A 72089-nucleotide genomic window follows, 5' to 3' on the forward strand; every position below is an offset into this window, starting at 1 on the left:
AGAACAATCATTACGATCCCAAGGACATTGGTGATTTCTTTAAAATACGCTTACCCTAGGCTTTCAACAATAGCCAAATCGTGGAAAAAGCCTAACTGTCCATCGTCTGATGAATGGTTAAAGAAGATGTGGTTTATATATACAACGGAATGCTACCTGGCTATGAGAAAGAATGAAATCCTGCCATTTACAGCAATGTGGATGGAACTGGAAGGGATTATGCTGAGTGAAATAAGTCAGTCAGAGAAGGACAGATATCATATGTTTCAGTCATATGTGGATCTTGAGAAACTTAACAGAGGACCATGGGGGAAGGAAGGGGGGAAAAATAGATACAAACAGAGAAGGAGGGAGGCAAACCACAAGAGGCTCTTAAATGCTGAGAACAAACTGAAAGTGGATGGGGGGGTGGGGGAGAGGGAAAATGGGTGATGGGCACGGAGGAGGGCATTTGTTGGGATGAGTACTGGGTGTTGTATATAAGCCAATTTGACAATAAATTATATTAAAAATAAAATAAAGTAAAATATGCTTACCCTGGATACTTCAGGGCATGTGTGCCCAAACAAAATGTTCATGTCTAGGGCTTTACTTGTCATTTCTCTCATATCTTTCAGGACAAGTCCTAACTGGTATAAAGATTTCATCAGATCCTAAAAATTAGCTAACTCAACTTGGATGGACAATTCAGAAGGATCAAAATTGAAAGTAAGATCCTTATTTGTATAATTACTTATGTGGTGGAATAACTTGACTGAGAAATTATACTGGGCCATCATTGCTTAGGAATAGGCTTGAGAAGAAAGTGAATGGCGTTAGGCCTTCCCTTCTAAAGACAGTAAGGACTTCCCTCTCTCCAGGGCAGAGTACAGAGCCTTTGGATTTAGTGTACCATGTATTAAATTCTACATCTCAAAAGATGTAGAACTAGATCACCTGAGGCAGGGAGGGATGAAAGGAGCAAGTGAGGAAGGGTAGAGAGGTAGTCAGTCTGGGAGGGTTAGGCATGGATGCCTCTTCCACACAGCCTTTCCAAGATGGTGAGATCTCCAATGAAAAGCCTGTATGGAGCCACATACTGAACACCATACATCCTGGTGTTGCGGTCCTCAATCAAGACACTACAGGCCAAGCTTGAGCCAACTGGGCCAGACCATGGCTGTCAGGGAATTTTTAGTGACTATTGGAGACTTCCAATGTGAAAGCCTCTGCAAAGTGGGAAAGGTAGGTCCACTGGCTTGGGATATCAAGCTTGAATTCTTTTATCTTACTCATACCGGCTCTATGGCTCTTGTCATATCATTCCTAACCAATAAGATATCTTAAATACAACTAATATTGCTCATTAAAAATTATTTCTAATATTTCTTTGGATACCATACCAATTTCAAGATGTTGACTCAGATTAACTTACTCACACCTCCTCAAACTTAAATATTTCCAAGTAAAGTAGCATAAATCCAACAGAACATTGTGGCTTCAAGAGAGTGGGTGCCAAGAGCAGCAGCATCTCCTACCTTTAAGTTGACACCACAGGTTTGGACAGCGATCATCAGTGGATTGAGGACCAGAGGCCTTTCCCCAGGTTTCCTTGATTTCTTAAATCCCCCAATTTCATTATCCTCTGGATTTTGCAAGCCCCAGGGAAGGGAGACAGACTACTCAGAAATTACATTTATATTCCTTGACCCAAAAGATTATGTGTCCAAGCTAAAATTAATTTGATTTTTTTTTAAAGTGATGTGGCATTTCTCATGCTCAACTGTTAGGACCAAACTTCAATCTATTTGTCATTTCTCTCATATCTTTCATACATTGGTTTAATATCTATCTCCCTCACTAGATTGTAAAGTTCTTAAGGGCTAGGACCAAATCTGTCTTTTTTCACCACTGTATTCCACACCACATTATATACACTCAGATATTTATGGAAAGAAGGGAACAGAGGAGGACATAGGTGAAGGGAAAGGGGCGAAAGAGAGCGGGTGGAAGGAATAGTGTTAGAATAGAAATGCTATAACTAAGCCCTCCCCGCATGTGTGGCTCACTGTCCACTCTGAGGATTTCAACTCCAGGGCTCAATGCAGTCTTTCTTCAATATGTCATAAGCCCAGTGACATCTCCAAGACTAGACAAGGCACCAGAATGGAGTGACTACACAACAGTCCTGTCTTCTCAAGCTAAAATAAATTTCTATGTTTAAAAATACTCAGAAGGACAAATAGCTTGCTGAACCATAAATCAAGAGCTGACAAGCACAGGTGCCAGGCTCATGAAGGAATCCACGCTCTGTATCATATGTCCAGACTAGAAAGAGGTTGCAAGATCTCCTAGAGCAACTCTGTCCCTTACAGATGAGAAAAACTGAGGTGCAGGGAGGCTGACAAGACTCTATAGGCACAGCCAGGATGACAACTGATGATTTTTAATGTATAATCTCATTTCTTTGAACTACTCCATGCTCTGCTCACCATATGAAGTCCTTGGGATGGGTTTCTTCAGAAGAATGGGAGAAAAGAAAAGTTTAGGAGATAGAAGACTTCGACATCTAAGGTAGCACATACAATGGGATATAAAAGCTGACTAAGTGTGGCAGAGTGGAGGTCCTGAAATCCCTGCTTCATAACATCTAATGCTCAATAAAACATAGCTTAATTATAGATAGACGATGGAGAGATAGATACTTTTAACTGAGTGTCTGAGGCCGCCAAAAGCTAAGAGCATGGTCTGCTGAGGTCTGGAACAAGAGTCTAGGAAGGTAAGTGAGCTTGGAAGCCACTGGTCTGTAGTCTGTGGGGCGTTTATGGTGGGGGAGGCTCTGGGTGAGTGGTGAGAGGGGCAGATGGAAACTTGGCATACTTCCCACTCAATTTTGCTGTGAACCTAAAATTTCTCTAAAAGAATCAAGTCCACTAATTTTCAAAAAATGTTTATTTATTTACTTATTTTTGAGAAATAGAGAGCATGGAAAGGGCCAGAGGGAGAGGGAAAGAGAGAATCCCGAGCAGGCTCTGCACCATCAGCGTGGAGCCCGATGTGGGGCTTGAACTCACAAACCGTGAGATCATGACCTGAACCAAAGTCAGACACTTAACCAACTGAGCCACCCAGGCACCCCCCAACACTAATTTTTTTTTAAAGAGAAATTATGAAAAAAACTCAGTGGATGAATTAAACAGCAGATTAAACATAGATGAAGAGAGAATTAAGCAATTACATACAATGTAACATAAAGAGACCAAAAATACACACACACACACACACACACACACACACACACACACAGTTCACATGTAGAGATAAAATTCAGATTTACAGATAGGAAAGACCAACATATGTTTACTTGGAGTTCCACAGGAACAGAGGAGATTATAGAAAGAATAAAGGAGAGGCAACATTTGAAGAGAATATTCTGTGCATTCTCAAATCAAGAAGCACTGTGAATTCCAAAAAGGATAAATAAATGTGAAGACACACCTAAACACATCATAGTAAAATACAGGGGGGGTGGCGGGGGCGGGGGGAACCTAGGATAGAGAGGCTATTTTAAAAGCAAGGAGGGGGGCACCTGGGTGGCTTGGTCGGTTAAGCGTCCGACTTCGGCTCAGGTCGTGATCTCACGGTCTGTGAGTTCGAGCCCCGCGTCTGGCTCTGTGCTGACTGCTCAGAGCCTGGAGCCTGTTTCGGATTCTGTGTCTCCCTCTCTCTCACCCTCCCGGGTTCATGCTCTGTCTCTCTGTCTCAAAAATAAATAAACGTTAAAAAATAAAAAAATTAATAAATAAAAGCAAGGAGGAACAAAAAAAAAATTATCTCCAAAGGAGAGGCAAGTGGACTCAAAGCTGACTTTTCAACACCAGCGGTGAACTAAATTCTTGAGTGTGCTCAGAAAAAATAAGTAAAAGTGAACCTAGAAGTTCATACTCCAAAAAACTGCCATTGAAGAAAAAAAGGTGAAATAAAAATACTCTCAGAAGAACAAAACCTCAAATTCTCCATAAATAATTTCTAAAGTATGTACTTTAAAAATAAAAACTTTAAGAAGGCAGTCTGAGATACAAGAAGAAATGTTGGTAAAAATAAACCCTATGATCATGATATAGGCAACCCTAAACAAACTTTGACAAATTAAAACAATTATCAATAATACTGTGTAATTTTTAGTCTAAAAAAGATGAAGTTAAAATATCAGAATCAAAAAATGCTTGAATTCAGAAAGCAAGGATTGTGGTTTTCAAAATCTTAAGGTTCTTGTATTTTTCTGGGAGAGGAAAAGCATGTCCAGTAACACACAGATTATTTTATTAAAATTTCAAGGGTAAATATAAAATTACAGAGGCTCACCAAAGCCAGAGTTGTTCCTTAAAAGCCTTAAGCAAGAAGTTATCAAAAAATAAAAATAAAAACAATATTAGGAATGAAGCCAGATATAAATCCAGATAAGGAAAAAATTTAAAAGACAGAATAGTAACGCTTTTGGGTTGCCTGGGTGGCTCAGTCTGTTAAGCGTCCAGCTCTTGATTTCAGCTCAGGTCATGATTTCACAGTTGGTGAATTCAAACCCCCAGATGGGCTCTGCACTGACAACATGAAGCCTGCTTGGGATTCTGTCTCTCCCTCTCTCTCTGCCCCTCCCCCGCCTACACACCCTCTTGCATATGCGTGCAATTTCCCACTCTCTCCCAAAATAAATAAATAAATAGATAGATACATAGATAGATAAATAAATAAAATTTGAAAACAGTCAAAATGAAAAACTGTCTAGAAAAATATATTGCCAAAATAGAAAACCTTGATTAAAGAAGTCAAAGCAATAATTAAAATCTTCCCCCAAAGAAAATATTAGACACATAGGATATTTTCAAATATTCTAGAATCAAATCTTTCTAATTTTATGCATAATTTTTCATAGTGTGGTGGGGTGGGGGAATGGAAACAGTTATCAAGTTTTTCTAAAAAGGTAGTATAGCCTTAATACAAAATTTAGATAAGCCTGATTTAAGGAAGGAAAATTATAGGTCAACAGTATTTATAAATATAGATGCACAAATCCTCAACAAAATATTAACAAACCAAATTGTTTTTCCTAGGGATACAAAAATATTTTAACACTTGAAAATTTACCATGTTAACAAATTAAAGTAGAAAAACTGTACAAGAATCACAACAGATATAGAAAAATATTTGACAAAAAATATTCCTTTTATTCTCACAAAAAAACTTTTTAAGCAAATTTGGAATAGAAGATAAATTCTCTAATAAATGATAACTCTAAAAAGTCTACAGCAAACATTGTACTCCACAGTGAACAGTTCCCTTCTAGAGGCATCTTCCTAATGATCAGGAATAAGACAATAAAATATTCCTGAATATTCCTGATTCCTTTGTTATCAAGAATAAGAAAAATATCTGCTGTTTCACTACTTCTCTTCTATATTGTCCTGATTTATGTAGCAAGACGAGATAAAGAAATATAAAGTATAAGAATTGGATAGGAAAAAACAAAACTGCATTATTTGCCAATATTATGGTATCCTACATGGGAAAAACTATACCAAATTTTAGAATCAAGAGAGTTTTGCAAGGAAGTTGTATAAAAGATCAACATACAAAAATAATTGCACTTTTATATATTAATAATAAGCATTTACAAAATGGAAATTGTGTAAAGTTGTCCTTGTTCATTTTACTATTCTATTTTTGTATTCATTTTAAACTTTTGAAAATAAGGGAGAAATAGTGAGAAAATAATCAAAACACAGATGTAATATTGATGGTGGCCACAAAAACAAGAAGATTCCTAGGAATAAATCTAACAAAAGGAGAACATAACCTTAATAAAGGAAATTACAAAACTTTACTTTGAAAGTCATTACAGAATACCAAAATAAAACAGAAAGTCATGTTCATGGATATGGAGACTCAGTATCATAAAGATGTCAGTTATCCTTCAATTGGTCGAATTGGTTACCAACCAGAATAATAACCCAAACCCTGGATACAGGAAAATAATGAAGACCAGCTCATTGCACAGAAGACAAGGATCACATCTGTGACCTCCCTATCCTCTAGGCAAAATTCATCACATCTCTCTGTGTGCAGTCATTGTGCATGCTTCTATTATGGCAGTGGTAACCATTCTTTCTTGCCTAAAGGCCCAGCCACAACTTTTAGTGAAGGATCTCTCAACCCTGGTGCCATTGACATTTTGAGCCAGATAATTATTTGTTGTCAGCGCTGTCCTGTGCATGGTAGGATGTTTAGCAGCATCCTTGGCCTCTACTCACTAGATTTCTAGTAGCATCCACACACACATGCCAGTTGTGGCCATCATAAATGTCTCCAGACTTTGCCAAATATCCCCTGCAGGGCAAAATCACCCTCTACAGGTTTAGCATACAATGTGACAATGGACTACATTTCCTATGGATTTTTCTTCTTTATTCACCTGCATTTCCACTGTACTTTTATCAGTGAGTCACCAAATGAGACATCTCAGATGCAGAGAATTAAGAATTAGCAATGTGGAAAGCCAGAACACAAAAGAGGAATATCTTTTAAAACTATAAGGAGAGGGGCGCCTGGGTGGCGCAGTCGGTTAAGCGTCCGACTTCAGCCAGGTCACAATCTCGCGGTCCGTGAGTTTGAGCCCCGCGTCAGGCTCTGGGCTGATGGCTCGGAGCCTGGAGCCTGTTTCAGATTCTGTGTCTCCCTCCCCCGTTCATGCTCTGTCTCTCTCTGTCCCCAAAAAAATAAATAAACGTTGGGAAAAAAAATTTTAAACTATAAGGAGAAATGATCTCCAACTGTGGCTAGATTGCTACTTACTGTTCATAATATTCTTGTTTTTCTTCTTCCTGAACATGCAAGTATACTACATTTCTTAGTCTTTCATTTAGACAGTCCATGTGACTGAATTTTGACCACTGATATGTGGGTGAAAGTGAAAGCTACTTCCAGACCAGACTTGTAAAACCTTTCAGAATATCCTCCACGTTCTTTTCCCTTTTCACGTGGAGGAATGCAGAAGACCTAGGCAAGGACACCAAGCCCCTGTTGGAGTCTCCAGATGGAAGAAACCTGGGTCTCTAAAACCTATAGAAAACTATCTCCTAAATAACTGCATTTCACAATGAATAGAGCAAAACTTTTTGTGTGTCGATCTACTGACATCTGAGAGTTGTTTGGTACAACAGTTAGCCTATTCTAACACAGCACCTTGGAATTCTGTACCCATACAAACCATCAATTAAATCAGCAAATAGGAAGGCAGGGAAAGCAAGTAAATTTCAAAAATGTTATCTTCTCTGAATCCTTTCCCAGAAAAGCAAGTAGAGGATATACTCCATCAAAACAAAAAAGTTGTAGACTCCAGACAGCTAGCGATCTGATATAGGAGTCAAATGAAGAAAATTCACTTGTTGGTGGTGAAAAGCCTGGGTAAGACAGTTGGGTGGCAGGCTGTGAGAGCAACCAAAAAAGAGAGCAGGAGGACAGGGGCTTCTGAAAGGACCATCAAAAAATGAATTGGTAAGTGATCTGGAGTCTTTGTTTTATACTGGTATGTTTTGTACAGTTCTACCACAGAGTCTGGAGCTCTATTAGTGATAAAACACAAAGGCTGAGACAATCAACTCCAAGGAAAACAAAAAGCTGAACAAGAAAGGAAATATAATCGTGATACACTTTGACATTTAGCTATTACAGTGTTTACATAGTCATAGTGATGTATTATACTGAACACTGACTTAATACCCCAGTTATTCCACCTCTATATTGGGAGAGTGGGAGGAGGAGGACTTTTCAGAGGTGCATGAGAGGGTAGTGGAGGGAATTTCATAAGAAAAGTAAGTTCTTGTCTGCCATAGTAGCAAGTCCATGGGTAATGTCTACGATAGAAAAATCAAGAAATAGCAGTATAAGCATATTATTTAGAAACATTGAGGCAAATTGCTCCCTCCCGCCAAAAAAAAAAAATAACAACTAAAAGGAACGGAAATGGTTGCTTATTGGGAGAGGACTCAAGGGCAGAAAGGTTGGGAAAGGGCTGGTATTCATTGTTATTAGCCACTTAGTATTATTTCATTCTTAATTTTATTTTATTTTACTTTATTTTAATGTTTATTTTTGAGAGAGACAGAGCACAAGCAGAGGAGGGGGAGAGGGAGGGGGACACAGAATCCGAAGCAGGTTCCTGGCTCTGAGCTGTCAGCACAGAGCCCGATGTGGGGCTTGAACCCATGAACTGTGGGATCATGACCTGAGCCAAAGTTGGACGTTTAACTAACTGAGCCACCAAAGTGTTACAGTATTATTTGACTTATAAATGACATATGTCAAAATTACTTTGTTTAAAAATTAGATTTAGGGACAGCTGAGTGGCTTAGTTGGTTAAGTACCCAACTCTTGATTTCAGTTCAGGTCATGATCTCAGTTATGAGATCAAACCCTGCGTCAGGCTCTGCTGGGCATCAGGCCTGCCTAAAATTCTCTCTCTCTCTCTCTCTCTGCCCCTCTCCCCCCTCTTGCACTCTCTCTCAAAAAAAAAATTAAATAAAAAATGATAATTAGATTTAATATTTAGGAGATGAAAGAAGAAAGAAAGAAAATGAAAGAGAAAAAGGGAGGAAAGAGAGAAAGAAACTGCGATAATTTGTAATAGGAAACAGTCAATAATGATACAAATAATTATTTACTTTCAAAGAAAAATAAAATACAATTTGTTTTCATTAAAACTAGAAAAGGTTAAAAAAGAAATAAAGAAAGTTATTCCAAGTTGGGCATGGGAAAACACCCTCGCTGCCATATGAGCTTGCCTAGCCTCTCATATGAAGGCCAATCTGGCTTCATACACCCTCCCACTCTGCCAAGCCCATTCCAAACGTGCAATGTAGCTATTGCTTATAATCCATGACTCTCTTTCCAGCTAGGCTTAAACTAGAGCTTCAGAATCTTTTTCAGTACTACCCTCAAGACAGTCATAACCAAGTGATCAGAATTAACACATAAGATCAAATGAAACTATTTGCCATCCTGGGATAAAAATACAAAAATAATACTCTTAGCCAAAATTCTCTAATAGAACTCAAAGCTAAAGCTTTTGAGCTAATGCTTTGTTGGAGGTACAGTCTTAGTAAAGCATTAATGAAGGAAAAAGGGAAGTGAGTCAGGGAAGGAGGGACAGCAAATACACTGTGGTGTGTTATCAAGCAATATAGCTGTTTGCTCTAAACAAAACCTCTGGCCAGAGAAGTGACATGTAACACTGCTCCTCAGAACAGTCCTTTGAGTGGAGGAAGGATGGGCAACTTTTCTGCTCGTCCCTTCTTATCTTCCTTTCACTGGTCAGAGTCTACCCCACAGGGCATTAGCCCTCACCTCCTTTCTCAATTGTATTACTTGACCTCCCCAGACAGCCCTGGGAGTGCAGTGGCCTCTGGAGGGTCCAGTCCAGCCAGACGTCAGGAACAGCATCCCTCCTTCTAGGTGGCAGGGGCAGTGGTGGCTCTGACACTTGCCAGGGCAGCTCCATCAGGGGAGCAAGGCAACCAGGGCCGAAAAGACTCAGGTGGTGCATAAACCAAGTTTGATACAAGTATGATCCCATTTTTGCAAAAATATTTAAAATCTATATAATAGAGGTATTTACACATGTATATTTGCATAGGAAAGACTGGAGGAATATGCACAAAAACATTTACGGAGGTTACATCTAAGTGATTTTTGCTTATCTATATTTTTTAGATTTGCTAAAATAAACTTTTATTTCCTGTACAAAATAAAGAAGGGGAGATAAATCCTGGTGATTAAAAATCATATTTTAAAGTATAATATCATCTAATAAATCACCAAAAATTTAAAATATGATGCTCATTAACAAAATTTGAAAGTAAAAATGACCTTTAAGGAATTTTTGTAATAAACAACAGGTTTATATGGCCAAATATGTATTGAATAATGAATACCAGAAAAATAGGCACATGGAATAAATAGGAAATCCATAAAAGAAAATATGTATATGTATGAAATAATTATTACAATTAGAATCACAAAAGACAAATTTTTAACCCATCAAATTGACAAATATTTAAATGTTAATACCCAGTGTTGGCAAGGGTACAGGGGAAAACTCTTCATGCATTGATGGTAGGTACATAAACTTTGTATCCTCTGGAGAACAATTTCAGAATGCATAGTGTTATAAATTAAATTGTGTTTCCACCTCTCCCCCCACCACAAAAAATCCATATGTGAAGTCCTCACCCCCAACTTGACTATATTTAGAGATAGAGCCTTTAAGCAGATAATTAAGATTAAATGAGGACATAAGGGTGGGACCTTAATCCAATGGAATTAGTGTCCTTATAAGAAGAAAAAAGAACTGAACTCACTCTCTGTGTGTGAGGAGAGGAAGATCCATGTGAGGACATAGCAAAATGGTGGCCATCTGCAAGCTAGGAAGAGATACCTCACCAGAAACCCAACCCCTGCCACCACCTTGATCTTTATCAGTTAAGCTGAGAAGGTCCAGAAATGTGAAATGAGTTTCTCAATGTCACATAGCTAATTGCTGTTATATGCTGTTATAAGACTGAGAGTTACTTATGCATAAAGAAATAAGATCATCATAAAGAATGGAGAGTCAAGACATATGTGGCAAGTAAAAGAGACTGAGAAGACAATGACAAGAATAGCTAATGCTAGAGAAGAAGTGAGAAAATAAATTCCCATCATTAAAGCCTGTGGTATCAGATACGACTTTGGACAAGTTGCTAATTGCTTAGTTTCTCAGCTTCTCCATCCATACAAAGGGCATGATACTATCTACCTCACAGGACTACAATGAAGATTAAGTCAGATAATGAGGTTATTGTAATTGAGGGCTACTCTAAGTCGTAGGCGCGCAGAGTGGGTACTTAAGATTCAGAGTCAAAGGATTTCAGACCAGGTCCAGCCTGCTCAGTTGTGTGTCCTGTGTGGTCAGTTGTGTAAGTCATTTTACCTCTTCCATCTTCAGTTCTTCATCTTTTTAAATTTTGTTAACATTTATTTATTTTTGACAGAGAGAGAGAGCGTGCGCGCGCGCGCGCGCGCACAAGTGGGGGAGGGGCAGAGAGAGAGGGTGACACAGAATCCAAAGCAGGCTCCAGGCTCTGAGCTGTCAGCCCAGAGCCCGACGCGGGGCATGAACTCACAAACCATGAGATCATGACCTGAGTTGAAGTCGGACGCTCAATCAACTGAGCCACCCAGGTGCCCCCAGTTCTTCATCTTTAATGAGAGTTCTGACTAGCTCGAAGGATTCTTGTGACCAAACCTCATAGGCAGGAAATCTGCATCACATTAATAATGGGAGGTGTTGTGACTTTAAGCAGTATGAAGAGAACATAATAAACTGCATAGTGATGCCCTGATCCTGTGGAGATAAGCAGTCATTGCCAGCCTTCCGTGTTAGAGGAGATTTTCACATTAAACAATGCCATTGCCCACGTGATAATTTCACAACAACTGATTACAAACATACATCATGACAAAAGCTTCTAAGCATTTGGCATTGCTCTTTAATTAATTCTTATTTTAATTAAACCCAATAGCAACCTCATTTACTTGAAAAATAGTAGCACTTACATGGGAGACACTTCATTTACCTCACTTGCGGGCCATGGTTGGTGCCCCTTATCCTCTCGCAGACCCCTCTAGACTCCTCAAAGACCCTCGACTTAAGAACCACTCAGAGGGCAATTTGGGAACCACTAACAAAGAGGATGTCTTCTCAAGGCTTTACCAGGGAGAAAGATCTTTTCTTTCAGTGTCTGTCTCCAGTTTGAAACTGAGCCAAAAAGTGCAGTTTACTTGTAGCCTCTGGGAAGACTTCTCCTGGTTGGAGTGTTAGACAGCGTTTAGACACCTGTGTAGCCCCTGGGCATCCGTGGGGACTGCCTTTGACGTGAGTAATTCACCCTAGATCCAAGAGGCATCGCCCTCATAGAGCCAAAAGCATGAAAAGGTGACAGATTGAATGGTTTCCTCCTTGGATAATCTTCACGGTCAAAGAGACATTACCGTTGATTCCATGAAAGGCTCATCCCTTGAGCTGAAATCCTATTGTTCACTGTGATTTTGTTACTGAAAACACTGGAGCCTGTGCTTGAAATGTGTAGTTTCCAGTCACTGTCTCTTAGTCTCTATTTCCTCACCAAAAAAATGAGTGAAAATAATGCCAAATTCAATGAGTTGTTAATAAGATAATTGTTAACAACTTGGAATTTGATAAATTCCAAAGCACTATGGAAATGTTAATTATTGTTACCAGTAGTATCATGTAATTTTTCAAGTTAAAAAATACTTGTTTGTCTCTCTGTGGAAATCTGGCAACCCAGATAGGAAGTTTTTTAACAGCGTACAAAAATGACCAATTTAATCCCTAGGAAAATCCATCCCCGATCATCAGCCTGTCAAAGGTGCCTTCTGTGCATAAGAATGATCTATAGAAGCCCGAAGGTTGATTATAAAATCTCAAGTGTCTGCTTGCCTCGAGCCATTTTAGATGAGCTATTCAAAACGCATCCAAGTAATCAGTTTGCTCTGATAGACAGGAATAACAAGGAGGAGGGCTTGATTTCCCCTGCTGAAGACGAGACACGTCCATTGTTGTCTACCTTTCCATAGATCACATATTCAGCTCTTTGTTCTTACTTAACAATATGGCTTGAGGCTTAAAATCTGTGTTCAAATTTATATGCTAGGGAGGACCATGTTAGTTACTTTACAAAGAATTCCAAAAACTCTCAGGCAGAAATAAACCAACCAACTCCGTTGGTATGCAGTGTTTTCTACAAATTAAGGGCATATTTGGAGTTTTGGAAGCGAATTATTATTTTATATGCATATGTGATAGTAAGGTCATGAAAGTAGAATCTTACTAAATGCATCATCAAATATTTACTCTGGTCTTGTCTGTTCTGTCTTAATGAGAGAATACTTCCCATACAAATTATTAATTAATATCCAATTAAAATCCCAAAATCTTGTTAACTGGAACTTGGGTGCACTGCGCATGTCCTAGTAGTCACGAGCCATCACAGTGCACTGACAGAGCACAGAATTCAGACCCAGACTGATGTTATGTCATGTTATGGCATGTTATGTCAACTTGAGGAAGTCTATGTCATTTCTTGAGTCTCCATTTTTTCATCTATAAAATACGAGTAAAAATGCTTCCTAACAGAATGAAATGAGAAAATGGAGGTGAAAATATTGGCATCATTATATAAATGTTAGTGGTTGTTGTTGCTATTATTGGCAAGCCATAAGGACAAGAACTGTTGGCCCAATTATTCTTGGTGGCCCAAATGCAGTGATTGATACTGAGATTATTGTCACCACCTCAGACGAGTATGAAGAACCTTAGGGAAAAGATGGGTGTATTCTGAAATATTTACAGAGGAAACTATGTCATTCCTGGGATTTGCTTCACAAATGAAAAAGCAAGTTGTAAAACAATACAAGCTATATGCTTCCTCAGAGATAGACATAAACATAAAAACAGACATGAATATAGATACATAGACCACAGAGAAATTGATGCAGAGATGATTGTAGGTACAATGTCTCATAATACACAGGGATTATATGTAGGTATAATAAGAGGAGAGTTCTCTCCTTTGTGACATGCCTATATTTTCCAACTCCTTTGTAATGAATGAACATTTTTATTTCTACAATTTTTAAATAGGTATTTTTTTCATTGTTTAGTTTCTTTTTCAAAAAGATATTAGAAAAAAAGTTTAAGTTACAATATTCATGATAAGAATGCAAAGCACTAACTCCACTCTGTCGTAAAACTAACAAGACCTCCTGGTAATTTTAGCTTTGAACAGGCTAGTCCCTCCACTTGGACCATTCTCCCAGCTTCACAATCAATCCTGTTTTGCCTTCACGTGAATATCTAAATGCATCTCCTCAGAAATCTCCTAGCTGGTCTCTCAAGTGAACCTCACTGACTTTACTCATAGTGCCTGATATAATTTTATAATTATATATTCTTTTGTTTGTTTCCTTGTTTATTGGTAGTCTCACTTACCTGTGAGACTCAAAGTGCCAAGGCACAGAGACTGTGGTTGTTTTCTTCATCACTGTGTACCCAGTGCCTAGCGTAGAGCCTGGTGCATAAATACGTATTGAATGAATGAATGAATGAATGAGCGAGCCAACCAGGATCCATGCAGGAAGGCAGATGTCTTCACCCAGATGGACCCAGGTGCATCAGACTCTTAAGGTGACCGCAGGGGTTAAGTCAACAGGCATCAAAGGGCTGGCATATCAATAAATATTTGCCTGCTGTACTAGAAATGAAAATTGAAGTGGTCATGAATGACTTCTATTTAAACTCAAAGAACTCCTCAGGGCAAGGCTTACTTGAAAATTCTGGAGCTAAAACAGACCTTTAAAACCAAACTCTCTCCTGCAGACGGAGAAACTGAAACCAGAGAAATCTCATAGCCAGGATCTCTGGTCCTGGTCCCAGGTCCCACCTGCCAGGCCAGCAACCTGTCCCAGCTGCCCCTTGCTGACCCCAGTGTGATGGCAATATAACCCAGGCACTCACAGACTGAGAGCCTCAGAGGTTCTTCTTGGCATCTGCTAGCACAAGGTGTCTGAAAGTAAATGAATAGACTTCCTTTTCCAATGCCCTTTTTTATACGTTGTTTATTACCCAAAATACAGATTCATATCTAGTTTGACACCACCATTCTTTTTATTGTAGAGCTGCCTCAGATCCCAAACCAATACAAAGCTCACTTTCTCCCCAGACTTTTCTACCACACGAATTCGCTAGTGTCTCTCAGAGCCACGTCTGGGTTTAATCATTATTTGGCTTCTCTGGGCACTTAATAATATATTTAAATACATGTAGTAAGTGCTTACTGTATGCCAGGCACTACTTTAGACCCTTCACGTGTTGTGATCATTCAACACCCACAACCGCCCTATAAGATAGGTGATATTATGTCTATTTGAAATGCGTAAACCGAGACAGAGAGAGCTTTAAATAGCTTGCCTAATCAGCAAGCAGTGAGCTGGAATTGGACCCAGGCAATCTGGCTCCAGAAAACACATTCAGAACTACACATGTTTTTTGGAGGCGGGGGTGGGGGGTGGGGGTGTTGTTTTGTTTATTCCTTGTTTAAATAAAACGTGTTGATTTCTGTGTTGTGCATTATAGTACAGGGGTACATGATCCAGGACTGCAGGGAAGAACGTTTTTTCCTCAACATGTGGCTTTTATCTCTAAATGCAAGGCTGTCACTCAACTCATTTCCACTTCCCAATCAGGGAAGGTGGGAGGAGGAAGGGGAAGGCAAACAGCTTCCCTCTCTTCCAGCAACTTCTCATTTTGAAACATTTCGAACCTACAGAACAAAATAGAAAGATTTTTTTAAAAAATGGAGCCAAGAGCCTTTTAGCTAGATTTATTAATTGTGGATATTTTGCCATTGGTTTTTAACTCTATGTAAGTAGGATAATGCTGAAAGTTACACAAAGGAGCATGCCTTACCATATAAAAGGAAGGTCAACAAGCCAGTTAGAAACATTCCAATGGAAACGGTTGATTTGATAAGAAATGTTGTGGATGATTTTCCTTTTTATTCCCTTTATTATTAGAATGCTTGCCCCACAAACAAAAACACAAATAAGAGAGAAGATTTTTTTAAAGAAGAAAAGCATCAAATCCACAGCAGAACGCTAGCAGCCTAGCCTCTCCAAGTGAAGAATAAGAAGGTAGGTACCTGGTAGTGTGGAAACAGAAAGGGCTTCGGCTCTGGGTACAAACCCCAGCTCCATCACTTGCTGAGCTTTGCAATAAGCAGGCAAGTTATTTAGACTTTCTGAGCCTGTTTCCTTATATATAAACTATGTGAGGATTTAGTACAAATCTGTATTTCCAATGATTCTAGGGTGGAACCCAGCAGTCAGTCTTTTTAACAGATCCAGTGTAGGTGGTCCACAGAACAATATTCTGAGAAACAGTGAGTAGGAAGAGAACTAACTCGGTGTGTTTAATGGAGACCAATTACAAGAAAGAATCTAGAACGGGGGAAGAGGCCACCCCAACCCTTCACATGGTCTCCTCAGGTCTCTTCCTCCACCACCTCTGCCTGCTCCCTTATCCTCTCCCACGTTGGAGGCTGCACACAATTTTGCCTGTATGGCTCCAGTTTGGGCTTCTCCGGGTAAAGGCCTCCTATACCATCTTCGTCACCACACCTCACCCACGTTTTCCACTGGTGTCCAACAAAAAGCTTCTGCTGCAGACAGCCCAGTGTGCTGGGCACCATTGGGACCCTCCCACCGGGCCTCGCCCTCTATCTCCTATTCAGACCTCAGCTTCAGTTTTCTTCTTCCAAGAAACTCCCTACCACAGCCACTCTGAGTTCTCCCCTCTACCTTGCACTTAATTCTACTTTGCTTTATTCTCCACCTAGACTGTTGTTTCATTCTGGGCATCGCTACGTGTGCTCTGAGCTCCATCAGAACAGAAGCAGTGATTCTCCTTCCTCTTCTTTCTTTGTGACGCTTAGCACAGTAGTACAGTACGCATAGTAGGCACGCAAGTCAGCCTATATTGACTGCCTGATTATTTAGATGACGTACTGAGGAAAATGAGATGGAATAAAGGATGAGCACAAATGTGGAGCCTCTTGTAGTCTGATGAACCCACACAGGGGCCCTTGAGTATGGCTGAACCAGTCTTCAAGGGTGTTTAAATAATGAGCTATATGTGGCTGAATAAAAGTAGAGTTCAAGATAAAATCTGAAATAAATGAAAAGCAATTGGTAAACAGCTGCTGTCACATGCTCTGTTGTGTCTTTGATGAGTTTCAATTAAAAATAGCCCTAATACATCAAAAAAAAAAAACCATGGTGAATTCCCTTTATTGTCCCTTTAATGTGTTACTAAGGAGTTATTGGTATCATTTCATGGCTCCAGCACAAATGCCTCTAGGATTTATTGCTGGGTTCACATCTCTGCTCTTTTATGGATTTCTTCCAAGAGGGGCTTGAATACGGGGCTCCCATTATATGTCCCTTGTGGTAGGTTGGCTAGAGCAAGCTGCATCAGCAAATGGCAATAAAGCTCACCAAGGCAACAACTGTTCCTCACCAGTGTAGTTTGATTTAGAGCAGAATGTTTCCAGATGGATTCTGATGTAACCCTTTTACTTCCATCTTTCGACAACACTGAAACTGAAAAATCAATTACAGCACCCAGGTTCTATATAAGTTGCTGAATTTTGCTGAGGGTGGGAGGGGGGTGGTAAAAAAATATATACATACACATATATACACATAGATATATACATATACATTTCCCTGTGGACAAAAGCACATTTTGTAAATAACTAAAAAACAATGGGAGAATGTCCAGGAAGGTGATCGGTGTGTTTAATGGAGACCAATTACAAATAAGTACTATTAGAAAAGACCTTATTTATTTAAGAGCTTAAAAACAACTTTAATCACAAACTCTTAGTTTGTTATGTCAACAGGCTGTCAATAAAAATCTGGTTCCTGGGGTCAGTAGAGTCACTAGTGCATTCATCAGTCCTGCTTCTTTAACCAGAGGCAGAGGCCAAATCTCATTAGCTCGCTTTGTCTCCGGGAGGAGGGAGATCATCTATCAGTTACGTTACTGCGTGACAAACCATACAAAAAAGAGCTTTAAATCTGCTGGCGCTCTAAACCCAGGAAGGAGAGGATAAATGTCCTTGGATATCAGCTCTAACAGAAAGAATCTGCAGAAGGCGACCCGATGATTGCCTGTGGGTGGGTTGGGCTGTATGGCTGTTTTGTTTTAAATTAGCCAATGATTGCGAACTTCATACAGCAGACCTGACTTGCCCTTTCTGGATGTTTTCTAATCTCAATCTCCGTAGAGGGCTGCAAAACGAATGTTGTGAAATTAGCATGAGTTTAGTGACCCTGTAATTAGATAACTTTCTCCCATGGAAATCCAACTCCTGAATCACTAAACAGATGTGATGGGCTGTTCACTGTGCATCTGGCTATAAAAGAAGGCAACAGATACAATACGTTTCTAATTATGTAAGTGACAGTGCAAGGAAGGACCATGATCAGACTGCCTTCTTCATTTCAATACCCTCAGGTGACTTCCTTTAATAGAAATCAACATGCCATTTGACCAATATTTTATTCCCACCTTATCCAACCTGTATTGATCTAAACGACTACCAGTCAAAATTGACTACCCCACCTCCCAGATGCTTAGCAAAATCTCAGTTCATTTGATTGTCCACTTCATAGAGTGATGTTTCTCGAATGCATTTACAAATCACCTGGGTATCTGGGTAAAATGTAGATTGTGACTCAGGAGGTCCGGGGTGGAATGTTGAGAGTCTGCATGTTCTCAGGTGATGCTGATGCTGCCAGTCTGAGAGTCACACACTGGACATAAATCACGTTAATAATATTGTCTAAAATTTCCAACAGGAAATATAAACACAGTTACATAATTTCATGTAATTTGTTTCCTGAAAGATAAGAATATGTTTACAGAGAAGTCAAAATGCGCCTGGGTGTCTCAGTCGGTTAAGTGTCCAACTTCTGCTCAGGTCATGATCTCGCGGTTTGTGGGTTTGGGCCTCGCGTCAGGCTCTGTGCTGACAGCTCAGAACCTGGAGCCTCTTCGGATTCTGTGTCTCCCTTTCTCTCTCTGCCCCTCCCATGCTCATTCTCTGTCTCTCTCTATCTCTCAATAATAAATAAACGTTAAAAAAAAATTTTTTTAAGAGAAGTCGATATTGGGCATGAATTTTAAAACACAGTTGTAGTCGCCCTAAATGTTATCACCATGGATAAACATCTTTTGAGGCCTCAAAGATGTCCTTTAAGGTCGATGAATATTGACTTCAGGAAGTGATCCAAAACAGAACACAAACTGATTCATTTAAAGCAAAGCTTGAATTCAATACTTTTCCCCAGCTGCTCTATTGATGACTGCTTGGCTTTTTCTTTGCAGTAAATATACATAAACAAATCGAAATATGCTCTCCTTATTTTTAAAACCTCTTCCTGAGAATAGGATTCAAGTTCATTTGCTTACCTACAGCGTCTGTTGTGCAGCATTTGTTTAAATATGACATACTTAAATAAGATTTCTGTTATATAAACTAATTTCCTTTGAAATTGATTAACCTAATACAGATTCAGCTGTGGAGATAAATGTAAGACACCAGAATATTCTAGTTCACCTTTAATCATATTAGGGCCCTGTACTTAATAACTACTTTCTTCTGAGGCGCTCATAACACCTCATATTCATCCTCCCACTAACCTTTTCTGAGCTTGGTAAAAAAAAAAAAAAAATGTTTTCTTTTTATAGATTTGGATTTGCAAGGCTAATACCTAAAGTCTATTTAATTTTTGTGTAATTTGAGAAAGTAGAACATAGTAACACCTTGGAGGTGGTTCTCTTATTGAGCATAACTCAGTTTTCCAAAAGCATGGTTAATGGATTCTTGGCCCTAGGACAATTTCCTATGCACAAAAAGAACACTGTAATAAAACAGCTAAATATACACACTCCACAGATATTTATTTAACATCTATACTACTACTATTACTAATAATAATAATAATTAATGCTTATAATAAACTAGGGACAATTCTAAACACTTCACACATAAATCGTATTCTTTACAACCTACATGGTAAATACTAATATTATCCCCATTTCACAGATAGAGAGAGTGAAGTACCTCGAGACTAAAAATTTACCCAAGGTTACAAAGCTGGTAAGTTGCTGTTACGGTCTCAATGTTTGTATCTTCCCAAAATCTGTATGTTACAATCTTAACCCCCCAAAATTATGGTATTAGGAGGTGGGGCCCCTGGAAGGTGCTTAGGTCATGAGGATAGACTTCATGAATGGGATTAATGTTTTATAAAAAAGACCCAAGTTTCTGAGAGACACCAGGAAGAGGGATCTCACTAGAACTTGACCATGCTGGCTCCTTGATCTTGGACTTCCAGCCTCCAGAACTGTGAGAAAGACATTTCTGTTGTTTAAAACCCACTCAGGCTGTGGTATTTTGTTATAGCAGCCCAAACACATTAATCTGACTAATCCTGCTCAATCCAGAATTAAAACCTAAACAGCCTAGCTTCTGTGTCCAAGCTCTGTCACCATGCTAGATGATGATCACAACATAAGTGCTTATGGGGATAACAAACATGTGGTATCCACAATACCTTCATCCCACTTCTAACCACCAGTAGTCATTACATTCTATAAATTTAGGTCGCTATTTCCCATAATATAAATACACTGAGGTTTTAAAATTTTGTGTTATTTCAAAAAATCATACTGAGAAAATATGAGATTTTAGTTTTACAGTCATGGGGAGAGGACACCTTTCTCAAGCGTGACAAAAGTCTATAAAATACAAAAACAGATTTCATTGTTTAATATTGCAAAACTTGTGTACACAAGGATACTATAAGCATAATTAAAAGATAAATGACATTTCCGAATAGTGCAGGTAATGGTGGCCACCTAAATCTGAATCTCTCTACACATACTCCAAATAACTATACAGGTCAACAAAAAGAAAAAAAAAAGCACATACACAAATCCTGCACTTTCATTGTAACTAGAAAGCCAAAAATACTACAAACTTCAAGTGCTCTTTAATGCAGAAAAAACACAAATTACAGCAGCACTACACCTGGATCTCCCACCACCAACCTTTGGAGAGACCTCGGAGTGCATCTCCAGAAACTCTGCATGGAAGAGAAAAGAGGGAAGGAAGCTGTGATAGTTCCCGGAAGGAGAAAGGCCACCGTAAGTGTGAAAATAGTAACAGAGTTCCGGTAGCTAAGAGCATTGACTACAGGAAAGAAACTGCAGAGTGACCTGAGATTAAAAAAAGCAGTTCTGGGGGAGCCTGGGTGGCGCAGTTGGTTAAGCGTCCGACTTCAGCCAGGTCACGATCTCGCGGTCCGTGAGTTCGAGCCCTGCGTCGGGCTCTGGGCTGATGGCTCAGAGCCTGGAGCCTGTTTCCGATTCTGTGTCTCCCTCTCTCTCTGCCCCTCCCCCGTTCATGCTCTGTCTCTCTCTGTCCCAAAAATAAAGAAACGTTGAAAAAAAAAAAAAAAAAAGCAGTTCTGGTAAGACTGGGGAAGGAAAGGATGGAAGAGTAGAAGGAATCTTCATATACTTCATAGAGAAGGCAAAAAGAAACATCAGAGAAAGATTCAAAGACTCAAGATCCTCCAAGACAAAAGAAAACAAACAAACAAACAAAAGGACACACAGACACTATTTGGGCCAAATACATTTTTTTTCTTATTGAAGTATAGTGAGATTTATTCTGTGCATTGAACAATGTTTGGCAATACCCTTGGCTCCAGGCGTCATTAGTAGACCAACCCCCCTCCTGCCCCCCTCCCCCCCCCCCCCCCCCCCCCCCCCGCCAATTATGACAACCAAAAATGTCTCCAGTCTTTGGCAAATGTCCTCTGGAGGCAAAACCACTGATATAGAGCAATGATTTATTGCATTGCTGATTGGTTTGTTTGTTGTTTGAAGACTCATCTTTTTTTTTTTTTTTAAGATTTATTTATTTATTTATTTATTTAAAGAGAGAGAGAGAGAGCATGCTTGCATAAGCAGGGGAGAGGCAGATAGAGAGGAAGAGAGAGAATCCTAAGCAGTCTCCACACTGTCAATGTGGAGCCCGATGCAGGCAGTCCATAAGATCATGACCTGAGTCAAAATAGTCAGACATTTAACCAACTGAGCCACACAGACACCTCTGAAGACTCATCTTTATTATTTTTTTTTACTCTTACTATTTATTTTTTAAATTTACATCCAAGTTAGTGAGTATATAGTGCAATAACGATTTCAGTAGAATCCAGTGATTCATCCTATTATTTTTTAAGTTTTTTTATTTACTTTGAGACAGAGTGAGTGAGCAGGGGAGGGGCAAGAGAGAGGGAGAGAAAAGATCCCAAGAAGGCTCTGCACTGGCAGCGCAGAGCCCGATGCAGGGCTCTAACTCACAAACCGTGAGATCTTGACCTGAGACAAAATCAAGAGTCAGACGTTTAACTGAATGAGCCACCCAGGTGCCCCTTGAAGACTCATCTTTAAATGTTTGCCTTTTTGTGGTAAGTTGTTGAGAGAAAAAAAAAAAATAAAGAAAATCAGAGGAAGGAAAAGAAGTTCTACTCTCTCATTCATTTACTCATTCAACACATACCTATGGAATGCCTACTAAGTAATCTGCATTGTGTAAAAGATGAATAAGACATAGTCACAATCCAAATTTTATGCTTTCCATATTATTTCATTTAATAATATCATGGCTTGATTAACTTCTGTATGGCTTTGTTCCTTCTATCGTATCTTCTTCCTTCTATAGGCAGACTAGACTATGAATATTCTTCTCATGACAATGGCAAGGGCTCAAGAAAGTGGAATCACATGAGCCCTGGGCTCAGAAATGAAACACCATCACTTCTACGCTGTTTGCTTCGGTCAAACACAATATCACAGGGCAGAGAAAATGTACTTCACGAAGGGGGTTAAGGAGAACTACAAATTCACACAGCAAAGGACATGGACACGGAGTTGAAGAATTAGGGCCTATGCTTCAATTTGCCACAGTGGAGAAAAAAAACCTTAAATCTAGTTTTATTATCTCAAAGTTAAGATTTCTTTGTTTTTAAGTTCTTATTTTATTTATTTATTTATTTATTTATTTATTTATTTTTTGACAGTACATGCATGAGCAGGGGAGGGGCAGAGGGACAGGGACAGAGAACCTAAAGCAGGCTCCACGCCCCGTGCAGAGCCTGACGTGGGGTTCAATCTCATGACCATGAGATCATGACCGGGGCTGAAATCAAGACGCTTAACCTTGATTAAGGTTAGCATGGCTGAGCCACGCAGGAACCCTTTAAGTTTTTATTTTAAGTCCAGTTAGTTAACATGCAGTGTTATGTTAGTTTCAGGTGCACTATATGGTGATTCAGCAATTCCATACATCATCCAGTGTGCATCACAAGTGCACTTCTTAATCTCCATCATCTATTTCATCCATCCTCCCACCCACCTCCCCTGGTAACCTTCAGTTTGTTCTTTATAATAAGGGTCTGGTCTGTTTCTTGGTTTCTCTCTCTCTCTCTCTCTCTCTCTCTCTCTCTTTCCCTTTGCTTGTTTGTTTTGTTTCTTAAATTCCACATATGAGTGAAATCATAGGGCGCTTACCTTTCTCTAACTTATTTTGCTTAGCATAACACTCTCTAGCTCCATCTGTGTCATTGCAAATGGCAAGATTTCATTCTTTTTTATGGCTGAATAATATTCCATTATATATATATGTATGCCATATATTCCATATATATATATACACACCATATATTCCATATATATATCTTATATATATGGAATATATATTCTATATATATTTTTTCTCTATATATATTCTACATATATTCTAATATGTTCTATATATTTTCTATCTATATATCTATATAGATATTCTATATATAATCTATATTCTATATATATTCTATATATATAATATATATATTCTACATATTCTATGTATATATTCTCTCTATATATGCTATCTATATATTGTATATATATGCCACATCTTCTTTATCCATTCATCTATTGATGGACTCTTGAGCTGCTTCTGTATCTTGGCTATTGTAAATAATGCTGCTATAAACATAGAGCTGCATGTATCCTTTTGAATTAGTGTTTTTGTATTCTTTAGGTAAGTACCATGTAGTGTGATGGCTGAGTCATAGGGTAATTCTATTTTTAACTTTTTGAGGAAACTCCACACTGGTTTCCAGAGTGGCTGCACCAGTTTGCATTCCCACCAACAGTATAAAAGGGTTTCTTTTTCCCCACATCCTTGCCCACACCTGTTCTTTCTTGTGTTGTTGATTTTAGCCATTCTGACAGGCGTGAGATGATATCTCATTGTAGTTGTGATTTACATTTCCCTAATGATAAATGATAATGATCATCTTTGTATGTGTCTGTTGGCCATCTGTATGTCTTTGGAGAAATATTTGTTCATGTCTTTTACCCACTTTTAATTGGATTATTTGGTTTTGGGGCATTGTTTTGTAAATCCTTTATATATTTTGGATACTAATCCTTTATCGAATATGTCATTTGCAAATACCTTCTCCCATTCAGTAAGTTGCCTTTTAGTTTTGTTGATTGTTTCTTTCACTCTGCAGCAGCTTTCTATTTCAATGTAGTCCCAGTGGTTTATTTTTCCTTAGGTTTCCCTTGCCTCAGGAGACATATCTAGAAAAAAGTTGCTATGGCCAATGTCCAAGAGGCCAGTACCTGTTATCTCTTCTATGATTGTTATGGTTTCAGGTCTCACATTTAGGTCTTTAATCCATTTTGGATTTATTTTTCTGTATGCTTTAATAAAATGGTACAGTTTCTTTCTTTTGAATATTGCTGTCCAATTTTCCTGACACTGTTTTTTTTTAAAAAACTGTCCTTTTCCCATAGAATATTCTTTCCTGCTTTGTTGAAGGTTAATTGACCATATAGTTGTGGGTTTGTTTCTGGATTTTCTACTCTGTTCTACCTATCCATCTATTTATGAAAGTGAGCATACAAATGGGAGGAAGAGAGAGAGAGAGAGAGAGAGAGAGAGAGAGAGAGAGAGAGAATCTTAAGCAGTCTCCCCACCCAGCATGGAGCCCAGTGCAGGGCTTGATTTCACCAGGGTGGGATCATGACCTGAACAGAAATCAAAAGTTGGATGCTTAACTGACTGAGCCACCCAGGTGCCCCTCTGTTCTATTGATCTATGTGTCTATTTTTGCACCAGTACCACACTGTTTTGATTATCAGAGCTTATAATATAACTTGAAGTTCAGAATTGTGATGCCTCCAGCTTTGCTTTTCTTTTTCAATATTGCTTTGGCTATTCATGGTCTTTTGTTGTTCCATACAAATTTTAGGATTGTTTGTTTTAGTGCTGTGAAAAATAGTCTTGGTATTTTGATAGGGATTGCATAAGTGTGTAGATTCCTTTGGGTAACATAAACATTTGAAAAATATTTATTCTTCCAACCCACGAGCATGGAATGTCTCTCCATTTCTTTGTATCATTCTCATTGTCTTTTATCAGTGTTCTATAGTGTTCAGAGTACAGGTCTTTCACCTCATTGGTTAAGTTTATTCGTAGGTATTTTACTATTTGTTTTGCAATTTTAAATGGGAATATTTTCTTTTTTTTCTAAAGTTCACCCATTTAATGGGATGCCTGAATGGCTCAGTCAGTTAAGTCTCTGACTCTTGATTTCAGCTCAGGTCATGATCTCACAGTCGTGGAATTGAGACCCACATGGGGCTCTGTGCTGACAGTGTGGAGCCTGCTTGGGTTTCTCTGTCTCCTTTTCTCTCTACTCCTACCCTGCTTGTGCTCCTGTGTTCTCTCTCTCTCTCTCTCTCTCAAAATAAATAAACACTAAAAAAATAAAACATTGCTCAAGTTCACCCATTTATTTGGGGGTGGGGGTAAAGGAGAGAGGGAGAGAATCCCAAGTAGGCTCTGTGCTGTCAGCACAGAGCCTGATATGGGGCTCAATTCCACGACTGTGAGATCATGACTCAAGTCAAATCAAGAGTTGGATGCTCAACTGACCAAAACACCCAGGTGCCCCTGGGATTATTTCGTTAATTTCTCTTTCTGCTGCTTCATTTTTGGTGTATAGAAATGCCACAGATTTCTCTACCTTGATTTTGTGTCCTGTGATTTTACTAAATTCGTTTATCAGTTCTAGTAGAGTTTTGGTGGAGGCTTTGAAATGTTCATTATAGTATCATGTCATCTGCAAATAGTGAAAGTTTTACTTCTTACTTGTGGATTTGGATGCCTTTTACTTCTTTTTGTTGTCTGGTTGCTATGTCTAGGACTTCCAATACTATGTTGAATAAACGTGATGAGAGTGGACATCCTTGTCTTGTTCCTGCCTTAGGGTAAAAGCTGTTTTCCCCTACTTAGGATGATGTTAGCTGTGGGTTTTTGATACACAGCCTTTATTATGTTGAGGTATTTTCCCTCTAAATCTATTTTGTTGAGGGTTTTTATCATGAATGTATGTTGTACTTTACCAAATGCTTTTTCTGCATCTGTTGAAATGATTATATAGTTCTTACCCTTTCTCTTTTGATGTGATGTATCACACTGATTGATTTGTGAATATTGAACTACCCTTACAACTCAGGAATAAATCCCACTTGATCGTGATGAATGATATTTTAGTGTATTGTTGAATGCAATTTGCTAGTATTTTATTGAGGATTTTTGCATATATGTTCATCGGGGATATTGGCCTGTGGTTCTCTTTTTTAGTGGGGTCTTTACCTGGTTTTGATATCAGGGAGCTACTGGGTCATAGAATGAATTTGGAAATTTTCCTTCCTTTTCTATTTTTTGGAATAGTTTGAGAAGAATAGGTATTAGCTCTTCTTTAAATGTTTGATAGAATTCACCTGTGAAGCCATCTTGTCCTGGACTTCTGTTTCTTGGGAGTTTTTGATTTCTGATTCAATTTCTTTGCTGATTATTGGTCTATTCAAATTTTCTATTTCTTCCTGTCTCAGTTCTGATAGTTTATGTTTCTAGAAATTTATGCATTTCTTCTAGGTTGTCTAATTTGTTGGCATGTAGTTTTTCTCTTATAATTGTATTTCTGTGGTGTTGGTTGTTATTTCTATTCTCTCATTTGTGATCTTATTTATTTGAATCCTTTCTCTTTTTCTCTTGATAAGTCTAGCTAGAGGTTTATCAATTTTATTGATTTTTTCAAAGAACCAGCTCCTGATTTCATTGATCTGTTCTATTGGTTTTTCAGTTTGTATATCATTTATTTCTGCTTTAATATTATTTTTTTCCTTCTGCTGGTTTTAGCTTTTGTTTATTGTTCTTTTTTCTGTCTCCTTTAGGTGCAAGGTTAGGTTGTTTATTTGAGATTTTTATTGCCTCTTGGTATAGGCCTGTACTGCTATAAACTTTCTTCTTATAACCACTTTTGCTGTATCTCACAGGTTTTGGACCATTGTGTTTTCATGTTCATTTGTTTCCATGTACTTTTTTATTTCTGCTCTTAATTCCTGGTTGAGCCATTCATTGTTTAGTAGCATGTTATTTAACCTTCATGCATTTGTGGTCTTTCTATTTTTTCTTGTGGTTAACGTAGCATTATGTTTCATAGCATTATGGTCAGAAAAGATGCATGGTCTGACTTCAAGCTTGAATTTGTTGAAAATTTTTGTATGGGCTAATATGTGACCTATTCTGCAGACTGTTCCATGTGCACTTGAAATGAATGTGTATTCTGCTGTTTTAGAATGCAACATCTGAATATATCTGTTAAATCCATCTCTTCCAGCATGTCATTCAAAGCCATTGTTTCATTCTTGGTTTTCCGTTTAGATGATCTGTCCATTGATGTAAGTGAGGTGTTAAAGTACCCTACTATTATTATATATTATCAATTAGTTGATCTAACAATTGTTATTAACTGTTTTATGCATTTGGGTGCTTCTACGTTGAGTACATAAATATTTACAATCATTATATCTTCTTGTTGGCTCAACTCCTTTATTATTATATAGTGTCCTTCTTTGTCTCTTGTTACATTCTTTCTCTTAAAGTCCATTTTTTCTGATGTAAATATTGCTACTCCAGCTTTCTTTTGACTTCTGTTTGTGTGGCAGGTGTTTCTCCATCCCCTCACTTTCAATCTCTAGGTGTCTTTAGGTCTAAAATGAATCTCTTGTAGGCATCATATAGATGGGTCCTGTTTGTTATTTTTTTTTTTTTTTTATCCATTCTGTCATCCCATGTCTTTTGACTGGAGCATTTAGTCCATTTGCATTCAAAGTAATCATTTATATATGTATTTATTGCCATTTATTACTTGTTTTGTGGTTGTTTCTGAAGATTTCCTCTGATCCTTTCTTGTCTTTCTCTTTCATGTTTTGCTGATTTTCTTTAGCAATATATTTGGATTTGTTTCTCTTTATTCTTTGCATATTTATTAATGGTTTTTGATATGTAGTACCATTAGGTTTGTATATAACCTCTTCTGCAAATAGTAGTCTATATTAAGTAGTCTATATGGTAGTTTAAGTTTGAACCCATTCTTTTCTCTCCTACCCACATTTTAGGCATATGTTATTATATTTTATATCCTTTGTGTATGTGTGTGTTCCTTGATTGATTTTTTAGGAAATATTTATTTTTACTGCTTTTGTGTTTCCTTACCTTTATATTGTCACTTTTGGTCTCTCCTTCCCATTCACAGAATCCCCTTTAATATTTCTCGTAGGGTTGGTTTAGTGGTCATGAACTCCTTTAGTTTTTGTGTGCCTGGGAAACTTTTTATCTCTCCACTTTTCCAAATGATAAGCTTGCTGGATAGAATATTCTTGGCTGAAGATTTTTCCCATTTAGCACTTTGAATAGATCATTCTACTCTTTTCTGGCTTGCAAAGTTTCTGTTGAAAAATCTCCTGCTAGCCTTATGGGTTTTCCCTTGCAAGTAACTCACTTCTTTTGTCTTTCTGCTTTCAAAATGTTTTCTTTATCACTATATTTTACAAATTTAATTACAGTGTGTCTTTCTGTGGGTCAACTTTTGTTGATTTTGATGGGAGTTGTCTGTGCCCCATTTCTCTCTCTTCTTCTTCTGGGACTTCTATAATATGAAAGTTATTACATTTGATTGAGTCACTGAGTTCCCTAAGTCTATTCTTATTTTACATAATTCTTTATTCTCTCTTTTGTTCAGTTTGATTACTTTCCCTTACTCTATCTTCTAGATCATTAATTCATTCCTCTGTTTCTTCCATCCTGCTGTTCATTTCATCAAGCATGTTTCTCATTTCATTTATTAGGCCCTTTATCTCTGCTATGCTATTCCTTATCTCTGTGTTAAGGATCTCATTAATGTCTTCCATTATTTTCTCAAGTCCAGTGTGTATCCTTATGATCATTGCTTTAAATTTTCTATCAGGCATGTTACTTACATCTGTTTTGCTTATATCTCTGGCCATGGCTCTGTCCTGTTCTTTCATTTGGAGTAAATTTCTCTGTCTCCTCATTTTGTCTACCTCTCTGTGTCTGTTTCTGTGTGTTAAGAAAGTCACTTACATCTTCTGTTTTTGAAAGTAGTGACTTTATGCAGAAGGGGTCCTGGAGTTCCCTGCAGTGCAGTGTCCCTGTTCACCAGAGCCTGGCACTTCAGAAGAGTATTCTACGTGTGTTGTTTACACCCTGCTGCTGTGCCTGAATCACTTTGCAGATTACTGCACTGACTCTCCGCCTGTTGTGGACTATGCTGGCTCTCCGTGTTGTTAGTGGGAACCAGGCAGACCAGTCCTGAAGGGGCATGCCCAATGGGGAAGTTGGAAGCAGGGCAGTGGTGTTAAGAAAATTCGTGCTGGGCCACTAGTCCTATGCTGTATTCCCCAAAGCTCTACAGTGGCTAGGGACTGCAGGCTGGGGTAGCTAGAGGTGTAAGGCTGTGTCCAGTGCACATGGCACCAAAATTTGCCCTGAGCTTGGGGCCAAGGCTAGCAAGCTTGAAGTGGGCAAGTCCTCAAGAGAACTCATGGGAGTGGCACACTGCTGGCTGGTTAGGTACCAAGTGTCTGTGCTGCACTGCCTCCCACAGGTGGCTCTGTGTTTATGCTGCTGGACAGGGGAGGAAAATGATGCCTGCCAGCTCCCTCGTGGAGAAGTCCCCAACAAGCTCCTAAATCAGTATGAATAGATCTGTCTCCGTTTCCCCACCCCCACCCCCGGTGTTGTATAAACTGTCATTTTTACATTGCCTCTCTGCATAGGCTGCTGTCTCTTAGCGAGTGGTGACCCAGCTATCATTCACCATCCTGGCTCACCCAGTGCTGAGTCAGCTGACTTTTAAAGCTCCTGGTGCCAAGTCCCACTGGTTTTACAAACTCACAGAATTCAGTCCCTCTGGTTAAAGCCAAATGTTATAGGGATTAGTCTTTCTCATGTCAGCTCCCTGATGCAAGGGCCTGTTTCCCTGCCCTCTCCATGGACGCAGCTCCCTCCCTCCTGCCGGTGGCTTACCTCCACCTTTCTGACTTTCCTAATCTTTCAGATGCAGCTTCTCCTGTATATTTAGTTTGGAGTTTGCTCTGCCAGTCCTCAGATTGCTCTCAGGTTTATTGACTTGGATGTGGATGATACCTAGTTGTAAATGTGGGACAGAGAGAGCTCAGGGTCCTCCTACTCCACCATCTTCCCACCAAATTAAGATTTCTCAACACATATCCTCAAGTTAAATGAATGACTACAATAACAGAATCATAATTTTCAATGATGCAAAAAAAAAGATTAAATAAGCCATCAACTTCAGAGGATTTATTTTTTTCAGTGTATTCTTATTAGAAGAGCAGCAATACACAATTTACCTATATTAAAGCAATTCATTTCTAAAGACCAACGTTTCAATGACAAATGCCAGTAAATGACTTTTACTGTCATATATGTTACACCTTTTATAGCTGTTTTAGCAAGAAACTTTTCAGATGTCTTCATTTATTTTCTCTATTTGTTCTTAAAAGGAATTTTTCTGAAACATAATACTTCTTAAAATCAAGTCCTAATCCAATAGATTTAAATTTCTACATTCTGTATACTCCAGGGGAAAAAATAATTGGATTATGCTTTCTCATTCATGACTATTTAAGTATTCTGTTTCTGAGGTTACATTTTAGTATGTTTTTATGTTTTATTCAGGACACAATGTTCCAGCAAATATCACAAACCCAAATCAATGGCTTATACTGACATTAAATATGCTATTAACATGCTTGCTCCCAGAAAAGTTCAATGAGAAGCTGTCAACAAACCTGTAGAGAAAGCCTTACTGCATTCAAAATAAATGATAAAAGAGGAGCCAGAAATAACTTAAAACTTTTAGGATAATGAAGAGAAGAAAAAGTAGTCTGAAAATATCTAGCTCTCTGCTTGGCAAACAAAAATTACTCCAATTTTCATATGTCTTGAGCTGACAACAAAACAAAGTTCATGTCATTTTCCACAGTAATCATGAGGCTGTTCCTTTCACCTCTGTGACCTGGGTGCTTACAGTGTAATGACTAACACCAGAGCTCTGGTCTTTAATGTCCCCATCACCGTGAGCAGCAATGAGATCCCACACAGCAGCTCTCTAAAAAATAGCATCAGAAGCTCAGCAACTTGAATATAGCGACAAAAAAGAAGATAGCATATCTCAGATTATAGAATTATTTAATTGTTTTTTTATTCATTCACTTACGAAACAGAGAATGTGTGCTGGCCAAGTCTTTGAAAGGCAATACATGGCCCACCAGCTGAGGTTCACCTTTAATTATTTATTTTTTTAATGTTTTATTTATTTTTGAGACAGAGAGAGACAGACAGAGCATGAGCAGGGGAGGGGCAGAGAGAGAGGGAGACACAGAATCTGAAGCAGGTTCCAGGCTCTGAGTTGTCAGCACAGAGCCCGACATGGGGCTCGAACTCACAGACCCTGAGATCATGCCCTAAGCCAAAGTCAGGCGCCTACCTGACTGAGCCACCCAGGCGCCCTGAGATTCACCTTTAAAATGAAGGAGAAGGAAGGCTGGGGATAACCCAAGGAAGCTGAGTGAGCGAGAGCTTCTCAGTACTGGGAAGTGAAGAATGAGATCTTCTGCTGAGATGGCCTCTGAGCTCTTTTTGTAGAAGACTTTGGCAACACACCTGAGGCCAATAGTGCATTAAATAACGTTTCAGTTCAGACGAGGATGCACTGTTGACAGGAGGTCATGGAATATATATATATATATGGAATTATATAATATATATATATATAATATGTTTATATACATATAATATATATATATATAAGTTTATTTTATATTTATTTTTGAGAGAGACAGAGACAGCACAATTTGGGGAAGGGCAGAGAGAGGAGAAGAGAGAGAATCCCAAGCAGGCTCTGCACTGTCAGCACAGAGCCAGATGAGGGGCTCTAACTCATGAAACTGTGAGATCATGACCTGAGCCAAAACCAAGAGTTGTACACTTAACCGACTGAGCCACCCAGGCACCCCTGTTTGAGTTCATTTTTGAGGCTGTCTAATAATAATTCACATTCATAATGATGACCCCAGAGTCAATCAGAAGGTATTAATCATATTCATTTAACTCTTTTAAGAAATGCAAGATAAAGGAAATTCTTTTTTGAAAGGTTTTCATTAAAAAAATTGTTGTATATTTTTAACATCTTCATTGAGGTATAATTTATATACATATTTAAAGTATACACTTGGGAGTTTTGACATAAGTATATATCTGTGAAACCTCACAACTGAGATAATGAAAATACTCATTAATTCTGAACAATTACGCATGCCCCCTTAGAATGCCCCTTTCTTGTATCTCTGTCCCTATGACCAATCCTAAAACAACTACAGATGTATCTTCTATTTCTGTAGATTAGTTTGCATTTTCTACAATTTTATATCAATGAAATCATACCTTACATACCCTTTTTTGTTTGTCATCTTTCACTCAGCATGATTATTTTGAAATTCATATATACTGTGTATATCATTAGTTCAGTCTTTTAAAATTGCTGAATTAAATAAAAAATATAAATAATAAATAAAAATAAAATAAAATAAAATTGCCAAATAGAATTCCATTATATGAATATATCACAGTTTCTTTGTCTTTTCACCTATCGTTGGATATTTAAGTTGTTTCCAGTTAGAGTTATTAAAAATAAAGCTCTAAGGGGCTCCTGGGTGGCGCAGTCGGTTAAGCGTCCGACTTCAGCCAGGTCACTATCTCGCGGTCCGTGAGTTTGAGCCCCGCATCAGGCTCTGGGCTGATGGCTCAGAGCCTGGAGCGTGTTTCCGATTCTGTGTCTCCCTCTCTCTCTGCCCCTCCCCCGTTCATGCTCTGTCTCTCTCTGTCCCAAAAATAAATAAATAAACGTTAAAAAAACAAGGTTTTAAAAATAAAGCTCTAAGAACAATTTGGGTATAAGTCTTTGTATGAACATAAGATTTTACTTCTCTTGTGTTAATAGCTAAGATTGGGATGACTGGATCATACAGTAGGTGTTGTTTAAGTAACCACCAAACTTTTTGGGGGTTTTCTGGTTTTTTTTTTAGTGGTTGTACCATTTTACATTTCTACCAGCTGTGCACGAGAGTTCTGATTGTTCCACATTCACACCAACACATGGTAGAATCAGTCATTTTATATTTACACATTCTAATAAACAATGTAATGGTATCTCGATGTAATTTTAATTTGTATTTTCCTAAGGCTAATGGTGTTGAGCACATTGTCATGTGCTTATTTGTCATCCATATATCTTTTTTGGTGAAACGAGTGTCCAAGTCTTTTACTCATTTTTTAACCCGGTTGTTTGTTTTCTTATTATTAAGTTTTTCTTATTATTAAGAGAGTTCTTTATATAGATCTTCCTCAACTTATAATGCGGTTATGTTCTGATAAACCCATCCTAAGCTGAAAATACTGTTAAATTGAAAATGCATTTAAAACGGATTTTGCTAAGCTTTCTTAGCCCGGCTGCCTTAAACATTCTCAGAACACTTATATTGGCCTTCAGTTGAGAAAATCATTAAACACAAAGACTATTTTAAAATAAAGTATTGAATTTCATGTAATTTATTAAATACTGTACTGAAAGTGAAAAATAGGATGGTTGTCTGGGTACAGACTGGTTGTAAGTTTATCAGTTGTTGACCCTGGTGATCATGTGGTTGACAGAGCTGTAGCTCACTGCACTTCCCAGCCTCATGAGGGAGTATCATCACTAGCAAGCAAAAAATCAAAACTCAAAATTCAAAGTATAGTTTCAGCTGAATACATATCTCTTCATACCATCATAAAGTGGAAACATTGAAAGTCAAACCATCCTAAGTCTGGGACCATCTGTACATTCTTGATACATACAAATCCTTTGTCAGATATATAATTTGCAATTATTTCCTCCCAATAATTGGTTTGTCTTTTCATTCTCTTAACATTGTCTTTTGAAGAGCAGAAGTTCTTAATTCTAATCCAGTACATTTTTATTTGCTATCTTATGAATCATGTTTTTGATGTTGTCTCTAAGAAGTCTTTGCCTATTTTAAGGCCAGAAAGATTTTTGTCCCATGTTTTCTTCTAGAAGTTTTTTTTAGTTTTAGGTTTTACATTAATGTCTGTTGTCCATTTTGATCCAATTAATTGAATAAATTTTTATATAGGATGTCATGGCTTTATTTTTTATATTCTATTGTGACAAAATCATTTGTTAAAAGAAGTACCGTTCTGGGGGTGCATGGGTGGCTCAATAGGCTGAGCGTCAGACCTTGGCTCAGGTCATGATCTCATGGTTCATGGGTTCGAGTCCCACATCGGGCTCTGTGCTGACAGCTCAGAGCCTGGAGGCTGCTTCTGATTCTGTGTCTCCCACTCTCTCTGTCCCTCCCTGGCTCACACTGTCTCTTTCTGTCTCCCAGAAATAAATAAACATAAATTTTTTTTTTTTTTTAAAAGGAGTTCCTTTCTCCATTGAAATGTCTTTGCTACCTTCTCAAAAGTCAGTTGACTCTATATCTATGGGTCAATTTCTGGACTCTCTATTATGTTCCATTGATTTATTTGTCCATTTTTATGCCAATACCACTATTGACCTGATTACCGTAGCTGTATAGTAAGCCTTAAAATTGGGGCGCCTGGGTGGCGCAGTTGGTTAAGCGTCCGACTTCAGCCAGGTCACGATCTCGCGGTCCGTGAGTTCGAGCCCCCGCCTCAGGCTCTGGGTTGATGGCTCAGAGCCTGGAGCCTGTTTCCGATCTCCCTCTCTCTCTGCCCCTCACCCGTTCATGCTCTGTCTCTCTCTGTCCCCAAAATAAAGAAACGTTGAAAAAAAAAAAAAAAAAGTAAAATCAGGTAGCATTAGCCTCCAGCTTAATTCTTTTGGAAGTTGTTTGGCTATTCTAGTCCCTTTGCATTTTCATATGAATTTTAGAACCAGCTTATCAATTTATATTTAAAACCTATGGGAATCTAGATTTGGGTTGCATTGAATCTATGAGTCAATTTGGGAAGAATTGAAATCTTTAAAATTGTGAGTCTTCCAATCCATGAAGACAGTGTATCTCTCCATGGTTTAGGTCATCTTTAATCCTTCTCATCAATATTTTGTAGTTTTCAATGCAGGGTCTCACCCATACTTTTGATGCTGTTGTAAATGGTATTTTTAAAATTCAATTTCACATTGCTTGCTGCTTGTATATAGAAATACAGTTCTATTTATATGTTGATCTTGTAACCTGCAACCTTGCAAGCTCACTTACTAGTTTGAACAGCTTTTTTGTACAGTCCATAGGATCTTCCGTAAGACGTGGAAATGTGAATAAATGTACAATCCAAAGGATTTTCCATGAGACATGATCTGTGAATAAAGGCAATTTTACTTCTTCTTTTTTAATCTAGATGCTTTTGATTTCTTATTCTTGCCTTATTGCACTGACTGGAACATCCAGTTGTAGAGAAGATAACAACTTTGTTGCTTATCTTAGAAAGAATTTTGTATTTTTGTATTTAAGTATGATATTAGTTCTATATTGTTCATAAATGTCCTTAATTGGTTGAGGAAGTTCCTCTTCTATACCTAGTTTGCTAACAGGCTATTTTTATTGTTGTTGTTATTGTTACTGTTTTTAATCAGGAATGGACATTGAACTTTGTCAAAGCTTTTTCTGCATCTTTTGAAATGATTGTATGGTTATTTTTTTAATTTTTAAAAAGTGTTTATTTTTGAAAGAGAGAAAGAGTGGGGTAGGGGCAGAGACGGGGAGTCAAACGCTCACCTGGTTACTGCAGGGGCACCTGGGTGGCTCAGTCAGGTGGGCGTTCGACTTCGACTCAGGTCATGATCTGGCAGTCTGTGGCCTCTAGCCCCGCATCAGGCTCTGTGCTGACAGTTCAGAGCCTGGAGCCTGCTTTGGATTCTGGATTCTGTGTCTCCCTCTATCAAAAGATGCAGAAAAAGCTTGGACAAAATTCATTGTCCATTCCTGAATAAAAGCAACAACAACAAAAATAACTAGTTTGCATCTGGGAGTAGTTTGCATCTGGGTGCCCCTTATATGGTTAATTTTAAGGTTGTTATTATAGTAAAATATATTGATTATATTAGTGTTCAAATGTTAAACTTGCTTTGCATTCCTGATATGATGTATAATCATTTTTTATATTGCAGGGTTTGATTTGCTAAAATTCTGTTAAGAATCTGCATCTATGTTCATGTAGGATATTAGTTTTAAGAGCTGAACTGAGCTGGAGGGAGCTTAGCTGCCAGGTGTCAACTAAGAAAAGCCAGAATGAAAGTCATAGTCAAGCCTGTAATCAATTACTGTTAGCAAACGGCTAAACAGGAGAAAATGCCAGCTTCTTCAGTGTTCCACTTTTTTCCCCAGGAACATGGCCAGTGAGGGTCAGATTTATCAGCACAAACTGAGAGAATGGTCTCACTGCTGAGGGAGCCCCATACAAAAGACTGCTGCCATTTTATGGACCCAGAGAGTGGGGTTGAGGGAGGAGGTAAGGGCCAGGAGTGGAAAAGTACTGAGTACTAAGTCAGAGTGGAGAAAAAAGTCCTTAAGTCTTCCCCTTCCTCTTTCCATCCCAGTAAAAAGAGTGATGTTGGCAGAGATACCTGAAGAAGGCCTTGGCCAAAGGACCCCAATAAAGAGGCCCTAAGTGGAGGCACCTGGGTTAGGAATGCATCCATGATTAAGAGTTTGGTCAGCGAGGGGAGTCTGAGTCCTTGATTGCAACTTCCTTCAGGGACTGCGGTGTCCTTTGGAGGTGGCAGCTTGTTTCCATAATTCCTGTGAGGTAAAGCCTTTGTAATTACCTATGGTCAGAGCTGGAAGATCTGGAATTCTGGTCAGGAGCCAGACCTTAGGTTTGTGATTTTTTTTTTTCTTGTAATATTTTTGCTAGATTTTGATGTCAGAGCAATGCTGGTCCCATGAAATGAGTGGAAATATTCTCTCCTTTTCAATGTTCTGGAAGAGTTTGTGTAGGTTTGGACTGTTTTTGTCTTAAATGTTTGGTAGAATTTACCAGTGAGGTTATCTGGGCCTGGAGTTTTCTTTCTGAGATTTACATACTACAGACCTGATTTTAGTGGTTTATAGGGATATTTAGGCTATCTATTGTTTTCTTGAGGGAACTTTGATAATTTGTGTCTTTTAAGAAATTTGTCCATGTAATCTATTGTTGACTTTACTGCCAAAAAGCTATTCATGCTTTTCCCTTATCCTTTTACTGTTTCTACAATCTGTAGTGATGTCGCCTCTCTCAATCCTGATCACTCTGGCCGCACCGTTATCAATTTTATTGATGCCAATCAGGTTTTTGCTTCATTCATTTTTCTCTATTATTTTTCTCTTTTTTTTCTTGTCATTCGTTTACTCTTGTTTTACAAGATTCTTAAGGTGGACATTAAGGTCATTGATATGAGACCTTTCTTCTGTTCTAACATAGTTAATTAGTGCTATATATTTCCTTTTAAATCCTGCTTAAACTGCATCCCACAGATTTCGATATGTCATATTTTCATTTTCTTCAGTTCAAAATGCTTTGTAGTTTCTTTTTTAATTTCTTCTTCTTGTTATGGCTTCAAATTCACTATTTCTGTAGTAACTAATCTGCCATTAATATGATCTAGTATATTTTTCATATTATTGGTTTTTCACCTCTAGAATTTCAATTTGGGTCTTTTTAAATATATTTCATGTTTCTACTTAATATGTTCAATCTTTCATTTAGCCTTTTGAATATATAGCATATAGCTATTGCTATTTTAATGTCCTTTTCTACCAGTTCCATTATTTGTGCCATTTTTGGTCCATTTCTTTTGATAAATTTTTTATGGGTATTTTATTTTATTTTATTTTCAATATATGAAATTTATTGTCAAATTGGTTTCCATACAACACCCAGTGCTCATCCCAAAAGGTGCCCTCCTCAGTACCCATCACCCACCCTCCCCTCCCTCTCACCCCCCTTGATAAATTTTTTAACCTTATGAGTTGTATTTCCCTCCTTCTTTGATGCTCTTGTTACCAGATGCCAAGTATTTACCATGTTGTTTAGCTTTGCTCTGGAACGTAGTCCAGTTACTTGTATACTTCAGGTCTTACTTTAAGGTTTTATTAGGCAGGACCAAACCAACATTTAGAACAGAACTAATTGTGTTCTGCTACTGAGAGAAAACGTCTCTGAGTACTTCATCTGATGCCCCAGGAATTACGTTTTCTACCCCTACTGGTGAAAACAGGCACGATTCCCTATGCTGGGTGAGCCAGAGAGATTGCTGCCTCTACCTGTTTTGAGTAGTTCTTCCCTCCATTACAATTGGTTTGTACATCTGCATGAGTGGGCCAGTACTCCACTAATCCTCAAGGAGACCCTGAGCAGACCTCTAAATTTCTGTGTGCATCTCCCGCTTTTCTGGTACTCTGTCCCTTGAATTCTTAACCATCTGGCCTTCCTGGACTTCTGGCTTCAGCCCCTTATATTCAAGGAGTCTGCTCACCTCTGGTCTGGGTTCCCCTCCCTGCATAACCTAGAAAGTATCTTAAGACGCTAAGTTGGGCCGATTATAGGACTCATGTTGCTTCTGTATCATCTCTCAGAGATAACTGTTTTTCATTATCTAATGTCTAGTATCTTGATAACCATTCTTTCATGTATTTTGTTCCGCTTGTCAGTTATTTCAGGCAAGAGGATAAATCTAATCATTATTACCCCATTTGGGCCAGAAACAAAGGTCCAAAAAATAGGTAAATATCGTAATATCAGCAAAATAGCTTTTTTTTAAGTTGAAGTTTTAAAAATAAACTTCCATTACACAAACGTCTACTTTTTCCTCCAAGATGGCAGGTAAACCAGATTTTAATATAAATTGTCATTCATCATGAAATTGTCCAGCTGTAAACACCAGGAAATAATGGACTTTGCACTAAGAGTTTTATAGATCGTGATGCACATTTTCAAGGAGCAACAGGAAGAGATCAATAAACAATTAACTTATTTGAGAAGTCAACCTTTGAGATGTTACCAGACTGTTGAGCTTTGAATGTCTTCTCTAGATGGTGCCTAATAAACACAAAGGAAGCCTCCGCACCTGGACGCACACCCCTTGTGAGCACCTCCTTGTGAGGTGCCTTTCACCTATTCAATAAATATTTACTGAGTTCCTTCTATCTGTCAGTGACTTTTCAAGGCTATGAAGATAAAGTAGGGAGCAAAACAAAGGTCTCAACCTTCATGGAACTTGGTAGATAAAACAGACTCTACACCAACAAAACATAGTTCCATTGAGAAAAATGAAATCGGGGTAAGGGGTTAGAGAGCTTCAATTTTAGCTTGGGTTGTCAGGGAAAGCCTCTCTGAGCAGGTTACACTGGATGTGAATGAAGTGAGAGGATGCCATGTGAAACTCTACAGAAGAACATTCTGGAGAAAGGGAACAAGTGCAAATATTCTGAGGTACAAATGAGTTGGGTGATTTAAGGATTCTGGTAGTAACCTAATCTAAAATCAGCACTAGGAGGAGCCCCTTAGTTTTGTTTACCCACATCTATTCATTCATTTATACATATAAACTACATATCAAGCACTCTGCTGTATGTTTGAATGCAAGGATGAGCTTCCAAAAAAAAATCATAAACACAACTTAATAGGAGATAATCTGATACATAAATAACAAGAATGGTCATAATAATGGATGTAATTGGGCTTCAAGTTTAAGGGTCTAAAAGGTATACTAATTGTAAGAGATCTGCCTACTTGGCTATGTGTGACTGTCCCACAGGGCCCTATTTTCATGAAACGCAAAAGTGTGTGCTAAGCATGGGAGATTTGGAGGACATGATCTGTGTAAAGATGAGAAGCAGCTGTTCAAAGAGAAGAACAATTTTGACCAGAGCAAAGGGCATGCTAGTCAGAGCCCTTTGCCTCTCTGGGTCCATGCCCAAGTTCTTGAGAAGAGAGATAAAGGGCTTTATTGCTGAAATCTCTGTAAGAAACCAGAGCATGAAGCCATGCTGCATGAGGAATAGTTCACACTGGGCCCCCTTCACTGGAGTGGCTGCTGGAGAAATGGGGACAGGGATGAGGCAGCCAGAACCACCATGGACAGAGACCCATACCAGCCAGGGCCAAGAGTCAGAGCAGCCCCATGGGGCCACCATCTGGGAGAGGAAATGCTCTTGTAGCCAGTAGGGCTGTGCTTCTGAGGATCAGAGGACATTCCTGGGGACTCCTTAAATTAGTCCCTGAATTTTTCCTGATGCAAATATGTGACTTTGGGATTATAAAATCTTTGGTTATAATCTTACAACAGCCACTTCTCACTTATTAGCTGTGTTATCTTGGACAAATTACTAACCATCTCCAGACTGCATTTTTTCATTTGTTAAACATGGATAATAGTATCTGTTAGGTGTTAGGATTGCTATGAGGTTTAAAAAGCATGTGGTTGGGGTGCCTGGCTGGCTACGTCAGTAGGGCACACGATTCTTGATCGCGGTGAAAATTCAAGCTCAGTGTTAGGTGTAGAGATTACTTAAAAATAATAAAAAATTCTTAAAAATAAAATAAAAAGCATGTGGTAAGTGTAAAATAATGTTGGCTGTGCTTTTATTATAATTGCTATTAGTAGTAGTAGTATTAGTACTACTAAATTTTAGGAAACCTGGAATCCCCAAAAGTTGGTGAGTAAAGATTAAATTAATACTACTTAAAGACTACTATTAGGATCCGGTTCTCCCCTCAGGCTCTTGTGCCCTGGGAAGCATGGGATAACATTACAAGTAAGTACATGGCTTGGGCAATTTATTTAAGCCCCTTGAGCTCACTTTCTATGTAACAGAGTATTAGTAATATCTGCCCTTTGTCCCTCCTGGGGTTGTTGTGAGGTCCCCTTCCAACAATGGGCACGGAAAGCATTTTGTAAAGAGCTGTTCAAATATCACTGATGTCCAGCTGTCGTCTCTCTCACCAGCTCTGCCTTATGTAGCTCTTGGGACAGAGAAAACTCATTTTCAGGCTATTTTCAGGTCTGCAAGCTGCAGCTGCTCAGAGTCAATCACTATATGGCTAGAAGGTTCTATAAGCCACCTGTTAAGGCTGCTGCATGCAGAAGCCTTGGGACAATCTTCCCTTAGCTCCTGACTCGTGTTGCTCAAGGGACCAAAGGTAAATATCTTTTTCCTACTGTTTTGTTGTATTTACTTCTTGTTGCCTGACTACTTGCCTCTAGCATCAGTAATAGCCTCTAGGCCCTTGAGTATATTTATTTTCCATCCTCTCCTTCCTTGCTAGCAGCAGCATTAAGGTGCCCCTAAAGATCCACATTCTGGAAATTATAGCCCAGAAAAGCACTCAAAATACTAGAGTGATAATTTTCTCCCTTGTGTTCTCATACACTGAATAGTGTGACTCCGGCCCTCAGGACCCAGAAAAACCGACTTGATATCACTGGGCTCACTTTTCTTGCTCAGATGCCTACATGCAAAAGGGACAATACTGATTCCCTGAGAAGAAAATTAAATCCAAGTCAAAGGAAAAAAAAAAAACACTTGAACTTTAAATAACATTTAAATTTTGAATTTGTAGAAGAAGGAACATGTGGAGAAGTAAAAAATGCAAGAAGGGAGGTTGTAAGAACTTACAAATTTGAAATATGAGTTAAGGAACAGTAAACCAAAAAAGATGTGTGTTTATATAATCAGAAGGAAACACTGAAGATGATGCATAGCTATTCGGGGGCTTAAAAAAATTATAAGAAGGAAGAACCAGAATGATAGAAATCGTGGTCAGAGGTGCTGAGAATAGCTGAGAATTTGGAATGGAATACAGATTTGGGGACAGGGAGGGCAGACTCAGAAGTTCCTTCCAATCTTTCATGAAACTGAAAGAGACAGCAGACAGCTGGTCTCCACGCAAGGAGGGGCTTAACTTTCAATAGGAGGGATTTAGGATAGACGTTAGAAAATATCCGGGTATAAGAATTGTGAGAAAAATGTGGAAACTCCATCTCTGAACGTGTTAAGAATTAATAAGGGCTGGGGCGCCTGGGTGGTGCAGTCGGTTAAGCGTCCGACTTCAGCCAGGTCACGATCTCGCGGTCCGTGAGTTCGAGCCCCGCGTCGGGCTCTGGGCTGATGGCTCAGAGCCTGGAGCCTGTTTCCGATTCTGTGTCTCCCTCTCTCTCTGCCCCTCCCCCGTTCATGCTCTGTCTCTCTCTGTCCCAAAAATAAACGTTGAAAAAAAAAAAAAAGAATTAATAAGGGTAGCCACTGTCTTTTAGTATTGGCTTAAGGACAAACCTGGATACCTGAGCTTTCACCGATACCTCCATCCATATGCAACCATGATTCTGTGTTAGGTTTTCTGCACTCCAGTTCCTTCTTTATCATAGTATAATGTAAGGAGAGTCTCTTAGAAGTCTTTGCTATTTTCTGAGTTTATCTGTCCTGAATCAGCTTTTAAATCTAGACTGCTTCGCTGACCAGCACCTCAAGTTCTCCTTAAAAATGTTTCCCATAGATCTTCAAGGGCAAGAGTCTGTATTTCACTCTGTACCCCTGGTCCACACTGTGCCTGGCACACAGATAGTACTTGATAAAGAGCCCCCAAACAACTTTCGGCTCTGAGAAGTAAAGAAAATCACTACAATAAAATAAAATAAGGGTCATGGAAACAACAGCAACAGCAAAGAGAAATGGATTGATTCCTGCCTCCTCCACAGAAAGTTGGCTGAAAAGAGCCCTTGACTTTCACCCATGAAAAGGCTGCAGGGCAGAGATCCCAGTAATTCTGCCTAAGTCTTTATGACTGCCCGTCCTGAAGGGGAGAACTGACACATCAGGGGCCCGGTTTTCTGATTCAGACAACTTTATTGCATTCTTGAACACTCCAATCTGGAATAACTGAAGTTGCAAGAAGACTGCTAAAGTCCCAGAAAGTGAGTGAGCACTGATCCGACAATAATTGACACAGACCAGCACATACCTCTGACCTTACCTCTAGACCTCAGGCCCGGCAGGGACCCCGTCTCCCCAGTGCCAACTGCTCACATATCATCTTCAAGATTTTGTCTTTTCTTGGGGTGCCTGGGTAACTCAGTTGGTTGAGTGTCCGACTCTTGATTTCGACTCAGCTCATGATCCCAGGATTGTGGGACTGACCCCATGTCAGGTTCCATGCTGAGTATGGAGCCTGCTTGAGATTCTCTCTCTCTCTGTCTCTGTCTCTCTCTCTCTCTCTCTCTGCCTCTCCCGCTGCTCACACGCTTTCTCTAAATAAATAAATAAGATTTTGCCTTATCTTCATAATACCTGTTCCTGTTCCTTACTCAATATTCATATTCATTACTTAACATTTGTCTTTACATTGTCTTCAAGTCAATCACCTCTGGGTTTTGGCTTCTAGTGATCCTATGTAATAAGAAATTATGGCTTTATATACTGATCACAGTTTTTTTTAATGTACCTTAAATTAAACACATAATTTTAAAAATAAAAATATATATGAATGCGCTACCCAGTATTTTCCCCAGTGGTAGGAAATTCAAACAGGGCTAAATTTTACACTATAGCCTAGCCCTTCTCAATTTTTTTTTCCCACCAAGATATCCATAGGTGCTATTCACAAGGCCACCATACTCCCACATGAGTGCCTGAGCTTCTGGGTAACTTCTAACAGAAAATCTGGAGCATCACTCTATTTGTCTCTCATTCAAGGAAGTGTATTAGAATGCAAGTGAATAAAACACAGTTATACAGATAACCATGAAATCACAAGTATCTTCCTCACAGAGCTGTTGAGAGGCTAGAATAGAACAATGAGCATTTAGCATTGTGCTTAGCACATAGTAGATACTCAATAATTTGTTCCTATTTGTTTACATGAATTATTCATCAATTTTGATGATTTTTATTCAATTAAAAAGTATTGAGATGACCTCATTGTTCATGGTCACCGTGTCTGAACCCTGGCCACCACTCACACCAACAGGAGTTGCTCCAAAACGAGCGGTCACAACCCCTGCAAAGAGCACTTTCTGCTAGTCTCCAGGAAATTATTTTTGTATTAATTCATGAGCACCATGAATCCAGATTTATTTTCTGCTTACATTTGAGCTGAGAAAATTGAGATCCTTATAGTATCTTTTCCTTCTAGAACTTTATCTTATGTCTCCATGTAGAATTATTCTGGCTCTGACATGCTAGTGGTTTCTTTTTCTTTTTTAAAAAATGTTTATTTATTCTGAGGGCTCGAACCCCACAAACCATGAGATCATGATGTGAGCCGAAGTCAAGAGTTGGACGATCAACCGGCTGAGCCACCCAGGTGCCCCAGACATTGCTCGTGGTTTCTAAAGAAATCAACAATCACATCATTAAGAAAAATAGGCGCTTATGTTGGAGATTTACAAGGGATAAAATAGTTACCTCAGCTGCTATTACCACTTGTAATATATGGAATAGGGAAAGATAAACCCCAAAATTGTTATTGTAAATGAAGCTGCTCTGAGACACAAGCAAACTGTGACCAAATCTAAAATAGTCATTGTATTCCAAAAGAATATCCATTTATTCTTTTACTAGTTCATTTTGTTGAATACATCATTTTTGGACCAATATTTTTTAAAGGCACTGTGATAAAAGCAATAGGGAATACAGAAACATTCTTTTTTATCAAATCATTTACAATTAGCAGGGAAGACAATACGTGTGTAATATGAAGCAACATTAGATAAATGTCTTAACATCTGGCTTCTAACATCCCATCATGAAGATACCCTCAGAGCTTTGGGTTTCTGTGTTTGTGCACCCCCTAGGAATTTTTACTGACTGCTCTAAAGTACCCATGGTTAAGTACTAGTGAGCCAATTAAATTTTGTCTTGGCACAAGGCATCTTCAGACATAAAGCCAACACATCTCACCTGAGTTTTTTTTACAATTTTAAATATGTTGAAGAAAAACAAAAATAAAGAAAATAACATAACAGGCACCCATATTGCCATATTTGCATTAGACTTGTCTTTTCAAAAATAATTAAATAAAACATTACCGATACAGCTAAAGCCTCCCTCTGAACCTTCTCCATCCCTTTCTCTCTCCCCACAGGAGGTAACTACTACAGGGCAGTTGGAATCATTCCCATGTATTTTTCATATTTGTGCCGCATATGCCTAAATCTATAAACAATCTGTGCTATTGTTTTAAGCTTCAATTTTTACATGAGGGATATCGTACCTTGCATATCATTTTGCACCTTGATTTTTTTCTCAACAATATTTAAGTTTTATGCAGGTAGACCCCAGTTCATTTGTTATAATTACTTCAGATTATTCCACCATATGAAAAACCGTAGTTTATTCAGCCATTTCCCTACCAAGGGACAGCTTGTTTCCACTTTTGTTCTGTACAAGCATTGCTCCCTGAATGGCCATGTGCTTTTCTCCTGACACACGTGTGCATGTGTTTCTCTAGAGTAGCTACACCACAGTGGGTGCTGTATTACAGGACAAAAACATCTTCAAATATACCCAGTATTGCCAAAGTTGCCGCCCAAGGTGACCCTAGCAATTTATACTCCCACTTACAATATAAATAGTAACAATAATAACTCTTTCCTTACATTCTTGCTAACATTAGTGCTATCAGGGTAATTCATTTCTGTGAGTCAGTGGGTGTGAAATAAATTTTGTAATTTTACTTTGCATTGCCCTATTGCAGAGATGGGCATCATCTTTTTATATGCTCATTACCTTTTGGGAATTTCTTCTGTGAATCGCCTGATCATACCATTTGCCCATCTATCCAACAGGCTATTGTTTTAAAACCTGATTTACAGGAAGCCTTTTTTTTTTTTTTTACATATTCTGAATACTTATTTTTATATTCGTTACATACTTAACAAATATCTTCTCCAAGTCTGTGGCTTGTCATTTAATCTTGTTTACGGTCTCATTTATCATAGACTTAGTCCTTAAGTCTAATATAGGCAGAAAGGTCAACCTTTTCCTTTATGATTTGTGCTTTTCCTCCTGATTGTAACCCCTTCCCTAATCCCAAGTTCCTTAAAAATATTCTTTTACTTGTACCAAAAGCAGCTGAGTTTTTAAACCCTGCTTGTTAATGGTTACCATTCTTGGATTGCAGTAGTCCATCATATGAAGGGCTTGGTCTAGAAAGGGGGGAAAGAATAATTCCATATTTCTTGACACGAGCCTCTGCCAGAACCTGGAAATGTAGGGGGTGCTGCACAGCCCACCCTGGCCCATAGGATTCCCCCTGCCCATGTCTCTTTGAGTTGTGTTCCTAGACTCACGGTCATTACAAAGAATGTGCAGCAGAAAACAGAGCCAGACTCATGTGAGCAGTATTTAGTGGGGGGGGGGGGGGGGGGGGGTAGGTACTTCACAGATTCTTACAAGAAACAAGGACCTGCTCAACTCCAGGAAGAGACTGTCCAAGGAACCCTGCTAAATCCACTAAGGCTGCAGCATGGGCATGTGCTTTGTTGCAGTAGCATAATCAGTGGAAATTTCTAGACTCGGCTTTACCAGACTCCTAGGTATCTGCCCTTGTAGCAAGGGGCATAATGTCTCCAAATGAAATTTCATCTGTTAAGCAATTGGGCTACCCTGCTTACATCAACGGTTGTTGGGGAAATGGAAGGAGACGGCGTTTAAAACTTCTTTCCATTTGGTGGCCTCAACTTCCTCAAGATGATTAGATTCTCAACAGTGAAGATAAAATGTCATGAAGGCAAGACGTTTCCTGAATTTGCAGGTCTGTTGGAAGCACCACTCAGGGAAGGACATTATTATTTCAGGTTCCTCAGTTATATCACAACCTTCCTCATCTGCACAGCTGAGAAACAGTAGTACTGCTAAGGTGTGTTCCATTGACCAGAGACATGTGGTAACAATATTCTCTGGTTCCGAGACAAGCCCACATGAGCAAGATGTCCTCTCAACCCGCCTTGTGGAAAAACCATCCATTCTCCTACGAGAGAGAAGAGATACCTCATCAGGGAAACTGAGCAGGCCCACTAAAGAATATTATTCTTTGAATTCCTAAATTCCTGATACTTTGGAAAGTATAAAGTGCTCTGCAGGTGTGAGTCACATATTAGGATTTCAGGACACAATGGAATGGAGAGATCATGTCCTCAGAGGACAGCTTCCAGCATACTCCAGAGCAGGCTGGCCTCACTAACGCCATCATTCCTCCATCATTCCTCACTAATGCCATCATTCCTCCTCCATTCTGTAGTGACACAGCCTTGCCTAAAGAGATTAAGGAGAGACTGTATTACACCCAAGGCTGGTCCTAAAATAAAATTCACTGACAAAAGCATTGGAAACCGGTGCTGGTGTGAATGTCTTCAGTCTGAGTTGTTGAAAGACTTGTATTCTTTCACTGGGCTCGGGAGAGACAGTGGACTGGAGTATTGGGATTTGATTAATTTTTTTTTTTTTTTAATTTTTTTTTTCAATGTTTATTTATTTTTGGGACAGAGAGAGACAGAGCATGAACGGGGGAGGGGCAGAGAGAGAGGGAGACACAGAATCGGAAACAGGCTCCAGGCTCTGAGCCATCAGCCCAGAGCCTGACGCGGGGCTCGAACTCGCGGACCGCGAGATCGTGACCTGGCTGAAGTCGGACGCCTAACCGACTGCGCCACCCAGGCGCCCCGAGATTTGATTAATTTTAAGAACACTGGGGATATTTTTCTCTGAGTATAACCAAGCAAGACTTTATTGCATCATTTAGGATGGGAAACAATTTTATGTACTTAAACAAAGAAACGTTGCAGGTCCTGCTTTCTTCTTCAGCTGTTTTGCAGTGAACATAATTTTCTTGCTGTGCTTATCAGCCTCTAATTTTGTGCTGCTTGAGATGTGTCTTTCTGGCTTCTTTGTCTGGGAACCAGCTTGAAAGGGCGTCACAGGACAAGTGAAGAAGAGATGTTTTAAAACCTTATTAGGATTCTCTGAGTATAGTTTCCCTTCCTAAAATCCCTTTTTCCCAATTTAGAATCAATCATTGTTTCCCTCTAGGAGAAGGTGTGCTTTTTCATTCTGACCTGTCTAGAATGTAAAGCTTTATGATGGCTGTCAGAATCCTCCCCCTTGTTGAGGAAAGGAATGATTCCTTCTTTATGTACACCACCGCCTCAGGGCCTCTACTGAATGTAAGGTGAGAAAAGCAACTTCCTGAGAGTGCTTAATATCACATTTTTCATCCTAAATTCTAAAATTACATCTTCTCCATTGCTCCAAATGTACTATTTTGGTTAATGAACTTTACTTTTTTTTTTTTTTTTTTTTCCTGATAGTAATCTAGAGATGAGGCTTTGGCCAGAGCCCTGGAAGTGGAGTCAGAACATCTGGGTTCCAGCCTTGGTTCTTCCACTTACCTGTTGGCAACAGCCCAATTTACAGCGGTGAGGCAGGCGGTGCTGGTGTCCTGCCTGCTTGCCTGACTCTCCTGCAGGTGGAAAGTAGATGCAGTGGTCAAAAGCACGCAGCATGTAGAGCACCATACGTATAAGAGACGAGAGACGCAGGATGCTTGAGAGTGAGAAGCACGGGGCCTACAGCCAGGTGCTTGGGTTTGAATCCCATCCCGGCTACTCACCAGCTGTGTGATAGGACGCAACTTATATCCCTGCTCTGTGTCTTTGTTTCCTCGCCTGTGCCAAGGAGATGCCGATGATGACGGGATCCATACCATAGGGTTGTTGTGAGAACTCATTGAGTTAGTGTCTGGGAAGTACTTTGAACTGTGTCTAGATACATAGCCGTTGATCGGTAAAGGGCAGCATGATAGCAGAGGCTTCCTTCTCCTTTCTTCCGAGTAGTAAATCAATCATCAAATCTTACCAACTCTCTCAAAAATAGCTTTCTTCCCATTCCCACTACCCCCAGTTCAGACCTCTATTGTCCGACTCTTGGGCCACTGAGCAATGACAATGCTGGGCTCTCTCCTCTCCCTTGTTCTAATCTCTCCTGCACCTGGCACCAGATCACCTCTCCCCAAATGTCACTTTGAATCAATTATGCCATGTTTCAAATTCTCAGTGACTCTCAAATACTTACAGAATAATTTTAACACTTTAGAGTGTAATTTAAGACATCGTACAAATGAAGCCCACCTTTCTGTCTCTTTCAGCACTCTTGGACATAACCCTCCACCTGAGCAAACCAGTTTTCTCTCATTCTTGGATAGAGCTCTGGATCCATGCCTCCATGGTGTTGCTTATCCCTTTTCTCTTGCATGAAACAGCCTCCCTCCTTGGCCAACTAATGAGAGGCCATGTGCTTGGTGGTTAAGAGCCCCAGCCTGGATGTCTGTCAGACCTCTCCTGGCTCCCCAAGTTCCTGGCCAGGTGACCTTGAGCAACTTTTATTCCTATTCTGCGTGTTTGGCAAGAGCACTCTTACTACCGTTAGAGGAAAATCCATTTTACAACGATAATCTATTGATTCAGGAGGTGTTTCATTACTTTTTACTTAATTGATGTTTTACTGTAATGTGCGAACCAGAACTCAAAACAGAATTAAAGTTTTTCTTATCTCTGTTGTCCCAATACATTTTCTGTTTTTTGCTAAAGAACATCAGACTCATCAGGAACTTCATCAGGAATTGACAACCTTCTTCTACTTACTTTCAAGGCTAATTCCTTTATGCTCTTACTCTGCACAAAGCTAATCTAATTACTCTTCCTCAGGTCACCTGAGAACAATGACCCAGCTTTCAGATTAGCCAAAGCAGGACACAGGTGACTCCGCTATGGGAGGGCGAGGGCTCTGCACCGGTGAGGTTAGGAGTGTCAGCCTCAGGAAACCAGCAAAAGCAAAAGTAGAATAAAAGCAAAGAGAAATGACCTAGGCCAGAGAATTGTCAACAAATCAGTCAAGGGGAACATGGAAAGTTTGCTTTACTCCCCTTCGAATGGAAATGTAACACAGGTAAGACACCACAACAAAGTGGGCCTCAGCCTCATTCCCCTGCTCTGTTCTCCCTGATAAGTTCCTTATGAGCACTGAAAGAGCTTTTTGGCAAAGTTAGCCTCAGTTTAAATGCACTGAAACATGTTTGCCTCAAAGTCTGCCTGTCTTCATGGCTCTGAACCTGGAGTCCCATGACAAGAGAACATGGGTCACCCTCAGAGACACTCTCCATCACCCATCTGTTCCTCCATTCACCTCTCTACTCACCCGTATTCTCTACTCTCTTCCTCCAAACTGGTCCCCCCTTTTTTATGGTTACTACACGATGTTGTATTAGTTTCAGGTATATACAACACAGTGATTTGACAATTCTACGCATTACGAAATGTTCACCACAATAAGTATAGTCACCATCTGTGTCCATACAATGGTATTGCAGTAGTATTGACTATATTCCCTATGAGGTACTACTCATCTCTGTAGATGGAATGGGAGCTTTGTACTTTTGAATCCTCTTCATCTGTTTTACCCACCCCCCCACCCACCTCCCTTCTGGCGACCACCAGTTCTCTGTATTTAAGAGCCTGTTTCTGTTTGGTTTTGGTTTTTTATTTGTTGGTTGGTTTTGTTTTTTAGATTCCACATATAAGTCAAATCATATATTTGTCTTTCTCTGACTGATTTCACTTATAATACACTCCAGTCCAACCGTGTTGTTGCAAATGACAAGATCTCTTTCTTTTCATGGCTAAGTAGTATTCCATTGTATATGCATACCACCTCGTCTTTATCCGTTCCTCTATCAAAGGACATTTAGGTGGCTTCCATATGTTGGCTCTTATAAGCCTTGTTGCACAAAAATCAGGATTCATATATATTTTTGAATTAGTGTTCTTGTTTTCCTCAGGTAAATACTTAGAAGTGGAATTGCTGGATCATATGGTACTTCTTTTCTAGTTTTTTGAGGAGCCTCTGTACTGTTTTCCACAGTGACTGTACCAATTTACATTCCCATCAACAGGGCACAAGGGTTGACTTGTCTCCACATCCTCACCAACACTTGTTGTTTCTTGTCTTTTTGATACTAGCCATTCTGACTGGTGTGAGGTGGTACCTCATTTTGGTTTTGATTAGCATTTCCCTGATAGTCAGTGATAATGAGCACCTTTTTATGTGTCTGCTAGCCCTCCGTATGTCTTCTTTGGGAAAATGTCTTTCTAGGTTCTCTGCCCTTTTTTTATTGGGATGATTTGTGTTTTGGGGTATTTTTTTTTTTTTTTATAATTTTTTTTTTTCAACGTTTATTTATTTTTGGGACAGAGAGAGACAGAGCATGAACGGGGGAGGGGCAGAGAGAGAGGGAGACACAGAATCGGAAACAGGCTCCAGGCTCTGAGCCATCAGCCCAGAGCCTGACGCGGGGCTCGAACTCCCGGACCGCGAGATCGTGACCTGGCTGAAGTCGGACGCTTAACCGACTGCGCCACCCAGGCGCCCCATGGGGTATTGAGTTGTATGAGTTCTTTATGTATTTTGGATATGACTGTATTATCAGGTTGAGTTGTATGAGTTCTTTATGTATTTTGGATATGATGTACTATCAGTTACATCACTTGCAAATATCTTTTCCCATTCGATAAGTTTCCTTTTCATTTTATTGACAACTTCCTTTCACTGTGCAAAAGCTTTTTAGTTTGACGTAGTCCTAATTGTTTTGTGTTCCTTTTGTTTCCCTTGCCTAGGGTCACTTATCCAGAAAAATATTGCTAAGGTTGATTTCTGAGAGACTACTGTCTATTTTCGTTTAGGAGTTTTATTCTGTCAGATCTTACATTTAGATCTTTAATCTATTTTGATTTTATTTTTGTGCATGGTATAAGATAGTGGTCCAATGTCTTTGTTTTGCATGTAGCTGGCCAGTGTTCATGGGTTGAAAGAATTAATATGGTTAAAATCTCCACACTCCCAAAGCAATCTACAGATTCAATGAAATCCCTACCAAAATACTGATAGTATCTTTCACAGAACTAGAGCAAAAAAATAAAAAAATCTGTATGGAACCACAAAGACCTTGAACAGCCAGAGCTTGAGAAAGAAGAACAAAGCTGGATGTATCACAATCCCAGATTCTAAAATATACTCCAAAGCTGTAGTAATCAAAACAGTATGTTACTGGCACACAAAAGAGTACACCAATCAATGAAATGGAATTGGAAGCCCAAAAATGAACCATTATGGCCGATTAACCTATGAGAAAGGAGACGAAAATATACAATGGGGAAAAGATAGTCTCTTCAATAAATGGTATTGGGAAAACTGAGCTCCCCTTCTTTTTTCTCCCCTCCCTCTTAACCCTTTCCCTTATAACTCCCATTCCAGTGTCTACAAAACACTTCCCAACACCTTCAAATATTTTGCTCTATCTTAGCTCAACCAATGGCTTTCAATCCTGGCTGCACATTAAAAGAACTTAAAAGAAAAAATGCCTGAACTTCACCCACGGCAGAGGCTGATTCAGTCAGTCTGGGGTCTAGCCCTGGAATGATTGGCATGTTTGTCATAATCTCCCTAGGTGACTTCAGTGTGCATCCAAACTTGAGAATAAACAGCCTTAACTGAAACCTGGATTCTCCTCTGCACCCCTTTATCCCCACCCTTATCTGCCTGAATAACTTCTATTATCCATCAAGATTCAACTAAAACATCACCTCCTCCAAGAAGGCTGCCCTGGGAGGCTTGGTGATCTAGGTACCACCCTATGTTCCTACTATGCCCTGTGTATGCTCTGTCATAGCCTTTATGTCCCTGTTCATAGTAACTTCTTACTTTCATGTCTGTCTACCTCAATAAGCTCTGAATTCCTTAAGAGTAGGAACTGTATCTTCTTCATCTCTGTGTCCCCACAGTGTAACTTATGCAGTGCTTAGCACATGGTTGTCATCCAGAGATCCTTGTGAGACAGCAGGCAGGAGGGAAGAGATTGAGAAGGGAATTTGAGAATGACAGTGGAAAGAAAAATCTGTCTCCCTGTCCTGTCACCCTCCGGCTTCCAAGGATGAAATTGATTTTATTTAGCATACTTTGGGGACTATAAGGTAGAGGCAAAGCACAGAAAGTAAAAATAGAAGACAACTTTCCATTTTTAGAAAAGAAGTAAATTACATGAAAGTTAGCCCATATATGGAAAATATTTTTAAAATATATTTTTGGCGATCTACTAAGGACATTATCATTCATCCCCAATTTCTGTGCAGTTGGTGACCCAAATCTTCTTTGACATTCTCATTCTGTTTATGGTGGCTATATGGTGGGCATAATAATGCCTTAATAATGCCTCTCAAAGCTGCGCATACCCCCAAACCCCAACCTTTGAATATGTTACCTTACCTAGCAGAATGGAATGTGCAGATGAAATTAAGGGTCTTGAGATGTGGAGAATATCCTGGATTATCCAGGTGGACCCAATGTAATCACAAGGGTCCTTATGAGTGAAAGAGGGAGTCAGGAGTCTCAGTTATCTGTGTCACTGATACAGCATGAGAATAACTTGACCATCTGTTACTGGCTTTGAAGTTAGAGGAAAAGCCAAGAAACACGTCTGCAGAAGCTGGAAAGGGCAGGAAAACAGATTTTTCCCTTAGAGCTTTTAGAAGGAACACAACCCTGTTGATACCTTGACTGTAGCCCAGTGAGGCCCGTTCAGACTGATACCACCACCAGAATAGTAAGATAATTTGTGTTGTTATTTTAAGCTGCTAAATTTGTGGTGGTTTGTTACAGCAGCAATAGGAAACTAATACAGTGGATGTAAAATGTTTCCAGAATACACTCACACCTGTCTTGCATGTTTTCCGTTTTGAATTAATGTCACCTCTGCCACAGCTGTTGGGAAATAATCACTGCAAGTCTTGATGATGACCTTGAGTCATTACTAGACCATCAATCATAAGTGAAAGAATAAGCATTTGTAACCCCAGATGTCCACATGGCTCATTCATGGAAGACATACAGCCCATGCCCCAAACAGACACTGTGATCTAGCACAAAACAGGAGCCTGGAAAAATTCACAAAATGGTTCCTAACCTTGGATTCCAGCTGCACTTGAGCAGCTCAGAGACCACAGACCCTAGACCTCCAGTACGTTGGTCATCACCCCTTTCACTCTCCCAGGTCTCCTGCCAAAAGGACATCAGGCTTTGTTCTAAGTGCAGACCTTGAGGGTGAGGGCAGAGGAGAAGGCGACAGAATGAGGATTTTCCAGTGCTCATTCCCAGAGATAGATGCAAGATAATCAGATTTGCTCCATTGTCCAAATTGATCATCCAACAGGCATCTCCTGAAGGTTATTATGCTAAAAAGGTGTCTGTCCCTTGTTCCAGACTGTCTGGAGAAGGAGGAAGGGAGAAGGAAAAGAAAAACTCGCCTATCGGTGGTGAGTTCATACATATTTTAGAATGATTCATTAAATTTTAAAAGGGAATTCGGGTTAACCCTAAAGTAGCCAGAAATTTTATAGAATCAGTATTCTCCATTTTCTTAACTTTCTGATGGACCAGTATGTTAGCAGACAGCTTCCTGTTTTGGTTTGAAAGACTTTTTCTTTTAGCTTCTGTAATACACCCTTCCTTCTCTTCATGCAGGCGCAGAACCGACTGAGGGTCCTAGGGATTAAAATGTCACCTTTATTACTGATGAACTTTTCTGGAGGATAGCCCTTCTGAATGGGGCAACAGTAAGCTTTCTTTTTTTTTTTTTTTTTTTTAATTTTTTTTTTTTTCAACGTTTATTTATTTTTGGGACAGAGAGAGACAGAGCATGAACGGGGGAGGGGCAGAGAGAGAGGGAGACACAGAATCAGAAACAGGCTCCAGGCTCTGAGCCATCAGCCCAGAGCCTGACGCGGGGCTCGAACTCACGGACCGCGAGATCGTGACCTGGCTGAAGTCGGACACTTAACCGACTGCGCCACCCAGGCGCCCCAGTAAGCTTTTTTTATAGCACCTCTGAATTCAGCAAAATGACCTCCTCAGCTACAGCCAGCTAGTACGAGTGATCCGGCCCCAGGAGCAGCGCTGCCCGCAGTCACAACCCAGCAAGAGTCCAGAAAGGGCTGAGATAGGCTTGCCTGCCATCTCTCCCACTCAATGATCCCAAGGAGGGTTGTCCCAGGGAGGAGGAAGTGAGGGGCAGCGGGGCCAGGAGCGCTATGCTAGTAAGAGCTCTTCAGCACGGATTCGTGAAGAATAGGGAGTGAACACGCTCCACCTGATAGCTTCTTCTAAATGTTAGCAAGTAAGTTATGCTGTCATTAAGCTAACTAAGTAATTATATCTAGGGAAATCCCGAAAGCAAAATGAGCAAGAGCAGACGAGAGATCCATCACCGCAAAGCATGCGTGGAAGCAGCAGCCTCCTACTCAGTGTGACACATAGCGTGAGGTGTGTTGCTGGTAATGAATCAAATACGGACCTGACACTGTCTTTAGAAATTAGAACCTGTTCAAAATGTTCCCTCTAAATGCCTGGGTGGCTCAGTAGGTCGAGCATCCGACTTGAGCTCAGGTCATGATCTGACACTCCATGAGTTCGAGCCCCGCGTGGGGCTCTGTGCTCACAGCTCAGAGCCTGGAGCCTGCTTCTGATTCTGTGTCTCCCTCTCTCTCTGCCCCTCCCTGGCTCGTGCTCTGTCTCTGTCTCTCAAAAATAAATAAACATTAAATTCTTTTTTTAATTTTGCCTATAATAACGTTATTCCCACTCACCTCATTTCAGATCTACTTTCTTGAATGACAGAAAAAGGTGAGGAATTACAGATAGCATTCCAGAAATTACACATAGCCTAGTCTATCTTATCTGTGAGGAAGCTTATAGTGAAGGATTTTTTATAGTAGCATTAATAGTTGTGCAGTTGTGAACTATTGAAATACCTGTGAGTTCTAATTTTTATAGTTGCTTCTGTTTATTTTTTGTTTTATCCAGGGATGAATTTGATTAAGAAGGTGAGATTTTTTTTTTTTAAGCACAAATATCAGCAGAACACATGAACAAGAGTGACCCTACACTTTTGGTTAACAATGACAGAAGAACTACAGTATCAGGTAAAGACCACAGCATGTACTTAAATGTGTGAAATTTTCAAGAATGTTATTAACATCATTATAAAAATTGAATGCACATTTTCACATATAATAATTTAAATTGTAAAATAGGGAAGTTTTTGTTTAATTCTTTTGTACTTAGTTGCTCATAAGGAGTTGGGAGTCAGATACATTTTAGTTAGGATTCATTTGTAAATTAATTTCTAAAAGCAGATTAGCTATACATATTTTTATTATATAATGATCACTTCAAGGTTTTTAATGGCTTATTGTTCATTTGCTTATAAAATGACTTAATGAAAACTTTTACAGAGATTCTCCCATAAAAGACTCACGGTTCTTTTTCCTTTATTTCCCTGCTACCAACTCCCTGGTTTGATGAGATTTGTCCAATTCTGAAAATATTGTGTTATGCTTGTAAACTGCCAAGAAAAAACGTAGGAAAAATGAGCACTCTTTTCTGCCCTGAAGCCAACCTCAATCCTTCTCCAACACTCTGTCCTCTTAGGAAAGCTTTAGGTTGGCCAAGAACAAGATTTTCCCTTAACAACAAATCAGGCTGTTGCTAGGTGATTGTGACATAGGAAGAGTAACCTCCAATCAAAAAGCAGCCCCAAAAGTGTGATTGTGGCATATCAATATAAATAGGAGAGCTCTCCCCAGCTCTTAGGCCCTTCTCCTCTCCACTTGTAACTGATAAGGAGACCAACATCTGCAATGGCCAGATCCACCAGCAAAAAGAACAAGTGCCCCAGAGGACATCAAAGCCCAATCTCCAGAAAGAAATTACATTCCAGCACCAACTTTGGCCGTAGAAATTATTCACTCTACGTAAACAGGGTCCTAAAGGAAGTGATTCCCCAGAGGGGCATATCATCTCACACCTTGGACATCATGAACACCCTGATCAACGACATCTTTGAGCGCATTTCTATGGAAGCCTGCAGTGCGATGTGTTTCCGAAATCGCTGTACCCTCACCCTTGAAGATATCCAGAAGGCAGTGTACTTGCTGTTACCTGAGAAGCTAGCTAAGTATGCGGTGACTTTTGGAAGTGAAGCTGTCCAAAGATATGTCCACTCCTAAACTTTACATGCCTGCTTAATTAAATCTTGGGGAAAGTAAGTCAAACTTACTACCCAAATGATCACTTCACTATAGAATTCGCTCTTCTTTTTTATAACTTGGCAATATTTCCTGGTTATTTCCCTCATCCCTCTTATCTCCAGAGAAGAATTACTCTCTCACTATTTTACCTTTGAACAATTTGATTATTTAGGCTTTTCCAAAACCTGCTCCCTGCCCAAGTCCCACCCAGAACTCTTATTTTTCCTGTGACTCTGTAAATCTCATTATATAAATTCAACGTTTATTGTATTGTTAAGGTATCGTTAACTATGTGTGGGATGATTTAAACTAGTTCTTCTGACCCCCCCCCCCCAGCTCACATGGACTCAATTTATGAAAACAAACATTTTACTCAGAAGTATACTGGCCTTGATAAATTTTCATCAAAAAAGTATTTTCTAGAGCCAACTACAACGAATTCAGTTCCTTAATGAAGTCTCTATACGTAACGATTTCATGGTAACAATTTCCTTTGCTTTAATTCTTATTTCTTGACTTTCAACAAGTTCGGTTCACATCCGTGTAAATTTTATCTTTATGTGTAATTGACCTTCACATTCAGATTTGGTTCTCTAGGATTTACTGTTCTACATTTGTGCTGTAATAAGAACAATACCCAGGAAACTATACTCAATTTATAAACTTTAAGAATTTTACAAATGTCGCTGGAGGTGTTTCCCATCTCCCTGTCCACTATCCTGAGTTTTGTTTCCTTCCCGTTCCCTTGCTTTTCTGTGTGCTTTTTGTAAACGTCTCTACATTATAAGCTTAACTTTGCTTGTTTCATAACATGGGGGTATACTATCTGTGTTCTTCCGTGCCTGCCTCTTTCTTTTAAACTTGTTTCTAAGATATATACCTGTTGATATATGTATAGCTCCAACCCATTCTTTTCACTGCTAGGTTGTACAATATTCAGTAATATGAATATACCACAGTGTATTTTGCTATGTGCCCAGCATTTTATGTAAGTCAACTTCCTGAATCCCTAGAACCTTGTGATCGCTAATAATTATCCTGTTCTACAGATGAGGAAAATGGGGCACAGAGACAGAGAAACCAGCAACTTGTCTGTGGTCACACTGCTGTGTAAGTGGCAGAGCTGACCAGGTTAACAAGAGTCCACTGTGGGCACATATTATCTGCTGTGAGCATTCTTGTGTACATATCTTCTGGTACACACGTACAAGAATTTCTCTAGGTAAAATACCCAACCATGGAATTGCTGGGTCATTGATTTGCTTATATTCAACATTATTAGATATTCCCAGACCGTCTTCTAAAGTGTTTGTACCAATTTACATTTGCAGTAAATGAGAGGACCTCAGGTTCTTCTGGTTACAAGGAACATATCACTTAAGTTTCGTCAAGGAAAGGGGATTTCTTGTATGTAAAGCTAGGATGGGAATAGTGAGACTATTCTCGGTATCTCACTGTTAACACCCACTCTGTTTCTCCTAGGTTGCTCACTTCTAAATGCTTCCTTCTCAGAGTTCCCGCCAGGTCCGTTGGATTCCACTTACATGAAATGCCACAGTAAGATTTTACCACAATAAAAAAATGGTTTAAAAAAAGTTTAAGTGGGTATTTTATACACATGCATTTATATCATCAGACTTGAAACTACCCGGTTTGAGTTAGGCCCAGAAGGAGGTTGCTGACCTCGCTAAAGATTAGCTGACCATGATTATATAGCTGCCCACATCTGCCACTCTGCTCTGGGTTGGACCCAGAAGGACCTCAAAGGTCTACCACGGGTCAGCACATTACAGCCATTGGGCCAAGTCTGGAAGCAGCTCTTTTTGGTATGTCCTCACAAGCTAAGAAGGTTTTAAAAAAATGTATAGGGATATTTTAAAAGAAAAAAAAAAACGCAAGATTATTCAACAAGCCTAATGTGCCCCACAAAGCCTAAAATATTTATTGTCTGGCTCTCTGTAGAAAAAGTCTCCACCTGTGGTGTGTACAGTGCTGCTTCTCTTGCAGGTTGTGATAAGGCAGGTTTTCTATGGCTTTGCTTGGGATGCGCTTGTCTGTATAAAAAAAACTCACAAATACGAAAAGTTCATCGTTGGCTTTTCAAATCATTCCAGTAAGGATAGTACCTACAAATGGTACTCAACAACTGGGGCAAGGGAATAACCATTCACAGAAAACAGTCTTCTAAACTGAGGTGTTTTAAAGATGGGTTAAGGGAACAAAAGTGTTCTTTATGTGTTATTCTCTTTGCCTCTGTATGTTTTTGAAATATTTTAAAATAATTTCAAAAGAAGGTCAAGATGCTTGGCAAAAACTCTCTGACACTGGTTTTAAGTCGCATTATATAAAGGCATGTACATAAAAATACCCATATTTTCAAAAAACTTTAACCATCTTTATTGTGGCAAAAAATATATATAACATAAAATTGCCATTTTAATCACTTTTAAGTGTGTACAGCCACACTAAGTCCATCCACATTGTTATGTGGCCATTACCACCATTCATCTCTAGTACTTTTTCATCTTCCCAAACTGAAACTTTATAAACACTAAATAATAATTCCACATTTCCCCCTCCCCAACCCTTTTTTTTTTTTTAATTTTGTTAACGTCTATTTATTTTTGAGACAGAGAGAGACAGAGCATGAACGGGGGAGGGTCAGAGAGAGAGGGAGACACAGAATCCGAAACAGGCTCCAGGCTCTGAGCTGTCAGCCCAGAGCCCGACGCAGGGCTCAAACTCACGGACCGTGAGATCGTGACCTGAGCCGAAGTCGGACGCTTAACCAACTGAGCCACCCAGGCTCCCCTCCCCAACCCTTTCTAAGTGTGATTCTGCTTTCTGTCTCTTCTGTCTTAGAATGTGACTATTCTAAGCACTTCGTTTCAGTTGAGTTCAACAGTATTGGTCCTTTTGTGACTGGCTTATTTCACTTAGCATAAAGTCTTCAAGATTCGTCCATATTGTAACACGTGTCAGAATTTCCTTTCTTTTTAAGGCTGAATGATATTCAGTATATGAATTTATCACATTTTGTTTATTCATTCATTCTTTGGTGGTCACTGGGGTTGCTTCTACCTTTTAGCTATTGAAAATAATGCCACTATAAACATGGGTATACAAATATCTCTTCAAGTCCGTGCTTTCAATTCTTTCAGGCATATATCCAGATGTGGAATTGCTGGATCATATGGTAATTCTAATTTTTTGAGAAACCACCATATCATTTTCCACAGTGACTGTTCCATTTTACTGCCTCATCAGCAATGCACAAAAGTTCCAATGTCTCCACATCCTCATCAACCTTTGTTATTTTCTGTTTTATGTTATACATATATATATATATATGTGAGATATATATCATATGTTATATCCATATATGATATATATGTATGATATATAATAGCCATCCTAATAGATATAATGTGGTTTTGATTTGTGTTCCCTCAATGATTAGAGATGTTGAGTATTTTTTCATGTGTTCACTGACCGTTTGCACTTTTTCCCTAGATGAATGTCTTTTGTCTATTTTTAAATTAGTTTTTGTTGTTGTTGAGTTGAAGGAGTTATTTACATATTCTGGATATTAATCCCTTCCTCCAGATATATGATTTGTAAATATTTTTCTCCCATTCCATGGGTTGTCTCCTCCGTGTGTTGAGAGTGTCCTTTGACACACAGAGGTTACTAAGTTTGATAAATCCAATTTGTCTACGTGTTCATTTTGTGTCATATGCCACTTAATATTTTTATTGTTCCTTTATGAGAAAGTTATTTGCAACAACATTATACATATATGTATATATACATATACATGTATGTATTATACGTATATATGTAATGTTTATTTGTTTATTTTGAAAGAGAGGAAGTCAGCCAGGGAGGGGCAGAGTGAGAGGGAAAGACAGAGAGAATCCCAGCAGGCTCTGTGCTGTCAGTGGAGAGCCTGAAATCAAGAGTCAAATGCTTAACCGACTGAGCCACCAAGGCACCCCTCTATATATTCTTAATTTTGGAGTCAATTCATAGTGTCAACATGGCTTCTAAAATTTGAAAATAGTCTCAAACTAGCTAACACATTAAAAAGGGTCAAAAATATCTCAAGGCACAATTTTGCCATCAATAGGACCATTGTACCAGTTTTTCAGTCTTGCGCCCTAGTTACCTGAGACAGTTAAATGACAGTAAGACAAAAAGTAGTACACACTGCTGGTAGTCCTCAATATATATTTACCCCTTCTTCTCCGAAATAGGACCCCAATTTTTAGCTGAGCTCATAGCCACCCTGTACAAAGGCTACATTTCCAACCCTTCCTTTGGCGAATGTGTCCATGTGACCAAGTGCCGATGAATGGGAGTGTATACACAACCTCTGAAAAGTTACCTTAAGTATCATCAAAGTGCTCTTTTCCCTTTTCCTCTCTCCTGCTGACTGGACTGAGGATGTGGAAGCCGGGGCTGGAGCAGCCACCTCAAACTAGGAGCTGAAACCTGTATATTAAGGATAATAGAGCAGAAAAGTGAAAGAGCTTTGGTCTCTGATGATTGAACTCCTGGGAAGCCTAGCACTGCCTGTGTTTATGTGAGAGCGAAATCAATTTCTAATTTGTTTCAGCCAGTATTATTTTGGTTTTCTATCATTCATAGTCAAATCTAATTCTAATGTAGACATCCAGAAGATAACTGGCTGCTACGCAATGTGGTTAGTCTCAAAATGATTGTACACTTATTAAATAAAAACATAATAAACTATAAATGGAGGATGATGAATGCCTTGTGTATTTACCAGAAGGTGTTTCTGTGCAATGAAATCTCATGCGATGTAGCAGCCCTTTCTTAGAAATGTGTAATGCAGATGGCAAAAGCTTGCCTGTTGTTAGTCTGTTGGACACATGATGTGATTTTGAAACACTACTTAAAATACAAAAATAGTAAGATAATCAAAGAAGATAGGAAAAGCATTTCCCACTAAGCCAACAACATGACCAACCTACCAATTCTGTGGTAATTTCCAGCTAGTGATATACAGTATCATAAAAGATGTCTCCCACCCCCAAGAAAGAATAGTGCTGGTTTTGTAATACAAATTACCCAAATGATAAATTTCTAGCAAACTTAGATTATCCTTCTCCGAGTTTAGAAACCTTGTTTTGGAATTGAATAGTGTAATCTCATACAAACATATATTGTCCCTATAATTATTTAAAGTCTTGCTGTGCACACCGGTAGCTTGTTCCCATAGGAACTAAATGTGTTGGAAATTACCAGAGGATAGAAAAATACCATTAAGTGTAATACCTTGCATGTGGCACTTATAGTTCATTTATATGTTCACAGAAATACCTTCTTTGCAATAGATGCTGAGAAAACAAAGGCGAGGTCCATCCCATTAAAACCTTAAAATCTTATGGAATAATCCAAAACTAAAATTATTGGGAACAGCTGACAACAATAAGCCTAAACTGTGAACTAGGCATTATTCTAAATACACCATCTATGTCAACTCAATACAAAAAGCCAAGACAACATGAGAGAGGCACTGTTACCATTTTAGTCAGGGAAACTGAGGCATTAAATAGGCTAAAAAACTTGCCAGAGGTCACATACCTAGTAAGAAAAGAAATGTGATGAGTACGATACTGACACAAAAACAGACACTCAGACCAATGGAACAGAATAAAGAACCCAGAAATGGACCCACAAGCGTATGGCCAACTAATCTTTGACAAAGCAGGAAAGATTATCCAATGGAATAAAGACAGTCTCTTCAGCAAGTGGTGCTGGGAAAACTGGACGGCGACATGCAGAAGAATGAACCTGGACCACTTTTTTACACCATACACAAAAATAAGCTCAAAATGGATTAAAGACCTAAATGTAAGACTGAAGCCATCAAAATCCTTGAGGAGAAATCAGGAAAAAACCTCTTTGGCCTTGGCCGCAGCAACTTCTTACTCAACACGTCTCTGGAGGCAAGGGAAACAAAAGCAAAATTGAACTATTGGGACCTCATCAAAATAAAAAGCTTCTGCACAGCGAAGGAAACAATCAGCAAAACTAAAAGGCAACTGACAGAATAGGAGAAGATATTTGCAAATGACATATCAGATAAAGGCTTAGTATCCAAAATCTATAAAGAACTTATCAAACTCAACACCCAAAAAACAAATAATCCAGTGAAGAAATGGGCAAAAGACATGAATAGACGCTTCTCCAAAGAGGACATCCAGGTGGCCAACCGACACATGAGAAAATGCTCCACATCACTCATCATCAGGGAAATACAAATCAAAGCCACAATGAGAGACTACCTCACACCAGTCAGAATGGCTAACATTAACCACTCAGGCAACAACAGATGTTGGCAAGGCTGCAGAGAAAGAGGATCTCTTTTGCATTCCTGGTGGGAATGCAAGCTGGTGCAGCCACTCTGGAAAACAGTATGGAGGTTCCTCAAAAAACTAAAAATAGAACTACCCTGCAACCCAGCAATTGCACTACTAGGATACATGCCTGTATCCCTAGGCATTACAAGGGATACAGGTATGCTGTTTCGAAGGGGCATATGCACCCCAATGTTGATAGCAGCACTATCAACAATAGCCAAAGTATGGAAAGAGCCCAAATGTCCATCGATGGATGAATGGATAAAGAAGATGTGGTGTATATATATGGAGTATTACTCAGCAACCCAAAAGAATGAAATCTTGCCATTTGCAACTACGTGGATGGAACTGAAGGGTATTATGCTAAGTGAAATTAGTCAGAGAAAGACAAATATATGACTTCACTCATATGAGGACTTTAAAACACAGAACAGATTAACATAAGGGAAGAGAAGCAAAAATAATATAAAAACAGGGAGGGGGACAAAACATAAGAGACTCTTAAATATAGAAAACAGAGGGTTACTGGAGGGGTTGTGGGAGGGGGGATGGGCTAAATGGGTAAGGGGCATTAAGGAATCTACCTACTCCTGATATCACTATTGCAACATATACTAACTAATTTGGATGTAAATTTGAAAAAAAAAAAGAATTGGAAAAAAAGGAAACAAATGTGATGAAACCCACTTATTCTGGCTCCAGAGTCTATAACTTAAAGCACAATGCATACTGCATCTCACATGGAGAAAGACATGTGGAATATCATGTGGAACATGGGAGGGGCATCTAATCCAGAACAGAAAGGGGTCTTACGGGAGATAACACCTGCCTGGGTCTTGAAGTATGAATAGGAAATACACATAACATAGGAGGAATGATATTTGCAAAAGCACAGGGCATCAAACAGTATACATTTAAGATAATTGCAAGTTGAATGACGGCCAACAGCACAGGAGGAGGGATGGTGGAAATGAGGTCAGAGAGAAAGGCAAAAATCTGTGGGCTGACTTATAGCCTGAATGTGATGCTAGAACCTGTGAGGAGACCCATGGAGAAACTTTTATTGTATTGTATTGTATTGTATTGTATTGTATTGTATTGTATTGTATTGTATTTTTAGAGAGAGATAGCCTGAGTGGGGGAGAGGGGCAGAGGGAGGGAGAGAGAGCGAGAGAGAAAGAGAGGGAGGGAGAATCCCAAGCAGGCTCCATGCTTAGCTCAGAGCCCGACACAGGGCTCAATCCCACAACCCTGGGATCACGACCTAAGCTGAAGTCAAGAGTTGGACACTCAATCAATTGAGCCACCCAGGCACCCTGGAGAGATACGTACCCAGGAGGAAGATACACTAGCATTTGTATTTAGAAAGATTATCCTACCAGCAGAGATGAGAATGAATTAAAACAGGGAAAGACATGTTTACATATTGATTGGAGTGATCCATGAAAGACATGTTGAGGAGTTGAACAGAGTCCGTGGCAGTGGAGAAAAGGAAGAAGCGATGGATGCAGAAAGTACTTAGGAGACAGAATTCTCAGAAGATATGTGGGATTCCCAGGGCCCTGGCCCAGGAGATTTGATATAGCCAAGACATGAAGCTCAGTTAATTTAGTACTGACACATAAAACATCTAGATAATACGTTAAGTGCTTGCTGTAAATGGTGCCATATGTGGGGCATCACAAGAATGCTCAAAGTGCAGAGGATCTAGCAAAAGTCAAAACAACCTTGGGAAGGATGTTTAGCACTTGTTTAAAGCTTAGCCAGAAGAGGACAGCTTAAATTTTAATACTTGAGATCAGTTTTTATCACAACCTTGCGTTATGCCACACATCATGTGTTGACAGATTTGCTTAGCTCTGACAGCTGATTTTTTGGAAGACATTTGGCAATACGGGGAGAACCCAGCAGACTATGTAAATCATGGGGAGAAAGTAGCAGCCTGTAAATACAAGGTGAAAGGTTAGTTATATTCAAGATGAAGAGAGCAGAAGAATAAAACTGCTGCTTGTCCTTGTGTGCTCTTGGAGGAGAATTACTCTGAGGCAAAGAGGTAATGTTTTCATGAAAGACTCTGTGATGGTCAGGGTACAGGATGTGGGGCCACAGAGCCCTGGCAATGCATTGGGACATAACAGGTAGAGAAAGGGCCGTTCCTCCCCCCGACCCCGCCACCCCCTGCCCTGGGACCAGAATCCCAAAGTGGAAGCTGCAGATAGAGCCTGCAAGAAGCTTGTGGGGAATAAGGAGAATAAAGCAGGGTCCTGTGAAGCTTATTCCCAATAGGCTGGTTTGTGGGCACATGTGAAGCCAGGCCTCCTTGTAAGAATCACAGACATTTCTGTGGGGAACTTTGCCAAAGGGTGAGTCACAGGAACTTTGAGTTACTAAGGTGTTAACTGAAGAGAACTTAGGGTTTTACCCCACATAACTCCTTCCAAGGGCCATCTCTCTTTTTTTTTTTTTTTTTTTTTTTTTTTTTTTTTTTTTTTTTTGGTCATCTTGTGGTGGTTGCAGCAGAGAAGGCAGAAAAATCACTTGACGTCAAATGAATCTTTGCAGAGTTGCATGCTGATTCCCAATGAAGTCACCCTTTTAGAATATTATTATTAAAGCGAGTATACCTTGTCCCAGTCTGACATATTTTCATTTGGGCTACTCCACAGTTAAAAGACTTTCAAGAAAAATAACCAGCACTACTTAATGTGTCAGTCAGTCTCCAAGATGGCTCCTTACTGATTCTCTTCTGTACAGTCCCCTCCCACAGTCTATTAGAGTTGGTCTGTGTCACCAATAGAATGTATTCTATTGTAAGTGACAGTGTGTCACTTTCAGTGCTGCTTCATTAAAAAAAAAAAAAAAAAAAAAGGAAAACAGTGCCGCTTCAATGTTTTCTCTTGGATTACTCACTCTGGGGAAACCAGCTACCCTGTCATGACGACATCAAAGCAGCCCCATGGAAAAATGCAAGTGGTAAGGAACTCAGGTCTCCCGCCAACAGCCAGCATTGACTTGCCAGCCATCTGAGCATGCTACCTTTAAAGTAAATCTTCCCGCCCCAGTCAAACCTTCTGAGGATGACAACTCTGGCCAATCTCTTCACTGAAAACTCCCAAGAGATTCTGAGGCAGAAACACTCAACTTAGCTGCTCCAAAATTCCTGAGCCTCAAAAATGTTAGGAAGTAAAAATTGGCATTATTGCTTCAAGTTTGGGATAATTTGTTAAGCAGCAATATTTAACCCACAGACTTAATTTATGCCCATGTGAACAAGACACCTCACCAAGGTAATCCCACCAAAACAAAGAGATTGCCCCAACAACAGGTTTTACCTTCTACCTTTAGGCAACTAAAGCAAATTTCTGGTATTTTTCAAATACAGTCATGTTTTTGTCTCCACTTAGAGACAATAATGTTCAGAAATATTAAAGCATAAGTCCAAACCACCCATTATAGCACCATGTGGATAGCTAGCTAGGCTGCAGAGTCTGCTAAATCAGTTTCAAAAAAGCCGGCAAAAAATTAGTCTAGACAGTATCTATGGATAAACAACATCATTGCATTCAATTATCTGACTGGAGAGAGAAGGGAAAAAAAAATTCTGACAGTAATTTGATTTTAGGAAAAGGGAACTATGATAAAATGCTATTATTAAAGAAAAACTGAATGGTGCATTTTCCAAAGCAAAGTCCCTACAGCAACATGAACACATTCAAAATCTGTGATTGAAATCCCAAGGAAAATGCTGGCCTCTACATAAGGTGAGGAGGAACTCTGATCTCAGAGGCCTACTTGTAATGTTGTAAGCAAATTCAAGCAAAAATTCAAGCAAAACAAATCCAGACATTTCAATTAGCACAAAAAATAATAATAATAACCATAACTGGAGACAACTACCCAAGTTTGGGAAGATCTCAAAGATGGGATTGTATGTTGTTACCGTGCACAGCTTTGTACTGTGGTTCATGCTTTCTGTATCAGTCTCTTGACCTGAACTGTAAGTTCCTAGAAGGTATGGGCCCAGTAACTCTCTCAAGTCACTGCCTAGAGTTAGCGCATTAGTCTGAGTTCCCTAGGAAAAAAAATTGATTCTGAAGCAAGGCTTCCTTGGCAAGTTCAGTCACTGAGAAGCGAGAGTGAAAGAAAAGACAAGTGAGTCAGGGGAGTATGGGAAGGAAAAGCAAGGTAATGCACTGACCACGCTGGCTACTGTTCCATAACAAGCAATTGCCTGACTGGTGTTGCAGTGTGACCATGCAGGACATGTCTGGACAGATTAAATGGAAAAACCATGACTCAGAACAGTCTCTGGTGGTGGGGAAAAAATGGAGAAGGAATTTATCCACTGGCTTCACTTTTTACTAATCAAAGTTTGTTCCATGAGGAGTTTATGCCTCTAAACACCAAGGTTGTGGCCCCTTCAGCCACCAGTAGGGAAACTACATCCTATGACCTCTTGCATGGGACTTCGTACAAATCTGGAAAGGTAAGAGGGACCGGAGATCCTGGGCATTCGTCTTGGGTAACAGAAAGGCAAGACCCCACAGAAAGTCCTTCATCACAGTGGCTGTGGTGAAGACATACAACCCTGAGGTGTCAGGGGTCAGGTGAGCTGGAAACATGTATTCGATATAGCCAGTGTTGGTCGATACTCGTGGATAGAAACTTCTTGTAGTCTGAAGGACAAACGGGAGAGTAACAAGTATCCATTAGAGCTATAAAATCAGCGTCACCCAATTTCGTATGTAAATTTAGCTTATCTCTTCAGCTCTAGCCTTTTTCTTCCAACACCAGCAAAGCACTGTTGTCTCAGAGACAGGGCTAGGCGATGAAGGGTTCTTACTGTCAGTGCTCCTTCTAGGCTGATCTCTGCAGGAAGAATTATTAGGTTTGAGCCAAACTGCTCTTCTTAAGCCTTCCTCATGATCCAAGCTGGCCTCAGAATCCCCAAACTGCAGTCCTCTTTTGGGTAGCAGCCCGGGTTAATTCATTTGCTTCTATTTTATACAAATTTCAAGTACGTGACTTTGAAAAATAAATAAGGGAAAACTTTGTGCATAAAATCTGAAATAGTTCAAATGTACTGATTGTTGATAATTGCCTACTTTTGAAGCTGGTGAACTATGCTTATACTATCGTCACTTATTGGAACTACTTTAGGGTCATAAACAAGCAAGCGCATGATCATTTTTCAAAATGAGTCACGGACTATGTGAGATCTTTCAGGAAAAAATACTCACAAAAGGCATCTGCCTGGTCCTTTTACCAGTGTTATTATTATTTTGCAGATGAGGAAACTGAGTCATTACATGATTGAATTTGGGGACTCAAAGCCAAGTCCTCAGTCTTCAATCCCCATGTCCTTTCCATTGTTCTAGCCCTCCCAACTTTTTGTTACCATCACATGTAATAAGAAAACTTTGCTTTCATGCATGGTGTCAGTAAAAATATTGGCTGAGCCCACTATACTGTACCTAACATGTTCCTTTAGGTTGACATAAAGCTTTTAATGGATATTCTTTTTACAGTGTGGTTCGATCACCCATCCACTTAGCTACTTTAAATGCAACAAGCCACAGTTGACCATTTATCCCCAAGAAAGTAGTAATAGCAGTAACAACCACAAGAATACTAATATTTACCATTTTCTAGCACCAGGTACTGTCTGAGAGTCTTCACATATGTTATTTCACATCATCCTCACAGTAGCCCTGTCAGGCACTACTATCATTTTTCTCATTATACAAATAAGAAAACTGAGGCTCCTAACAATAGGAGAAAATGGTATTTAACTCCTGTTAGTTAGATATTAACTAATTTGGCCAAAGTTACACAGCTAGCAAGTGCACACTTAGTTCTGAGCCCAGATTGTTTTCCACTGACCCGAAATCCTTTACATTGGCAAAGTACATTGTAAAGCTGACAGAGACATGTTCTTTTTACATGTGCATTAGCACTTTTCATCTTGATCACTACTTACTTTATAGATAAGGAATTGAGGCTCAAGAAGTTGAGATATTTTTCCAAGTTCACATAGCTATTAACTGTCAGAGCTGGGAGTCAAAGCTTAGTTGGAGTTTTTTCTATTCTCTGCTTCTCACGGGAGACTATCAAATGCTTGATTAAATTGACGACTGCCTGCATTCAACTGGTGTTTGCTAATTTATCATCATAGACGCACTAAAAATTAGTTTCCACGAATCTTATTAAATAAAAAAAAAAATCACTTAGAACAATTGTTTTCGTGAGTTCCTACCCTCTGAATTAATGAGAAACTTCTATGTTCATTGATGGAAGTGTAATTTGACGCTGGGGCCTCATGAGGACTTCAGAAAAGAGACAGAGGAGAACTAAGGAAATTGTAATACCCATACAAAGATACTGAAAATAGGAGTGTAGCGAAACAAAAGAAAACAAAACAAAACAAAAAAAGAGCCTCAAAGCAGCTCTCATCTTAACAGAGAAACTAAAAGATTATCGAAGGAGGGAAGATAGGACCAAAAAGCTGGAGATGAACAGCAACAAAACGCCACACAATGGAAGTACCTTAATACACGGATAGATAGAGTTTTCTTGAAAAGTTTCTGTTACTTTCTTAGAATACTTCTTAGAATTGGGCTTGGCTGCGTATAACGAAGATGCAAACTGACAGCAGAAATAAGGAAAAAGTTTTCATCTCTTTCATGTAATGACCAGAAATTGGCCATTCAAGACTACTATGGAGGCTGTACATTGTTAGGGACCCAGTCCCTTTTTTAGTAGCTGCTTTGCCATTCATGGCTTCCATTTGCAAAGTCACCTCACAGCCCAAACCAGCTGCTGGAGCTCCAGTGTTTGTATTTGCATTCCAGGCTACAGGAAGAAGGAAGAGGGGGCAAATGGGGTCTCCTTCCTCCCTCTTAATGAGATTTTCCAGAAATAACTCACGACACTTCCACTTCTATATCATTGAGCAGAATTTCATCACATAATCACACTGACACCTAGTTGCAAGGAAGGCTCTTTTAGCTGGGTATATTGTTCCCATCTAAATGCAGGGTTCTGTTACTGAGGAGGAGACAGAATAGATATTGGGGTGTGCCATGAGCAGATTCTGCCACAAATGGATAAATGATTAATATAATTATAACAACAACAACAATAAAAGTAATAAACTCTTTCACTCTACCTATCTCCTCAAAGACACCCACAACAGGATATTCCAAATGCCTTAGGTAAATTGGCACCATTGGACAATTTTCTATTTAGAAAAATTTTAAAGCGAAATCAATTTAGATACTTTTATAGCAAGAACAATGGGAATGGATTGACTATAAAGCCAAAAGTGAGAAAGCTTGAGTTTTGTATTATACTAAATCATAATATTCCTCTAATCTGGCGGTTGGCTTTTGTCCTCGGGCTGTGATGGCTGGAAGCCTATGATAAGAAACCCTTTTACATTCAATGTCATCTATATTCTCACGTTGTTACACTGCAGATTGTTTACATTGAACTTGCAGCAGCCCTCTATCCTGCTTAACTATATTCATATTTCAAGCAAACACCACTCACATTTCAAAGGAAAATTCTATCAAAAATGGTATTTAACTCCTATACATTCAGAATACTCTAGGGGTGCCTGGGTGGCTCAGTCTGTTGAGTGTCCCACTTTGGCTACAGTCATGATCTCATGGCTTGTGAGTTAGAGCCCTGCGTCGGGCTCTGTACCGACAGCTCAAAGTCTGGAGCCTGCTTCAGATTTTGTGTCTCCCTCTCTCTGCCCCTCCCCCACTTGTGCTCTGCCTCTCTGTCTCTCTGTCTCTCTCTCAAAAATAAAACATTTAAAAAAATAGCACAGAGAAACTAAATGCTCACCTCTTTCTAAAATTGTATAGAAATAAGCAATCAAAGTAAAGGAGATTATGAAAAAAATAAGATGTCTGATGCATTCCTGTGCAAAAATAAGTGTTCTCTTAAATGTATTTTTATTTCCAGTAATGATAATAATAGCTAACGTTTACTGAGTGATTATTATGTGTCACGAGCAGAGGTGAGTACATTATTTTATTCATTCATACACTGTAAGAAAAGCGTCAGGGTATTTTCTTAAACTTTGGCTCCTTAGGCACTATCATTCATTCATCCTTCCATTAACATGTGCCAAACATTTGTTATGTATCTAGCACTATGCTAAAAGATAGGGAGACAGAGATTTAAAAAATACAGGTACTATCCTAAGGAAATTCACATTTTTAAAAAGTGAACAAAGGGAGAAGTAAAATGAGTACATTTTAATTCCTACGTGCACGGATTCTGGAACAGGACTTTGGGATTCACATCCTGACTCTG

The 72089-nt window shown here is 39.3% G+C and overlaps 1 protein-coding gene and 1 long non-coding RNA gene across 3 annotated transcripts; both read left to right on the forward strand.

The window, feature by feature from the left end:
• The first annotated feature begins 617 nt into the window (after nucleotides 1-617).
• LOC123602334 lies at nucleotides 618-20957 on the forward strand. 2 transcript variants are annotated; one of them, XR_006714482.1, is made up of 4 exons: nucleotides 618-708; nucleotides 15667-15783; nucleotides 19764-19817; nucleotides 20722-20957. It is a non-coding gene; the product is annotated as an uncharacterized LOC123602334 (long non-coding RNA). The 2 variants fall into 2 exon arrangements; XR_006714460.1 differs by lacking the exon at nucleotides 618-708 and having other exon boundaries at nucleotides 15349-15783.
• Nucleotides 20958-56892: 35935 nt separating this feature from the next.
• On the forward strand, nucleotides 56893-57420 carry LOC123602437 (histone H2B subacrosomal variant-like). Its single transcript, XM_045486957.1, has one exon. The coding sequence runs from the start codon at nucleotides 56983-56985 to the stop codon at nucleotides 57349-57351; it is 369 nt and encodes a 122-aa protein (XP_045342913.1). The 5' UTR covers nucleotides 56893-56982; the 3' UTR covers nucleotides 57352-57420.
• The last annotated feature ends 14669 nt before the right edge of the window (nucleotides 57421-72089 follow it).

Source organism: Leopardus geoffroyi, chromosome A1 (genome assembly GCF_018350155.1).
Source record: "Leopardus geoffroyi isolate Oge1 chromosome A1, O.geoffroyi_Oge1_pat1.0, whole genome shotgun sequence".
Classification (NCBI taxonomy): domain Eukaryota; kingdom Metazoa; phylum Chordata; class Mammalia; order Carnivora; family Felidae; genus Leopardus; species Leopardus geoffroyi.

Coding starts and splice junctions, on each gene's coding strand:
- LOC123602437 (XM_045486957.1), top strand. CDS start 56,983: ATGGCCAGATCCACCAGCAAAAAGAACAAGTGCCCCAGAGGACATCAA.